Source organism: Pleurodeles waltl, chromosome 6, assembly GCF_031143425.1.
Source record: "Pleurodeles waltl isolate 20211129_DDA chromosome 6, aPleWal1.hap1.20221129, whole genome shotgun sequence".
NCBI classification, from domain to species: domain Eukaryota; kingdom Metazoa; phylum Chordata; class Amphibia; order Caudata; family Salamandridae; genus Pleurodeles; species Pleurodeles waltl.
Genome location: NC_090445.1, coordinates 1,708,517,000 through 1,708,589,088, shown reverse-complemented (window position 1 = coordinate 1,708,589,088; position 72,089 = coordinate 1,708,517,000). Strand labels below are relative to the sequence as shown.

Genomic DNA, 72,089 nt, shown 5'->3' with positions numbered 1-72,089 from the left:
TCAACTCTCAAATTCCTGCCTTCTTCAGTTGGAGACTAGATCCGTTAGCTTTAGCCACGGACGCTTTCCTACAAGTGTGGCCTCCCTCTATCCTGTACGCCTTTCCTCCTTTCCTGTTAATTGCTCGAGTGCTAGCGCAGGCCTGCAGACAACATTCTTGACTAGTTCTTATCACTCCATTCTGGCAATCCCAGCCTTGGTATCCGACCTTCTTGGAACTCTCCTCAGATCTTCCAGTATTGATGCCTCCATTTCCCGAACTTCTCTTGAACACTCGGGGTCAGCCCCACAATCTCATCTTAGAGGGATCTCTTCATCTCATAGCGTGGAGAATTTCGGGGAGAACCCCAGGAATTTCGGAGGAGGCTGTCCAGTTCATTCCACAACCCTGGGCTCCAGGTACATCAAGAGTCTATCGCTCCGCTTGATCAGTGTGGTGTAGCTGGTGTGTGGATAGAAATTACGATCCCGTTTCAGCAGATGTTACCTTAGTGGTAAATGTTTTGGCTTCCCTAGCTTCTCAAGGTTAAGTGTACCGTACAGTAGATACTTATCAATCTGCAAGCTCTTCCGAACATATCAGGGTGGATGGAAGACCGTTGGGGGAACACCCATTGATTTGCTGACTTTTAAAGGGATTACGTTTTGCTAAACCTTCTGCCCCAAAGTACAATGTCATGTGGGATGTTGATTCCGTTCTCCGTCTACTTCTCTCATGGCTGGATAATGCTGATTTATCCTTGAAACATGTGTCTGTTAAATTGACTATGCTCCTGTACTTAGTCTCTATCAAACGGGTTTCAGATGTTAAAGCTCTGGATGTTTCCTCCTTTCATTTTTCTTCTTTAGGTGTTTATTTTCAAGTGTTTAGACGTACCAAGACTAATTTGTCTTCTGTCCTTTATCCCTTTTTTCCTTCACAACCTAAATTGTGTGTAGGTAATTGTTTGAAAAACGTGCGTTTCCCGCACTGCAGATCTCAGGGTTCCCTCCTCGTCCCAATTGCTTATCTCCTTTCAAAAGCCACATAAACCTGTCTCAACTTCCACCTTGGCTCGTTGGGTGAGGTGGCTCATGTCCCTGGCTGGTGTTCCTACCCTCTCTTATGGTGCTCACTCAGTAAGAGGAGCTACGGCTTCTCAGGCCTTTTGGGCAGGGGCTAGTTTAGAGGATATCCTCAGATCTGCAGATTGGTCAATCGTTACTACTTTTAGAACCTTTTATTGTAAACCATCCATTTGACACTGTTATTTCATTGCTTTAAACAAGCATAATGAGCCTCAGGTCTTGCAATAAAATTGAGATTTTCCTAGCCTTGGTGTCAGAAAGGCTAGATTTTATGAAAGACACGGAGGCGAGTATTATCCCACCACATTCTTTAACTCTCCCTGTTCTTTTCCACAGTGGCCTCATCTTCAACCAATGCCACCACTTCCAGTTGATGGGTGTAGGAGGCTGGACTGGCTTGTAGTGAGTACCAAGGGGTACTTGCACCTTGCACCAGGCCCAGTTATCCCTTATTAGTGTAAAGGGTGTCTAGCAATTTAGGCTGATAGATAATGGTAGCTTAGCAGAGCAGCTTAGGCTGAACTAGGAGACGTGTGAAGCTACTACAGTACCACTTAGTGTCATATGCACAATATCATAAGAAAACACAATACACAGTTATACTGAAAATAAAGGTACTTTATTTTTATGACAATATGCCAAAGTATCTTAGAGTGTACCCTCAGTGAGAGGATAGGAAATATACACAAGATATATGTACACAATACCAAAAATATGCAGTATAGTCTTAGAAAACAGTGCAAACAATGTATAGTTACAATAGGATGCAATGGGGAAACATAGGGATAGGGGCAACACAAACCATATACTCCAAAAGTGGAATGCGAACCACGAATGGACCCCAAACCTATGTGACCTTGTAGAGGGTCGCTGGGACTATTAGAAAATAGTGAGAGTTAGAAAAATAACCCTCCCCAAGACCCTGAAAAGTGAGTGCAAAGTGCACTAAAGTTCCCCTAAGGACAAAGAAGTTGTGTTAGAGGAATAATGCAGGAAAGACACAAACCAACAATGCAACAACGATGGATTTCCAATCTTGGGTACCTGTGGAACAAGGGGACCAAGTCCAAAAGTCACAAGCAAGTCGGAGATGGGCAGATGCCCAGGAAATGCCAGCTGGGGGTGCAAAGAAGCTTCTACTGGACAGAAGAAGCTGAGGTTTCTGCAGGAACGAAAAGGGCTAGAGACTTCCCCTTTGGTGGACGGATCCCTCTCGCCGTGGAGAGTCATGCAGAAGTGTTTTCCCGCCGAAAGAACGCCAACAAGCCCTGCTAGCTGCAAATCGTGTGGTTAGCATTTTTGGATGCTGCTGCGGCCCAGGAGGGACCAGGAGGTCGCAAATTGGACCAGGAGGTAGAGGGGACATCGAGCAAGACCAAGAGTCCTCTTAGCAGCAGGTAGCACCCGGAGAAGTGCCAGAAACAGGCACTACGAGGATGTGTGAAACGGTGCTCACCCAAAGTCGCACAAAGGAGTCCCACGTCGCCGGAGACCAACTTAGAAAGTCGTGCAATGCAGGTTAGAGTGCCGTGGACCCAGGCTTGGCTGTGCACAAAGGATTTCCGCTGGAAGTGCACAGGGGCCGGAGTAGCTGCAAAAGTTGCGGTTCCCAGCAATGCAGTCTAGCGAGGTGAGGCAAGGACTTACCTCCACCAAACTTGGACTGAAGAGTCACTGGACTGTGGGAGTCACTTGGACAGAGTTGCTGGATTCGAGGGACCTCGCTCGTCGTGCTGAGAGGAGACCCAAGGGACCGGTAATGCAGCTTTTTGGTGCCTGCGGTTGCAGGGGGAAGATTCAGTTGACCCACAGGGGTTTTCTTCAGAGCTTCTAGTGCAGAGAGGAGGCAGACTACCCCCACAGCATGCACCACCAGGGAAACAGTCGAGAAGGCGGCAGGATCAGCGTTACAGAGTTGCAGTAGTCGTCTTTGCTACTATGTTGCAGGTTTGCAGGCTTTCAGCGCGGTCAGCAGTCGATTCCTTGGCAGAAGGTGAAGAGAGAGATGCAGAAGAACTCGGATGAGCTCTTGCATTCGTTATCTAAAGTTTCCCCAGAGACAGAGACCCTAAATAGCCAGAAAAGAGGGTTTGGCTACCTAGGAGAGAGGATAGGCTAGCAACACCTGAAGGAGCCTATCAGAAGGAGTCTCTGACGTCACCTGGTGGCACTGGCCACTCAGAGCAGTCCAGTGTGCCAGCAGCACCTCTGTTTCCAAGATGGCAGAGGTCTGGAGCACACTGGAGGAGCTCTGGACACCTCCCAGGGGAGGTGCAGGTCAGGGGAGTGGTCACTCCCCTTTCCTTTGTCCAGTTTCGCGCCAGAGCAGGGCTAAGGGGTCCCTGAACCGGTGTAGACTGGCTTATGGAGAAATGGGCACCAAATGTGCCCATGAAAGCATTTCCAGAGGCTGGGGGAGGCTACTCCTCCCCTGCCTTCACACCATTTTCCAAAGGGAGAGGGTGTAACACCCTCTCTCAGAGGAAGTCCTTTGTTCTGCTATCCTGGGACAAGCCTGGCTGGACCCCAGGGGGGCAGAAACCTGTCTGAGGGGTTGGCAGCAGCAGCAGCTGCAGTGAAACCCCAGGAAAGGCAGTTTGGCAGTACCAGGGTCTGTGCTACAGACCACTGGGATCATGGGATTGTGCCAACTATGCCAGGATGGCATAGAGGGGGCAATTCCATGATCATAGACATGTTACATGGCCATATTCGGAGTTACCATTGTGAAGCTACATATAGGTAGTGACCTATATGTAGTACACGCGTGTAATGGTGTCCCTGCACTCACACAGTCCGGGGAATTGGCCCTGAACAATGTGGGGGCACCTTGGCTAGTGCCAGGGTGCCCTCACACTAAGTAACTTTGCACCTAACCTTTACCAGGTAAAGGTTAGACATATAGGTGACTTATAAGTTACTTAAGTGCAGTGTAAAATGGCTGTGAAATAACGTGGACGTTATTTCACTCAGGCTGCAGTGGCAGGCCTGTGTAAGAATTGTCAGAGCTCCTATGGGTGGCAAAAGAAATGCTGCAGCCCATAGGGATCTCCTGGAACCCCAATACCCTGGGTACCTCAGTACCATATACTAGGGAATTATAAGGGTGTTCCAGTAAGCCAATGTAAATTGGTAAAATTGGTCACTAGCCTGTTAGTGACAATTTGAAAGAAATGAGAGAGCATAACCACTGAGGTTCTGGTTAGCAGAGCCTCAGTGAAACAGTTAGGCACCACACAGGGAACACATACATATAGGCCACAACCTTATGAGCACTGGGGACCTGACTAGCAGGGTCCCAGTGACACATAACAAAGATACTGAAAACATAGGGTTTTCACTATGAGCACTGGGCCCTGCCTAGCAGGATCCCAGTGAGACAGTGAAAACACCCTGACATACACTCACAAACAGGCCACAAGTGGGGGTAACAAGGCTAGAAAGAGGCTACTTTCTCACACAGGGCTTCCAGTTTCTCCTGACCTTGAAACTTTGTGTGGAAGTCTTTCCCCTTCAGTTGGTTACTCTCAGTTCTTCATGGATCTCTGCAAGGAGTTTTTTTCGGCTATCATGACTTTTTATGTTGTTCTGTGGTTCCTCTCTGATTCTACTCTGGACTGACTTTTACCAGAAAAGAGGACTTGGTGCTCTCAGTCAAGAGTGTAATGAGGGGGCTCGTCATCGGATTGGTCAGCCCCATTGTGTGGTCATTTTGTAGTTCTTTTCTCAGGGTTTCTGGGATTTGTAGTTCTTGACTGCTATTTAATAAAGTAAGAAAAGTTTTGGCATAATACTTGCTTCCGTGTCTTTGATCAAATCTAGCCTTTCTGACACCAAGGCCAGGAAAATCTCAATTAAAAGCAAAAATGGCATCTGCATCCTGAAACACCTTGAAATGAGGAGTCAGTGCCCCTCCTCCTTCGCCACTGATTACATCTCTCTAGCTGACCAACCATGTTCCTATCCCTCCTTTGCTTACATCTCTTTTTATATTTCTGCCTCCTTCTTCATACCCTGTCTGTACCAATATGGAAACAAATATGATCGAAACAAATCATTACCCGGGTTGATGGAATGTCCACAGCTTTTTTCTGTGCACTGTAGAGACTTGTAAGTAAAACTGTATGCCTGTGGAAATGTAATGGTCATTTCAATTGAAAATATTCATCTGTTTTGGCAGCATACTATCACACCATGCATACTTCACTCCTCTTCATCACTGCACTCTGCACCACTTCACACCATTGCACTCTACTCTGCACCACTACACTTTACACCACTACACACCACTACAGTCTGCACTACTTCACTGTCACTGTACTCTACTCTGCACCACCCCACACTACTGCACTCTGCACCACTCCACTCTATGCCACTACACTCTGTCACTGCACTCTACTCTGCACCACTACACTCTGTCACTGCACTCTACTCTGCACCACTACACTTTACACCACTCCATGCCACTGTACTCTACACCACTCCACTCTGTCACTGTACTCTACTCTGCACCACCCCATATTACACCACTCCATGCCAATGCACTGTGCACCACTCCATTCTATGCCACTTCACTCTGTCACCTCACTCTACTCTGCACCACTCCACTTTACACCACTCCATGCCACTGCACTCTACACCACACCACTCTACACCACTCCACCATGTCACTACACTCTACTCTGCACCACTCCACGTTACACCACTTCATGCCACTGCAATCTGCACTCCTCCAATCTATGCCACTGCACTCTGTCACTGCACTCTACTCTGCACCACCCCACATTACACCACTCCACACCACTGCAATCTGCACCACTCCACTCTGTCACTGCACTCTACTCTGCACCACTACACTTTACACCACTACACAACACTACAGTCTGCACTACTTCACTCTGTCACTGTACTCTACTCTGCACCACCCCACATTACACCACCCCACGCCATTGCATTCTACACCACTCCACTCTATGCCACTACACTCTGTCACTGCACTCTACCCTGCACCACCCCACATTAAACCACTCCACTCTGTTAATGCACTCTACTCTGCACCACTCCCTTCTACAACACTCCACTCTGCCACTATACTCTACTCTGCACCACTCCATTCTACACAACTAGAGTCTACACCACTCCACTCAGTCATTGCACTCTACTCTGCACCACTTCACTTTACACCACTCCTTTCTACAACACTCCACTCTGTTACTGCACTCCACATAACACCACTCCACGCCACCGCAATCTGCACTACTCCACTCTGGCACTGCACTCTACTCTGCACCACTAAACTTTACACCACTACACACCACTACAGTCTGCACTACTTCACTCTGTCACTGCACTCTATTCTGCACCACTTCACTTTACACCACTCCACTCCCCCCAAAACACTCCACTCTGTCACTGTACTCTACTCTACACCACTCAACTCTACATCACTCCACTCTGTCACTGCACTGTACTCTGCACCACTCCACTTTACACCACTCCATGCCACTACAGTCTGCACTACTCCACTCTATGCCACTCCACTCTGTTAATGTACTCTACTCCGCACCACTCCGCTTTACACAACACCACACCACTCTACACCACTCTACACCACTCCACACCACTCCACTCTACACCACTAGACTTTACACCAATCTACTCGATCACTGCACTCTACTCTGCGTCACTTCCCTCTACAGCACTCCACTCTGTCACTATACTCTACTCTGCACCACTCCACGCTACACGACTAGAATCTACACCACTCCACTCTGTCATTGCCCTCTACTCTGCACCACTTCTCTTTACACCACTCCACACCACTCCCTTCTACAACACTTCACTCTATTACTGCACTCCACTTTACACCACTCCACGCCACTGCACTCTGCACCACTCCACCCTGTCACTGCACTCTACTCTGCACCACATCACTTTACACCACTACACACCAATACAGTCTGCACTACTTCACTCTGTCACTGTACTCTACTCTGCACCACCCCACACTACAACCCTCCACGCCATTGCACTCTGCACCACTCCACTCTATGCCACTACACTCTGTCACTGCACTCTACTCTGCACCACTACACTTTACACCACTCCATGCCACTGTACTCTACACCACTCCACTCTGTCACTGTACTCTACTCTACACCACCCCACATTACACCACTCCATGCCATTGCACTCTGCAACACTCCACTCTATGCCACTTCAATCTGTCACCTCACTCTACTCTGCACCACTCCACTTTACACCACTCCATGCCACTGCACTCTACACCACACCACTCTACACCACTCCACCCTGTCACTGCACTCTACTCTGCACCACTCCACTTTACACCACTCCATGCCACTGCAATCTGCACTCCCCCAATCTGTGCCACTGCACTCTACTCTGCACCACCCCACATTACACCACTCCACGCCACTGCAATCTGCACCACTCCACTCTATGCCACTACACTCTTTCACTGCACTCTACTGTGCACCACTCCACTTTATACCACTCCATGCCACTGCAATCTGCACTACTCCACTCTATGCCACTACACTTTGTCGCTGCACTCTACTCTGCACCACCCCACATTACACCACTCCACACCACTGCAATCTGCACCACTCCACTCTGTCACTGCACTCTACTCTGCACCACTACACTTTACACCACTCCATGCCACTGCAATCTGCACTCCTCCAATCTATGCCACTGCACTCTGTCACTGCACTCTACTCTGCACCACCCCACATTACACCACTCCACACCACTGCAATCTGCACCACTCCACTGTCACTGCACTCTACTCTGCACCACTACACTTTACACCACCCCACGCCATTGCACTCTACACCACTCCACTCTATGCCACTACACTCTGTAACTGCACTCTACCCTGCACCACCCCACATTACACCACACCACGCCACTGCAATCTGCACCACTCCACTCTATGCCACTACACTCTGTCACTGCACTCTACTGTACACCACTACACTTTACACCACTACATACGACTACAGTCTGCATTACTTCACTCTGTCACTGTACTCTACTCTGCACCTTCCCACATTACACCTCCCCACGCCATTGCACTCTACACCACTCCACTCTATGCCACTACACTCTGTCACTGCACTCTACCCTGCACCACCCCACATTAAACCACTCCACTCTGTTAATGCACTCTACTCTGCACCACTCCCTTCTACAACACTCCACTCTGCCACTATACTCTACTCTGCACCACTCCATCTACACAACTAGACTCTACACCACTCCACTCAGTCATTGCACTCTACTCTGCACCACTTCACTTTACACCACTCCTTTCTACAACACTCCACTCTGTTACTGCACTCCACATAACACCACTCCACGCCACTGCAATCAGCACTACTCCACTCTGTCACTGCACTCTACTCTGCACCACTACACTTTACACCACTACACACCACTAGTCTGCACTACTTCACTCTGTCACTGCACTCTATTCTGCACCACATCACTTTACACCACTCCACTCCACTGCAGTCTGTACTACTCCACTCTGTCACTGTATACTACTTTACACCACTCCATGCCTCTGCACCCTACACCACTCCACTCTGTCGCTGCACTCTACTTTGCACCACACTGCACCACTCAGCTTTACACAACTCCAAACCACACCACTCTACACCACTCCACACTACTCACCTCTACACCACTCCACTCTGTCAATGCACTCTACTCTGCACCACTTCACATTACACCACTTCATACCATTGCACTCTACACCATTAGAATCTACACCATTACACTCGGTCACTGTACTCTACTCTGCACCACTTCACTTTACACCATTCTACTCCACTCCCTTCTACAACACTCCACTCTGTCACTGCACTCTACTCTACACCACTCCACATTACAGCACTGAACGCCACTGCACTCTACACCACACCACTCTACACCTTTCCACCTTGTCACTGCCCTCTACTCTGCACCACTTCACTTTACACCAACAATCTGCACTACTCCACTCTGTCACTGTATGCTGCTCTGCACCACTCCACTGTACATCACTCCATGCCACTGCAGTCTGCACCACTCCACTCTGTCACTGTACTCTACTCTTCACCGCTCCTCATTACCTGACTCCACGCCACTGCACTCCACACCACTCCACTCTACACCACTCCACCCTGTCACTGCACTCTACTCTGCACCACTCCACTTTACACCACTCCATGCCACTGCAGTCTGCACTACTCCACTGTGTCACTGTATGCTGCTCTGCACCACTCCACACCACTCCACTTTACACCACTCCACTCTGTCACTGTACTCTACTCTGCACCACTCCACTTTACACCACTCCATGCCACTGCACTCTACACCACTTCACTCTACTCTGTTAATGTGCTCTACTCTGCACCACTCCACTCCACACCATTCCACTCCACTCCCTTCTACAACACTCCACTCTGTCACTGCACTCTACTCTGCACCACTCCACATTACAGCACTGAACGCCACTGCACTCTACACCACACCACTCTACACCTCTCCACCTTGTCACTGCACTCTACTCTGCACCACTCCACTACACTTTACACCACTCCATGCCACTGCACTCTACACCACTCCACTCTACACCACTCCACCCTGTCACTGCACTCTACTCTGCACCACTCCATTTTACACCACTCCATGCCACTGCACTCTACACACTCCACTCTACACCACTCCACCCTCTCACTGTACTCTACTCTGCACCACTCCTCATTACACCACTCCACACCACTACACTCTACACCACTCCAACCTGTCACTGTACCCTACTCTGCACCACTCCACTCTATGCCACTCCACTCTGTCTCTGCCCTCTACTCTGCACCACTCCCCTTTACACCAACAATCTGCACTACTCCACTCTGTCACTGTATGCTGCTCTGCACCACTCCACTGTACATCACTCCATGCCACTGCAGTCTGCACCACTCCACTCTGTCACTGTACTCTACTCTTCACCACTCCTCATTACCTGACTCCACGCCACTGCACTCCACACCACTCCACTCTACACCACTCCACCCTGTCACTGCACTCTACTCTGCACCACTCCACTTTACACCACTCCGTGCCACTGCACTCTACATTACTTCACTCTACTCTGTTAATGTGCTCTACTCTGCACCACTCCACTCCACACCACACCACTAGATTCTACACCATTCCACTCTGTTGCTGCACTCTACTCTGCACCACTCCACACCACTCTAATCTGCATCACTCTACTCTGTCACTGCACACTCCACTTTACACCACTCCACACTACTCCACACCACTAGAATCTACACCATTCCACTATGTCGCTGCACTCTACTCTATTCACCCCACACCTCTCCACTCTGCATCACTCTACTCTGTCAATGCGCTCTACTCTGCACCACTCCAAGTTACACCACTCTACGCCACTGCAATCTGCACTACTCCACTATATGTCAATGTACTGTTCTCTGCACCATTCTACACCAGTCCCCTCTACACCACTTCACACTGTCACTGCACTGTATTCTGCACCACTCCACTTTACACTACTCCACTCTGTCACTGTATGCTGCTCTGCACCACTCCACTCTGCATCACTCTACTCTGTCACTGCACTCTACCCTGCACCACTCCACTTTACAGCACTCCACTTTGTCACTGTACTCTACTCTGCACCAGTCCTCATTACACCACTCCACTTTGTCACTGTACTCTACTCTGCACCAATTTCTCAATACACCACTCCACGCCATTGCACTCTGCACCACTCCACTCACTTTACACCACTCCACCATGTCACTGCAGTCTACTCTGCACCACTCCACTGTACATCACTCCATGCCACTGCAATCTGCACTACTCCACTCTGTCACTGTATGCTGCTCTGCACCACTCCACTTTACATCACTCCACTTTGTCACTGCAATCTACTCTGCACCACTCCACTTTACACCACTCCACGCCACTACATTCTGCACCACTCCACTCTATGCCACTCCGTCAGTGCTCTCTATTCTGCTCCCTTCCACACCACTCTATGCCACTCCACTCTGTCACTGCACTCTACTCTGCACCACTGCACTCTACTCTGCACCACTCCACTTCACACCACTCAATATTACTGCACTCTGCATCACACCACTCTACACCACTTCACTCTATGCCTCTCTACTCTATCCTGTATCATTGTACTCTATGTCAGTGCACTCTTCTCCACTGCACTCTACACCACTGCAATCTAGGCCACACCAATCTACTGCGCACAACTTCACTGTATGCAGCTGTACTCTACGACACTCCGCAACCCTGCACTCTATGCCACTTCACTCTATGCCAATACACTCTACACCAATTCACTTTACTCTGTAACACTTAACTCCATGCCCTTGCACTCGACGCCAAACCACTCTACGACACTGTAATCTACCCTGCACCACTGCACTCTATGCCACTGCACTCTACTCCACTTTATGCCATTACATTCTATGCCACTCTACCAACAGCACTCTACCCTGCACCACTCTACTCTATGCCACTTCACTCTACTCTGAAAGAATCTACTCTATGCCGCTGCAGTCTATGCCTCTCTACTCCACTCTGCACCACTCCATTCTCTGTCATTACACTCTACTATTAACCACTGCACTCTGCATCACTGCATTCTACACAACTGCACTCTATGTCACGGACTGCGCTGTACATCACTACACTCTACTCTGCATCAATGTACTCTATGGCACTGCACTCTATGCCACTCTACTCCACTCTGCACCACTCAACTCTCTACCATTGCACTCTACACCACTCTACTCTTACTCACTGCACTCTACTCTGAAACAATCTACTCTACACCATTGCACTCTACGCCTCTCTACTCCACTCTGTACCACTCCACTCTCTGTCATTACACTCTACTATTAACCACTGCACTCTGCATCACTGCATTCTACACAACTGCACTCTATGTCACGGACTGCGCTCTACATCACTACACTCTACTCTGCATCAATGTACTCTATGGCACTGCATTCTATGCTACTCTACTCCACTCTACACCACTGAACTCTCTACCACTGCACTCTACACCACTCTACTCTTACTTACTGCACTCTACTCTGAAAGACTCTACTCTACACCACTGCACTCTACACCTCTCTACTCACTCTGTACCACTCCACGCCATTACACTCTACTATTAACCACTGCACTCTGCATCACTGCATTCTACACAACTGCATTCTATGTCACGGCACTCTACGTCACTACACTCTTCTCTGCATCAATGTACTCTACGGCACTGCACTCTATGGCACTCTACTCCACTCTTCTGTACTGCACTCTAACACTATACTCTGCAACACTGCACTCTCCGCCACTGAATTGTACGCCACTCTACTGTGCATTACTCCACTCCACGCTACTCCACTCTACATCACTGCACTCTAAGCCACTGCATTGTACAGTACTATATCCTACTCTGCACCACTCTATTCTACTCTACTATACACCACTCTATGCCACAGCACTCTACACCACTTGACTCTACACCACTGCACTCTATGCTACTGTACTCTATTCTGCGCCAACTCTATGGCACACCACTCTGCACCACTCTACGCCACTCTACTCTAGGGAACTGCACTTTACGTTAGTCCACTCTAATCTGCGCCACTCTGCCACTCAACTCTGTGCCACTCTACTCTGCGCCACTCAACTTTGCACTACTATACACTGCACTACTGTACTCTGCCCCACTCCACTCTGCACCACTCTACTCTGCGCCACTACATTCCGTGCCACTTCACTCTACTTTCCACCACTCTAATCTACTCCACTGCATTCTACAATCCTACATTGTATGCTACTGAATTAACACCACTGCACTCAATGCCACTGCAATCTACACTACTAATCTCTGCAACACTGCGCCAATGCACTCTACACCAGTCCACTCTGCTCTGTCACTCCAGTGTTTGCCACTCTACTCCCCACTATGCCACTCCAATAAATGACACTCTCTGCTACTCCACTCTACAACACTCTACTCCACTCATCGTCATTCCACTCAACGAGACTCCATCCCACTCTTCTCTATGTGCCTAACTTTCAGCCATGCTGAACAGCAGCCACTCTGGTGTACAACATGGCTAAAACACATTGATAAAGCCAGTAGCTCTTGCATAGGAGAGACCTATTTGCTTTGCCAGTGCTTTTTTCTTTTTGTTTAAGAGCTCCAAAGAGTGAATGTGTTTTCCAGCTCTCTCCCCTGTCTTTCACTTGTGTTGCTTCTTCTCTGCCCATGTGTTTTCCCTATTTTCTTTCTGATGCATGTTGCTTTCTTGCCCTTGTGCTTCGCCTCCCAGCTCCACATCAAACATCTCGTATTAATAAACCTTCACTGATTCCACTGATGGATTTATTAATACATGCATCCAGAGGGCACCTTAGAGGTGCCCCCTGAAAAACATACCAACTGCTGATGAGCTCACTGACCAGTTCTAGCCAGCTTGCCACCAGGAGACAAGAATCTGACCTTCTAGGGGAAAGGTTTCTACTCTCGAGAGGTCAGGAGCAAAAGCTTGTCCTGGCTAGGGTGTTACCCACCCCTCCTCACAGGATGACCTGCATTCCAAGGCAGGAGTTTTAAAGAAGCCCACTGCCTTCAATATGCAGAATTGGCCTTCGTCAGAGGAAGATGCCCACCCCCCTGCCTCAGGGCCCATCTGGCACCTGGACAGGTGGGAAAATTAGCTATCCAGGAGGCATGTCACACTTCCAGAATGGGAACACCCCTAGGGTGGCCAGCCTGAAGTGGACACAACCTAGGAAATTCTGCCATCTTGTGTGTGGTGGAATTTTGGGAACTCTAGACAGGGCGATGCCCACTCCCCACAGAAAGTGTTCATTTAGGGGGTGTAGTGACCCCAAGGGTAAGTAGCCCATTGGCAACTACCCTTCACTTACCTTAACACCCCCTAAATTGAGTATTTAGGGGACCCCCTAATACCAGATACTCAGATCTTCACTGGACCCAAAAGAAGGAATAGATAAGAAGACTGCTGAACCAGAGAACCAAGGAACATGACTGACTTGGTGCCAATCCTGCCAGCCTGCCTGCTGCACCCAACCCTTGAGGAGCAACTGACCTGTCCTGCTGCTGCAGCCTCCAAGAAACGGGGAGAGCTGTCAATGCTTCGCCAATCGCCAGGAGGAACTCCCTTGGAGCAGAGGAGCTGCTCCCTTGCATCTGCAGGCAGCCAAGAAAGCCCTGAGAGGACCAGGACTGCTGAAACCCAACACCGGACATCACCCCTGCACTTGAGCCGCCCAGCCCATGTTGAAGTGGGCCAGTGGTGTCAGGGTGGTCCCCAGGACCTCCAGAAAATAAGCCAGCCCACCCTGTGCTTGTCCAATGTGGACTTCACAAGGGCATCTGCAGACTGTTTCTGCAGTCCCCCCAGGACACCTGTGCACCCGTCCACCCCGGACCAAGGAGAAGAGAACTAAGGGTGTCCCCACATCTCCCTACCTCATGAGGCCTTCCCGACTTGTTGGCTTGGTCGGACTGGACCCCAGTCCACACTTGCAGAGTGTTTCTGCGGGCCCCTCTGCAACTGCAAGGAACTCAATGTTGAACCTGATGCCAGAAGACACCCATGCAACTATGACCAACAGTCCAAATAGGAGAGAACTGAAGGTGTCCCCTCGTGCCTGAGCATCTCAAGGGTCAAGCCCCCTTGTGGGTTCCCTCTGGACTTTCTTTCCAGTCCATCCCTGCAGCGACTTTGTAACTGGACCGATCCCCATAGACTTGAATGGGACACCTGATTCCGTAACACACCTCTGTTCCCAAGTGCACCAGAGCAACCCGAGGTGACCTGTTGGTGTGCATTGGACTGTGCCCCAAAACGTCCTTGAGTCCATGAGATTGGTCCCATAAATCGTTGTACTCTACCTGGATTGCCATCTTTGTTTTCCTCCTGTAGGATTGCATTGCCGCTTCCTGGAAAATGCAGTGTCTACTTTAAAAAAATTTAACAATCCATAATTCGAAAAGTATTCACCTGATTCTGATGAAGTATGTGTTATTTTGTATAAATTGGTGTTGGGTTTCTTTATTGAGTGTGTGTCTCACTTACTGCGTGAGTGTGTGCCTTACATGCTTAGCACTACCATCTGATAAGCCTAACTGCTCGACCACACTTCCGAAAAAAAGAGCATTTGGGATGTCATTTGTGCCTCTGTGATACCTCCAGGGAGTGCTTGGACCTCATTTTGGTACACTATATTATGAGCCAGCTTCCTACGAAGACTAACAAAAATAGTGACAGATTAAAAATAGTTTGTCCTTTTTAGCCATGTCTGCGACCTCTGCCCCCTACTTGTCGCTGACTCATTGTACTCATGAGTCTGAGTGGTGTGCTGGACTCTCCTATGCTACCCAGAAGTGATTGCCAGGCTGAGCCAGCAGAGAATGTCTTCGGATCAGTGGTGCTGGGGGCCACCGGGCTGGCCACAGGGCTACAGGCTGTGCTGTGCTGATTACAGGCAGTACTGCCTCCAGGCAAGCCTGCTCCTGGCCTGTATGGTGATGGTCTTGCTGTCACTGACTACTCTGAGAGAGTGGGTACGCCATGTGAGTGTTGCAAAATCTCAGGCTCACGCCCCTCCCTCCCCAAATTTCCATGATCAAGCTTTGCCCGTGACCAGAGGACAGTTGAGGGATAAGATATCGATTTATAATTAGCAACAATGTCCATCCCAGGACAGAATATCCAGTAGGTAGGGGAGGGGCTGGAGAGGAGGGACCCACTCAAATGCCTGCTGCTTCCAGCAGCGAAAACATCCTGTACCAGCACTGTAAAGTTCATGTGGTGCCACCTTGTCTGAGCACAGCCCTGCCAAAGCATCATGGGTCGGTGTAACGCATTTAGTGCCGGTCCCCGCATTGCTGCACTAAAATATAAAATCATGCATTATGAAGCTCCTCTCTGAGCAAATTTCTTGAGGCGCTTTAGCTTTCACTATGTTGTACCTTCAGAGAGGCTTCTCTGCTGTGTGCCCCGGGCAGTGTGAGCCAGGCCCAGCGTCTTGGGGAGGTGACTGGTTGTTGCTGTGGATGTAAGTCATCTCAGCCTGAGCTGCTTGTTTACTTTCTATGTTTTTCCTCTTATTCGGCCCAGGCACTGCTCTGATTTGAGTGAAGGAAGCAGCAGTGGCTCCTCCATGAGGGCGGAGGAATGTTCCTCCCCCGCCAGCAGCAGTAGTTGCAAAACCTTTTCAAGAAAACGATAATAAACTGTTGAACTGTTGAAAAGGGGCAGCGCATTGGGGATGATGAACACTCCCCTCAGAGCGTATGTGTGTTTGGCCAGCCGTCTCCAGCCGGCCAAACACACATGCGGAGTAGGCTTTCTCCAGCTCGGCACTGTGTTGTCGGGCTGGAGAGAGCCTGCTCAAGCTTACAGTCTGCCTGAAAATCCGGGGGAGATGGCGTAAATCTCACGCCGGGCCGTACCCATATCGGCAGCAGGTCTCAAAGGTGAACAGCCTCTGGCATGTTGGAGGTAAGGGAAGTCAGCATGTCAGATCTGTAACTTTGGGATAAGGATTGTCTCTAAGGGCTGGGTCGGTCAGGCTGGGGTACGAGGCGGGGCTGGGCGCTTTGAGAAGTGTCAGGATTGGCCACAGGGCAGGTTGGGTGCCTCTGGCTGCAGCCTAGAGTGCCGATAGACAGAGGAGCAGCGAAGCAGCAACGGAGGAGGTATGTTTTTTAAAAATTATTATTAAATGATCCCCCCGTGCACCGCACCCACCCCGCTCCTTTAGAGGTCAGTGAGCTGCGACTGGAAGAAGGTGCTAATGTTCATGCCATCTTGAATGGTGGATCGAAACATGCAAGCCCAGGAAGAGGTCAGCTACAAAAAAGGCAAGCATTGGCAAAGCCAATAGGTCGAGCCCTTGCAAGAGCTATTGGTTTAAACTATTTTAGCTGTATTGTACAGCATTGTGTTTCTACAGTATGTTTAAAATGTTAGTGTATAGTGCATTATTTGTTAAGGTGAGAGAGATGGTGTACAATCGAAGCATTCTATAATCAGCAGCCGAAATAAGGAACAGATGACTGTAAGATTATAAAATAAGATTTAAGATTAAGGACTCAAACTTCCACTTAAAACCTAGTGGTGGCATCGAAGCTTCTCCTGTACCTAACCTGTAAGGAAAACATAAACTATGATGGATTGACACTTCAAGGAACCACAAATGTAATCAAATAATTACACAACGGCCACAGCAGCACACACCAAAGGTGTTGACCTTACACAAGCATAAACCACTTCCACTGGTTCTTCAGTGGGTCAGCCTGATTTGTCATTTTCCTTACAGTTACACGTGCAGAACATAGAATGATTTAACTGCGCAGTGTTACATTTCTTTTAGCTTTGGCGGAATAAACATTGTTAATAAAAATGTAGCCACCGAAATGGAAAAAAATAAATAAACATGACGTACATTCATCTTGTTTGCTTCTCTAAAATGTTCTCTGTGTTCCAGTGTGTAATCCAGATAGACATTCATGGCTGGACGCTTGGGGATGTGCGGGTTAGCTAGTGCCTAGTGTGCACTCTGAACATGCACCCTGACCCTCGAGGAGCCAGAACAAGTGCCGTGGCTTAGGGCCAGATGTAGGAAGCCGTTTGCATGATGCAAACTGCGAAAATCGCAGTTTGCGCCATGCAAACAGCCTAACGCGATGCTCATTCCCAAATTGCGAGTCGGTACCGACTCGCAATTTGTGAATGCGACTCGCAAATAGGAAGGGGTGTCCCCTTCCTATCTGCGACTCGCATCGCAATTCAGAATTGCTTTGTGACCGCAAATGCGGTAGCAAAGCAACTCGCAGTTACCACCAGTGTCACACTGGTGGTAACTCATTTGCAAAAGGGAAGGGGTCCCCATGGGACCCCTTCCCCTTTGTGAATGTCGACAAAAATATTTTTTCAGAGCAGGCAGTGGTCCTATGGACCACTGCCTAATCTGAAAAAACGAAACAAAATGGTTTCGGAAGTTTTTTCATTTTGCAACTCGTTTTCCTTTAAGGAAAACGGGCTGCAAAATGAAAGAAAAAAAAACTTTATTTAAAAAGCAGTCACAGACATGGAGGTCTGCAGACCTCAGCAGGCCACCATCCCTGTGAGTGCAGGGACTCGCTATGGGGGTCGCAAAAAGCGACCCACCTCATTAATATTGATGAGGTGGGTCTTTGCGACCCCGTAGCGAGTCGCAGACTCGCAATTTCCGAGTTGCAATATCGGACTTTGCTACATGTGGCCCTTAGTCTGTTACATCCTGCAGTGGGACTGGCACAGCCCCTGGTTCCAGCCACATGTCTGGTTCTGGCTTTCACTAGCAGGGCGCCCTATGCACGCCTGCCTTTAATGTGAGGCTTGAGAGTGAAGCGTTGTGCAGCCTCTGCCAGGGGCCTGGACACCACTGAAGTGCAGAGATGGCCACCTGCATGCTCATAGTCCTGGGGGGCGTGAGGCTCTGATTGGTTCCTGTGGCTGCTGCAGCATCTTACAATCCCAGAACTTTCTTGAACTTTGTTCTAGTTTCCATAAATATGAATAATAAAGAGGCAAATAGTGTGTGTGACTCCGGGAGACTGGAGGGACATTTGGAAAAAATCAGGAAAGAGAAAGTTTACCGGGTCACTCAATGCTCAAAAGCAAATAAATATGTATGATAATGCTTTCACTGCAGATGTGCCTTGGGAGGTCACTGCAAGCAAGCATTGGTAACCGTACATGCACTGAGGGATGGGGGCCGGGATACAGCCAGACGAGATGCTGAAGAGAGTCTGACAGTGCCTGGAAGTAAAACGAAAACCAGAATGGCCAGATTTAAGAGCCCCTAGTACCTCTTTGCGCCACATTAGCGTAATTTTTTTATGTTAATGAGGCCAAAATCGCTGCGCCAAATTTACCAAGTGGTGCAATGCATGCATTGCGCCACTTTTGAACCTTTTGCACTACTCTATGCCTGTGCCAGGTATAATGTATGCAAATGGGGTGTTCCCCCGTCAGGGGGGCCGAAAAAATGTCAGAAAGAAATCTAAGAGATTTCTTTGTGTCATTTTTTCCGGCACTTTTAATGCTTACTTAAAGCAGGTGTTAAAACGAGGCACACTGCTGTTTACAATAGGCCTCAATGGGCTTTGCAGGATTAGCGTCAACATTTTTTACGCTAATCCTGCAAAGCTCTGAACTAGCATGGAAAATTCTGATACTAGTTCCCTAACTACCGCCATGGTGCGCCGTATATTGAATACGGCGCACACATGGTAGCGTTAGGGAGGCCCTAAGGGGCGCAAGAAATCTGCCCCAATGTCCTAGCATGCATCCGTCAGGCAACCGCACATAAAAGACGACTGCAAAATTAGGAGGAAGGAGGTCCTGATCTAAAGAGGAGCATCTGGTACTGTCCTCGCGTTTCACTGTTTAGGAAAACACTGAAAGCAAACTATCTAATTAGACAAGAACTAATCTCAGTAGTGTTGTTATAACTAGCCATATTCTTTAATACTTTTCAATTTTTGGGAGAATATGTAATTAATATTAACATTAAAAAATCACAAAATATATGCAACTATGTAAATACTATTGACATAGATGTTATGAAAATGAAAAACATGTGATACTGTTTCTTGCTTTTCATGCAGGTCACATGAGCCATTTAAGGCAAATAAACCCGAGCTCTGTCAAAGGCACTCGGTGGGAGCGGGGAAGAATAAAAAATGGGTGGAAAAAAAAATGCAGAAGCATGAAAGAAAAAAAAATACAAGCATTGGTAACAAGGGCAGGGTGAGTGGGAAGAGGAAGAAGAAATAGTAACTCAATCACAGCGCGACTAGCAGACAAGCACTAATTAAGTAGAATCATTCTGTGCATGGCCTCTGCTCCACAGAAAGGATTGGAAGTGACCCTTCATCTCCGCTGGCCAATCAGGAGGCCGCAAAGAAGAGTGACAGTGAAGCCAAAAAATGGTGAGCAGTGGGCAGGCTCCAATCCCATTATTGACAATGAAAGTCTCACAAGCTTGTTAGGCTGAACCTAACAAGTATATGTGTGCATTGTTTTTAAACTATGTGTGTTGCTTTTGTGAAACACGCTGCGCCAGCAGTGAGCTGATAGCTTCCGTTCTTGTGTTTGACACCTAAATATCAAAGCACAGGTACCTGTTAATAACCAAGAAGTGAAATTTTCCAGGCCACTCATGCGATCTCTTCCAACTCAGGTGGGAGACTACCGATTTCAAGGCTAGGCTCCTGCAGATTCCTGGCAGAAATAAAATGCTGATGCCTGTCACGCACACTCGACTGTCCCCCTCCAAGAATAACCTCTGACATCATAACCCTTCCTCTTAATTCTTGAGAATGTGACAGGCCTCAACATTTTATTTTTGGCAGTTTGACATAGCATAAACCAGAACAGAGTTTATAACGCTGTTTTTGTTAGCGCTATGTTATTAAACTGCCACAAATGAAATGTGATGTCTGTCACGATACATACCAATAGACTTGACAACAGCAGATTGCCTCTGCTTCAATATGAGTCATGAGGAAATATATTATCCTGACTATTTTAAAAATCTTCCACTTACCTGCTGTAAAATGTTGGCATGTGTGCCAGGCTTTCAATCATTGAACATGCAGCAGCGTTGTCTGCTCCTGATTTTGTGTTCTTTTAATGGTACGTGTGTCAGCTGCCTTATAAAGTAATAATTGTGAGCAGTTTTTAAAAAAAGACCCCTGTTTCATGGCTGGTGTAAAACAGGGGGGAAGGAAGACATCTGTGTACGGTGGGGGCTGTGTAGCCATGTACATTACCAATCTGTGTCCCAGCCCTGTGATCAAGCTGTCTCTTGTAGCTGTCCTGTCCAACTGATCCAATCAGGAAAATGAACTGTTTTTATGTGTGCTGCAAATGACAAGGGCAGGTGTGGTCCTGTGTAGCGTGTATGGAATATGTGACAGAACAACTAGGCTCTAAACAACTATAGCCTAAACCACTACCGCTAAACAACTATAAAGTCTATACAACTAAGTACCGAACCACTACTGACTAAACAACAATTGTGCCTGAATAACAATTGCCAGAACAACTAATATATATATATATACACAACTGATAAACCATAAAAAGCACAAAGAAAACCTTACCTTAAAAAGAGTTGTTCAGGCAATTGATATTCAGGCACAATTGTTGTTTAGAGAGTAGTTGTTCAGTACTTAGTTGTAGAGACTGTTTTGTTGTTTAGCAGGAGTGGTTCAGGCAAGTAGTGGTTTAGACTTAGTTGTTCAGGATGTTTCCCGCGTGTATGTGTATATTATTATACTAATGTATTCATAGTATTTAGTAATAAGTATTTGTTGCTACTAAAAAGAACCCCCTTTTACAAACCTTAGCATAATTAAAGACTAAGAAAAACAGTAACATTCTATGATCATGCATTTCAGTTTGCATGTAGCTCCCTGATGCCAGTTCAGAACTCACTGAACTCTAGTACAATGATTATAACCTGTGACTTGCAGATAGCCCAGAAAATCTCTGTAGCAAAGCAGTAACCTACTGAGCTGCCTGGAAGTTGGCAGGTCTGAAAGCACTATGTGAATACCAACACCATTCCACGGGGCTTCCCACACAAAAATAATTCTACGTGAGGACCGGATGCTTAGGGTTATGTTTCTTCTTTGTTGTTAATTAACTAGAGATCAAAAGCAGCCAATCGAAACAGACTTTTTAACAAACTATCTTTCCCATAAAACAAAGCATGACATCATATCGCATGCACCAGTCTCCATGTCGTTTCTTATGAATTGCAGGGTCGCCATGTTGACCACCTCTTTCTTTGCTACTCCGCGCTAAGGTAACTACTTTGTTTCCTCCTTCATCAACATGATTTATGCCATTTCTAGTGCTTAATAGGAAGTTGTAAGCGTGCCGTTGGGCTCGCCGCCGCAATCGCAGCACCCGAAGTAGATGCTCAGGAGGTGGGAAGCGGATTGCTTGAACGCGTTAGGGCGACTGGTCCTCTTTCTAGCTCGCCGCCTGCGCGATGATCATGCTGAGGAAAAAACCCTGGTAGTATTGGGTTGGGCAAGCCACGCTGCCTCGAAAGAAGAGCGCCTGCACCCCTATCGTAATAACGACTATCGGAGTGCCTCGCTAAACGATTCCCCCACGCCCGTGTTGGACAAGAACAAAACCAATCTACAGGCTTCGCTTGAGGAGTCGATTACTGTCTCACGATACATTTGCCTCCTTGCGGTCTTGAAGAACATATATAGAATTGGGGTTCCCCCTCCCCCATATCAGCTACTTGTGCTAAGTGCTACAACAAAAGAACTTAGTCTGAATATTGATTGCATGAAATACAGATCGATAATAACACCATAGAAGAAAGGGATCCCTTCCTGATAGACATTTGTGTGGAGGTCGATGTCGCCTCAGTCACGCAGTCGGTCCAGAGAGCTCCCGTGTCTGCCTTTCAGCCAACTACACATCTTCAACAGGGGTATCAGTTCAATCCTTGTCCCCCTACCCTGACGGTAACAGCTCACCTCTGGGAGTCATATGCCATGACCAAACACATCGCACGGTCACTACGTCTACCATTTCTTTTGCCAGATCCCCATTACCATTACAGCCCATAGTTACACCCTACTTGCCCCTTCAGGACGCCATGGACCCCTTACGGATGATATTTAGACACGCATGACGGCTACTGCAACACAGGCCCTACTATCTACCCTTTCTTCTATTAACGGCCTGTCCATTCCGTCTCTTCATGCAACAACGATGACAGCCCAGACTTAGCTTCCTGTGCTTCAAGTGATGTTCCTGTCACAAGTCACACTCAGAGCCTCGCAGGGCCTCATAATCAGTCCTCTTCTGGCATCTGCTTCCCTCCCTCAGCTCCCAGAATGGCCTGGACTCTGACCCTGACATGACCATTCATTCCACCTCCGACCAGACGCACCTGTCTATTGCAGCAGACAAACTCCAGGCCCACCCTTCAGTATGTTTTGACAGGTAAGTTCATGTCAAACCCTGAGTATGCTCAACTGACTTCCACACTAAGGTAAAGTTGGACCCTAATTCACCCCTCCTTTCAAAGTGCCCCCTCTGGCAGATACTTGAGATGGCGGCCCTCACCACAAACTCAGCTAACCCAGGAGATTCTGATGCCCTTCCAAAATGGGAACAGAGTCTTGTGAGCGATCTGGGCAATGAACAGGCAACCCTATCCATAGTGCACCACCTTGCTGAATCGATCCGCAATGACCCCAAAGTAGCGAGATTTGATACCACAGATTTAGGCCCTATGGCTACCGACAATCTGCTTGATGACAAGTAATCTAATCACAGAACATCCCCTAAGCAAATATGAACAACGTATTGCAGGTCCAAAATGTCCCATTTTAGCATTTCGAAATCAAGGGCTAGTTCTACTATGCCTGGGACTTCACCAGAAACCCCACCGCAATGCATTGAGGCTGCCACAGCCTTAGGAGAGTCCCTACCAACCTCAAGTTACAGACAAATACCGGAATAAGTTACCAAGTTAAATTGTATCCCATATTTCCAGTTATTTTGGAGAATAAGACTCACAGTTTCTTACTTTCATATGGTTATTCCTTGTTTATCACTCAATGACTGCATTCCTAGTGCTGTTTTCAGTCAGAAGGGTTTTTCCCCAAGGAAATCTCCACCCCCCATTAAATGGAGGGAAGGGATACCTCAACTGATAAGAATACTTAATTAAAAAGCTACTATGGCCTTTGCTTTCATCACCAATAAATGTTAATATTCTGAATTAGAGGTAAATGTTGCTATTCATGAGACTACGAGTTTGATTCTGACTTTTTTTTTAATATTTTCCATTTCATGTATGGCGCTGATAGTGATGAAGCAGAAAAAGAAAAAAACTAACAAACATTCATATATCATGTAACAAAACCGTATAAGACAATGTGATTTTAGCAAAGAAAAATAATGTATGTAGAAAAATGTGCCCACGAAGTAGTTCGTCATTAGTATAAACAAGCTTAATTAATCATGAAAAACGAGAAATGTATTAGTGCGTCATAATTGCAGCTATATTCTATGATTTTCTCGTTAAACTATTATATGCTTAGCTTAAATTTAGCAGAGGCTTTGGCCTAGTCGCCTGGTCTCAATTTTAAGTGCGTAGTTTTCACTTGTATTAACAAAGACGTGTCTTTAACCTTTAAAGCTGTATTTTTCCAGTAGAATGACTAATACACTTATCTTAAAGTTGCGTGCTAGGCAACTTTCATCCCCTTTGAAGCAAGGTCAGCTTCTGCAGGTGCAGACAATGAGGACACTGATGCAGAATTAATTGGCAACTTTGTTGCTACTTGTGTTCCAAAACTCCAAGGACACCTTATGCGTAGATGAGCATTAAGAGAAAAGACACTGTTCATTGGTCAAAGAGAAATCACCCCATGGACCCTCCAATGGAAGAACCTGAAGAATTTTGGAACTTTTCTTACTTAATCCCATCGGGCGGACAGAAGCCAGCCATTTTCTTTGATGCCATTTTGAAGCCAGATTCGAGAAGCCATTTTGATGACACTTTGATGCTTTTTCTCTATCCCAGAGAGAGAGACTTTAAAGAATTCTCACCCTAGAGACTTTAACTTTACTTTGCCTTGCCCATAAAATAACTTTTGCCCCCCCCCCCACTTTCCTTGCTGCTGCAAGGAAAACTTGCCTTAAACTTTGCCCCTTTGAAGTCTGCCCCATGCTGATCGAACCGGTACCTAAAGGACGAAGACTTACCTTGAATGCTGATTGTATTTGGTAATTATGAAAGGATAAAAGTACTATTCATTGTGTTTTCCTTCTTAGGTACCAACTGCTTATTTTGACAGAGCCTAAGCTAGAAGTTTTCTAAATTTGTGTTGAGTAAATTCATTTTGCATGAAGCCCCACATGCCAATGCTAATCAGAGGTTAGTTGAGGTATTCATTTGATGCACCGTGCTGAATTGAAATCTTGTCATGCTGACCGATATATGCAATTAGTCAAATTCAGTTACTTTTATTAGTGATTTGCATTGCTATAGCTGAGTGCATTATAATCCAAGTTTTACGTAGATTGCGTTTCTTCCGTCGCTATGGACAGCCAGTAATGTTCGTATATGTGTTTCATTTGATTTTGAGACTTACTTACATTGTGTTAGCTTTTTTAATATAGGGAAATAAACTCATTAACTTTTAATAAACGGGTGTGGTTATTCATGACTGAAAGGTCATGGTGTGTTTAATTATTGATTTTCTGTTTAACTAATTTGTTGATTGATTACTAATTGAGTATTGGTTATTGATTATAAATGATTATTGATTATTGATTTGAGGGATCTGACAATTCTTTGGATGGGGAGAGCTCAACCCGGTCAAAAGGTTCACCGACCTCTGGCGTGTCCAAGTATAAGTAATTTATAAGGACTGGATGCTCTATCAATAGCTCATCATTAATAAGAGCGTTAATACTCTGAATTGGAGGTATGCATTCCCATGCATCAGACTACGGGTATGATTCTGTACTTTTATATATCTTCCATTTGATGTAAGTCACTATAGGATAAGTGTTTGACTTTTGGCCCCTCTTTTCCTTGTGTCCTCATGGTCGGCAATTGAGCAAAACAAGCCTATACCAAAAGATAACATATTCTTATGTTCTCTCAATGCATATGGTTTCTTGAATTTCAGTTGGACCGGTGTCAGCCCAGTTCTTCTTCTTCTTCCTACAGGAGCTACACATGGACCGGTTGATCTTTTAGCTCAAACCATCTTCCCAACTCTGTTTCTACTCTACAGGATGTTTCATCGACTACGGTTTCTTCCTTCAGAGGTGAGTAGCCTAGCCTGCATCGACCATTCAACCACCAGTCAGACCCCTTTTGGAATATTTCTTCCATCAATCAATTAATTTTCAGGGACTACAAAAGACACCTTTGTTGTATATTTACCCTGCAAGAATGTCAAGTATTAAAGTGACATTTTTCCGCTTTCCATCAGATACTTTCCACTGTGCGTAGGTGAGAGACCACATACATATCGAACTTCCTGTGAGGTCGGTGGGCCTCACAAGCTTTCACGCTGAATTACACAGTGATGTTAGTCTCAGGTATAATGACACTCTGGTCCCTCTATGCTACATTTTTAGCGGAGAGCAGCCATTACTTTGCCTGTACGTTTGTGGTCCAATTGGGAAATGAAAGTCCCTAACCTAATAGTTCTTGTAGAGTATTTTAGCTTAGGGTTGTTCAATTCTCGCTTAGAGGTTTATCCTAAAGGAGGCGCTCTTTTCATAGTTTACGAATAGTCTGAGGTAACTAGGTCAACGTATTCAAATATTCCAACACATACTTGTTTTCTCAGGTGAAGAGGCTTACTCTGAGGGATCGGACCCATAGGTCTTTGTCCTAAACGGTCTTCTTCAATTTCGGACCATCTTCTGGCATCCCATTCCTATTCCTTTCTAGTGTCCCTAAAGTTATGGCGCTATACTCTTTAATTGTGACACAATAATATCATTATTTTCTCCATTAAGTTATCATCATTCAGCCCCTGATGCTTCTGAGAGTCCCTACGATGGCCCGCTTTCCCTTCCCTGCTTGCCCTCTCTTTTCGAGGCCAGTGGGTCACCATCTCCTATCTTCACAAGTCTGTTTCACCATTTATCTCTTCAGATCATAATTAGACTCTGTTCTTCAGGGGATGCCTCTCCCTAAAAGTGGGGGCTAACTGGGAAAGCATAATAGTTTTAAGACATAATGAATTCTGTTTTTTTCCCCTTCTGTCGCCTGTTAGTAGGCATAATGACACTCCAGTGGTTTTCTTTACCTTTCCGAGATCTCTGTTCAAGTTATACTATCTGCATGTCCTTTCTTAAATTTGGAGCAGTCCAATGGACTCTTCTGCCTTCTGATCAATGAGCGGTATGGAGTATTCCCATAGTAGGCTCCTCTCTTCTGATAGAATGTGCATCTGAGAAAGAAGTTCTATCTGCAGGTCGCACACAGAGGCAGCACACTGTCGTACGTGAGTTGACGTACTAGACGTCGGGGACAGGGTTTGTCCTTCCTTAATGTTTATAGCCTCCTGACGTCACGGCCAATCCGCATCGAGGGTAGTCGTGACGTCAGGGGGCGGCGGCAGACACAGAAGGAAAGCGGAGCGCGAAGACGCGACTCGGCGGTGCTCTCGCCGGCTCCTCGTGGGCCTTGTTGTTAGTGGCAGGAAAAGAATAAAGAACGGTTTCAACACAATGCAGCTGCCTCGCATCCTTCATTCTTGCCACTACAAATGGCGACGAGGGTCACAGCTTCTAACATGGCCCACGAGTGAAGCCCTCCATGCCTGATGGTTCCTGATGTCAATGGGGCGCGCTGATGTCTCCCCGCCGACGACCACATGCACTGCTCTCGGTAAGCTGATGCTGGGGAGCCCCAAGCGACCGATATCTGACGATCCCTGCCACGTGAGGACCAGGAAATAGGCCTGCGCCCCGGGGTTCCTGCCCACTTGTGCACACCGTATAGGAGGTGGCCCGTATACTGGTGGTCCTCGGCTGTCCGACGTCTTGGGGTATCATCCCGCGCTGCCCAGGAGACTTCCATAGTCGCTGCTGCACCTATATCTAGTGGTCTCTCCGGGAGCGGAGCCCGCTTTTCTGTCATGTCGCAGACCGGTCATATCTGCGTGCCTCCTCTCTTCCTGGACTCTCCTGGTCAGCCGTGCATGAAATGGAAGGGATGGCTGCGCGCATTTGAGAACTATATCGTCTCCATTGATGGTAAGGGGTATAGCCCCGAGCGGAAAAAGTCGCTGTTATTCGGACTGTTGGGGAAGGCAGGCCAGGAGGTTTTTGATAGCTTGCCGGTTTATATGAATGCCCCTGGAGCTACTACTCCTCTAAATGAATACCAGGAGGCTGTTAAGCGACTTGAGCTGCAGTATGCTGAGGAGTGTAACATCATGGTGGGGCGCCACAAATTCGCAATGCGGAAACAGGAGGAAGGAGAGACTATCGAAGAGTACATTGCGTGCTTACGAGTTTTGGCCCAAGACTGTGAATTTGCAGAGATGACTGATACGTACATCAGAGACCAGGTGGTGTTCTACTGCTATTCGAAGAAAGTGCAGGAACGGTTGCTTGCATGCAGGAATCCTTCACTGAAAGAAGTGATGGCCATTGCAAAGGCAGTGGAACGCTCCATGATGTCTTCTAAGGAACTGGCGAGCACTAGTCAGGCTTCAAATGTGTTCTATGTGCAGGACAAGCATAAACATGCGCCCAAGACTCCAGACAGGGCGACGAGTGATAGAGGGGGAGGCAGGAGGTCGCTCGCTTGTTTTAGATGCAGGTCAAGGGACCACTTAGCGGACAGCAGGACTTGCCCTGCCTTGTCCAAAAGCTGTTCTAAATGCAGGAAGATGGGCCACTTTGCGGCCGTATGTAAAGCCAAGAAATACAATACGGGCATGAGAGTGAGCTCGGTGAGCGAGAGTGACATGGATGCGGATGCGGACATTGTGTTGTCCATTTATGATGAGGACGGAAGAGTGAAGGGGCCCATTGGCTCTGTCATGATTGGTGCGGTTGAATTGCCATTTACGGCTGATTCCAGTTCCCCACTTACCCTGATCTCTGATAGGACATTTGATTTGAAATGGCAGGATGTACGACTGCATGAGACGGATGCGAATCCAAAGGCCTTTGGGGAACATGACATAGTGATGAGGGGGTACTTCTGGGACTCCCTCACCTTTCGAGGGCGCACGGTGAGAACAAAGATATATGTAGCTGAAAAAGGGAGGAGCCTTGTGGGGTGGAAGGACCTGGCGAAGCTGGGTGTGGTGCTAGTCCCTGGGGCAGAAGATCCCATAGTTCTGAGAGATGATTGGGTCAATTATGTGCAGCCTGAGGATTTGCATGAAGGATTAGCTGAGGTCCTCGATGAATTTGATTCCGTGTTCGAAAACAAGGTAGGGTGTGTAAGGGGTTTTGTGCATGCCATACGGTTGAAAGAGGGTGCCATACCAATTAAGCACAAGGTCAGAACGATTCCTCTTTCTGTAAGGGGCGAGCTGAAAGCTGTTCTGGATAGGCTGAAAGTGGAAGGAGTAATAGAGGAAGCAGGTGCATCAGAGTGGGTGTCCGCAATCGTGGTGTCTAAGAAGAAGAGGACAGGGGACATTCGGTTATGTGTTGACCTGCGATCCTTGAACAGAAATATCCTGGTGAATTGCCATCCTCTGCCCAACATTCAGGAGATATTAGCTTCCACATCAGGATCGAGATTTTTCACCCTGATAGACCTGAAGTCCGCATACCACCAGGTATGTCTCACGGAGGATTCCAAGGAATTGACCACCTTTATTACCCCGTTTGGAGCATACCGATACGTCCGTCTTCCGTTCGGCCTTGCATCGGCCTCGGGCGTCTTCCAAAAGCTGATGGATCTTCTATTCCGCGATATGAAGGGAGTTGAAGCCTTCCAGGACGACATTTTGATACACACGGAAGATGTGGAGGGGCACCTGGAACTGCTAGGCAGGGTGCTGGAGGTGCTAAAAGAAAAGGGGATGACGGTCTCCAAGGACAAATGCAAGTTCATGGAAGGGAAGATAGAATACCTAGGGCATGTGCTTACTCCAAATGGCATTGCGCCTAAAGATGATTTAGTGAGGGCCATACGAGATGCCCCTTGCCCAGGAGACAAGGACGCCTTACGATCGTTCCTGGGACTCAGTGAATACTATTCCAAGTTCATGCAAGGATACGCGACCACCGTGGAACCTCTAAGGAAACTGCTACGGAAGAACGAAAAGTACACGTGGGCGCAGGAACAAAATGATGCCTTTGAATCCGTCAAACAGGCAATCGCCGCGGCTCCAATATTACAGCCTTACAACAAGGATCTCCGGAACGTAATCACGGTTGACGCTAGTGCCAAGGGCATCGGCGCAGTGTTTTGCCAATTTCAAGGGAAGAAGGAGAACACAGTGGCATTCATATCCCGATCATTGAACGAAGCAGAGAAGCACTACAGCACCATCGAGCGGGAGACGCTCGCATGCGTCTGGGCCGTGGAGAAACTGAGGAACTATCTGTGGGGCAGGGAGTTCGAACTGGTCACTGACCACAAACCCTTGATATACATGATGGACGGGAAAGGACGTGGCAATGGCAAAGCCAGCTCGAGGCTCCTACGTTTACTGTCCAAGTTGCAAGAATATCACTTCAACATCAGACACATCAAGGGTGGCCTCAACTGCAGGGCGGATTGCCTATCGCGCATACCAGTCACGGGTGACGAGGACGCTTCCCTGGATGACACGGAATGCGTGGTAGCAATGGTTGACGCTACAGCCATGTGCGAGGGATCTATATCGGAGGAAGAGTGGTTGACGGCTCAGGAGAAGGACACGACTATTCGAAGGGTGATGGACCACATGACGTCTCGATGGCCCCCGGTCCGGAACTTGCACGGAGCACTCAGGAGTTTTCAACAGGTCAGCCCAGAACTCACCATTGAGGGCGGCTTTGTGAAGAGGCACGAGCTGTTTGTACCTCCGGAAAGTTTGAGAGACAAGTTAATCAGGATTGCCCATAAGGGTCACCCGGGCAGTACCGCTACAAAAAATCTCCTCAAACAGTACTACTGGTGGCCAGGGATATGCAGCGACGTCTGCAGCTTCATTGATCGGTGCGGACCGTGCTTAAGGGCCGACAAGCATTGGAAGACGGCAAAAGGGGAGCTGCAACTGGTGGACATTCCTGCCAGCCCATGGAACAAGATTGCCATTGATTTCGCGGGCCCATTCACACTGCTACCAGACGAGTGTAGACATCTCATCGTCCTCACGGATTTCTTCTCCAAATGGATTCACTACAAGTTCGTCAGGGAAGTTACCACTGAACGAGTGATCAAGACATTGACGAAAATTTTCGCGATTGAGGGGCAGCCAAAGATCATGGTTTCCGACAATGGCACCCAGCTAGTGTCCAGGCAGATGAAGGATTTTCTGTCCAGGTTAGGGATTAAGCAGGAGAAGACCCCGCTGTACAGCCCAAAGAGCAATGGGCAGGTCGAGCGGATGAATAGGTTCCTCAAAGAGGGCGTGCAACAGGCAGTCGCCTCCCATATGGATGTGAAAGCGTTTCTAGCAGACAAAGTACACACTTTTCACAACACGCCCAGTGAAGTTACGGGACACACTCCATTCTACTTGATGAGAGGGAGAAGATGCATGAGTGAGCTTACCCCCAAATTCAATAAGTGGTATGACATGAGGGAGGAAAATGAGGGGGTATCTGACGAGAGATTGAGAGTCAAAGAAAGAATAATGGCTAAACAGGAAAGCAACAAGCGGTATGCTGACAATGCGAATAGAGCCAAAACTAAAAATATAGTGAAGGGGGATTGGGTATTGGTGAAGAAACCTAACAGGGTAATGAAAGGAGAGTCTGTGTTTCAAACCCCTGTACGGGTGCAAGGAGTGACAAGAGGGGCAGTCTGTTTGGAAGGAAGGGGATGGCGAAGCAAGGACGACATCATCAGGCTCAAGGCTGGTCAGGAGGAAATCATCATGAGAGGTAGTCGTGCGTGTGGGACCGAAAGCACGGACGATGAGGATGAGTGGCAAGGTCGTGGAGCCAGGGATGTAGTCAGTAGTGATGAGGAGTATGTGAGTACGTCTCCTGTGAGAGAGCGAATTGGGCATGGAAGTGCAGAGCGATGTGAGAAAGCATGGCGCGGCTTGACGAATGTCGAAGGACAGAATGGTAGCAGGACCGAACCTGCGAAGAGTGACAATCACAACGTGATGAGTTCTGATCAAGAGGATGCATGCGCCGTCGGGGTGGGTTCACCCCAGTATAATACTTCTAGTAGGCCAATGAGGCATATCCGAGCTCCCAAGAGGTTCGAAGATTTTGTTATGAGATGAATCTCCATAAGTTCTTGTTCTGTTAAAAGGGGAGATGTCGTACGTGAGTTGACGTACTAGACGTCGGGGACAGGGTTTGTCCTTCCTTAATGTTTATAGCCTCCTGACGTCACGGCCAATCCGCATCGAGGGTAGTCGTGACGTCAGGGGGCGGCGGCAGACACAGAAGGAAAGCGGAGCGCGAAGACGCGACTCGGCGGTGCTCTCGCCGGCTCCTCGTGGGCCTTGTTGTTAGTGGCAGGAAAAGAATAAAGAACGGTTTGAACACAATGCAGCTGCCTCGCATCCTTCATTCTTGCCACTACACACACCAACTTAATTTTGTTCTAAGAACAGGTTTCTTGATGTGTTAACTTTTTGTTATAATTTTGTTCCCTACAATCCAAGGTCGATGACCAAGCCTTAGTCACCTCAAGTACAGCTTTTTTCCCAGATTTCTTATCTGTCGTCATTGTTGGGCAGTTGGAGGCGTTTTCACTACATAGACTAATTTTATTTGTTCACTGAGCTATACCAGTTTTGCGCTTATTGCTAAGTGAAGAGAGAGGCGTTCTCTCTTTTAGGAATTCTCATAAATTCATTAAGAGATTTACTCTTTGGATCATATTTATACATTCTTCTTCAGTCCAATGGTTTCCTTAGCAAACTGAAGGAGACTGTTGCTCTGTAGCAAGTGTAGGTACTGCATGAATGAGAGCTTATTCAATCCAAGTAGTCGGGGGCTTGACACTGCAATATATATGTTCTTATAGCCACAATATTCGTAGAGGGTCTCGGACATCACAAACAAAAGGGTCTACTGAGTCAGTTTTCTTTCTTTTTTCTTCAAGTGAGGTTGGTTGAGGCCTTAATGGGGTTAGATCAGCTTTGAACAGGAATAATCCAAAGCCTCTGGTCCTGAAATAGAATGAAACAATTTCTAATGCGTCAATAATTTTAGATTCTGTTAAGGACTCAGAGGTGAGGATTATCCCACCCGCACTTAAATAATGTTAGATTATTTCACTACAACGTAATCTGATTAAGTTACCCATCCGCATGTAATAAAGTATTCTGCTGTTGTGTACTTTAATTTTACATGATTTCAGTGCTATGTAATATGACATTCCTATGTAATATATTTTGTTCTGCAAAGTATTGGATATTATGATAGTATTTTTCCTCTTTTTTCTTCAGATTCTGATCAAACGCCTAAATAATTGTAAGGAGTGGTACTGCAGTTGTCCTATTCTTCAAGATCCTGTTGGTCTCTTGGATGTCCTAACTTCCGACTTTATACTCGACATTCGTTTGTGGTAGGAGCGCTCCATTCGTACCCCCTTTGGAAGAAGATGTTCTGAAGTTCATTCAGCTGTTGAGGCAAAGAAAGAGGGGGTCAACATGGTGACAGTGCAATGTATAAAAAGCATTTTCAATGCAACGGGTCTCGCATTTGTTCGAGTTAGAGCTATTAGCGTTGTAAAGCAAAAAAAACGCAGCGTGATCGCGCTATGTAAAATGCAGTGCAATCGCGCTGCGTGGAAAATAAACAGATAAAGTAGTCCGGACTCGAGGCTGAAAACATTGAGCCTCAGATGTTTTTGGTACTTTTCCGGTGCTGTGTAGTTGGGCTAAACACCGGAAAAGGCATGACGTATGCATGCCTTTCACAAATGAAAGCAAGCAGATTTTAAAAGGCAAGTCTACCAACCAATGTAAGTGACTGACGTGGCATGGGCGTGGCTTGAGGCCCAAAGAGAGATTACAGAATGGACGGAACGCTTTGCGCTCGCCCATAAAAACAGAGACATGGAGATTGGTGCATGTGCATGTCATGCTATCTTTTATGGGCAAGATAGTTTGTTAAAAAAAAAGTCTATTTTGATCGGCTGCTGTCGATTTCTGGTTAATAAACAGCAAAGCAGGAGAAGCATAACGCTCATCTCCGTTAATAGCATCTAAAAATGTTGATACGTTAGCTAGAATTTGTTTAATGTTGGCAGGCCTGACGTGTGCCTAGCATGGCGCCCGGCGCTGCCACAGTCACATTGGTAAGTCAGCGCTCTAGATCTTTACACGAGGCCTCTGGAACCTCCGCCTCATAGTGGCTGGACCTACTACTTCCGGTATGAAAATGTACGGTAACTCCGCAGGATGTTCGAGCGTTTACTTCCGGTATGTGGTTTTTCACCATCTAGCCAGTTAGTTGCTGGTTTCCCTGGGATGGTAGAGGGAGTACAACCCCTTCTAGTCCCGCCTCTAGCCTGTCAATCAGTGTATTCGCGCTCTCCCATTGGCTGTGGCTGAGACGTTGGCTGCGGAGAGGAGGCCGGTGTCACGCCGGGGACGGGAGGTGAGTCCCGGTGTCCGTCGCGGGGCTCGGGGGCGGGACCTGGGGGGACTGCACTGGCCGGTCGGGGCCTCCTCACAGGCCTGGTTGGGTCGGAGTAACGCCTCGAAGCTGCGCTCCGGCCTCTCCCCTCGCTCACGGGCGTCTTAACTCACAGACGGGTGAGTGAGACGGGGCGGCCCGCCCTGGGCTCCCGGGGGTGGCTCTTCCTCCGCTGGGCCCTGTCCCTGCTTCCGGGGCGTGTGTCACGTCCATAATGTCAGTGTGGGTATGAGTGACGTTTAACGGCTGAGGCGTGACTCTCACGCCAGTGGAATCAGGCCGCGAGGACGAGCGTGGCCGCCGCTTCCAGGCGCCTCCTGTGGTTTCAGTGGACTTACGACATCCAACTGCGGAACGCCTGGCACCTGGAGGGCCAGGAATCACCCCCTGCGGAGAAATGAGAAGCTCGACAAATATGCAGAAACGTCTGCAGATCATCTAAAAATAGATGGTTAACGCTTGGTTCCTGCGCCAAATCTGTGCAGGCTTTGCTGCAGCCTATCTTATACCGGGTGTACCACATACAAAAAATGTGCATATCCATAGCGCTTTCAGTCGCAGGGTGCGACCTCGTAGCACTATATTACAGAAGCCACTTCACCAACCGGGACTCCGTTCTCTTTCAGTCTCGTCACACTGCAAACCTTTGCAGTGATTGCATTAACCAAGTAACATTTCATACCATTAACGTTAATTTAGGTGTGTCATTATTTTTTTATGGAGTTACATAAAGATGAAATAGTAACAAAACACCTTAATCCTCTGCAGCAAACAAGAAACCTCAGGCATTTTTTTGCATCTCCTTTCGAAAATATAAAGTAAGAAAAACATGTCTGACGCCGACTCACCTTATAGTGCACAGACTGTAAGAAGGAAAAATAGATTGGATAACTAATGTAAACACTAACCTGCATTTAATTTGATTAATTTTTAAGTGGAGGAAAAGGGTACTCTAGATTCATTTTAACCTGATTTAAAAACAGGAACTTCACATCTAAATCAAAAGTGTTCGATTCACACCTGGTTATGTTCTTGCAGAAGCCACAATGAGGCATGGTATACGTACAAACCCACACATATCTTGTATTCTCAGCAGTTTCACTTACCTGACGCCCGCGTGACTTTGACCCTTGCTTTGACTGTCGGCATATTATGCACTTGTTCTGTTCACAGAAGGTTAGCTGGGCTTTCTTCCACAAAACTATACATTTAAGCAGTCACTTGTGATTAACAAAATGTACACAACATTCTCAGACTGCTGCTAAAATCGAAAACATCCTCCCTGCAGTCAGGCAGTGACCCCTGACCCGCCAGATCTGATGGGTGTAGTCCCCTCCTATGCAGTGACGATTCCATGTCTGGACCAAAGGCTTCGGATTATGCTTCCCCTCTTTTGCTGTTTATACTTAAAAAATACATAGCAGCCAATCAAAATAAACTTTCAATAAAACTACATTTTCCAGTATCTTAAAGTCCTCTGTGCCAGTGATGGTCCTCGCTGTAGGAAAGTACCCTTTTTATTTGCATGGTTACCCCTACTTTTTGCCTGCTGTCCGCGCGTTTTGACTGTGTTCACTGGGGTCCTGCTAACCAGGACCACAGTGACAGGACTCTCTCCCTCTAAATTTGGTTGCTTAGGATTTAGCACACCCCACAATTGGCATACTGGTGCCCCCATATAAGTCCCTAGTATATCGTACCCTAGGTATCCAGAGCATTGGGGCACCAGGGGTTCCCCATGGGCTGTAGCATGTATTGTGCCACCCATGCAAAATGTGTCTGCAGGCCTGCCTTTGCAGCCTGCGTGAAAAGTTGCATGCACCCTTTCACTCAGGTCACTGTAAGTCAACTCTGTGGTAGGCCTTCCTAGCTCCGAGGGCAGAGTGCAGGTACCTTTGTGTGAGGGCACTCCTGTATAAGCAGAGGTGCCCTTCGAACTCCAGTTCTATTTCCCTGGGCTTCGTAAGTGCAGGGAAGCCATTTTACCTGTGTACTGGACAACTGTGTCCAGCTATGTTATGGTAACTCCGAACCTGGGCATGTTTGCTATCAAACATGTCGAAATCCTACCCCAATACTGTTGCCAGTATTGGTTGCATGATTTCATGCACTCTGGGGGCTCCTTTTGCGGACCCCCAGCATTGCTTCTACCAGTCTTCTGGGGATTTCAGGGCAGCCTGCGCTGCTGCCTCCCCTCAAGACAGGTATCTATCCTCCTGCTGCTTGACCAGCTCAAGCAGAGGAAGGCAGAACTAAGGATCTCCTTTGGGAGAGGGAGGTAACACCCTCTCCCTTTGGCGATAGGTATTACATGGTTTGGTAGGGATACCCTCCCCAAGCTACCGATATGCTTTGAAGGGCACATTTGGTGCCCTCCTGCATTAATCTGTTTGCAGCAGCCCACGGACCCTGGTCCCTGCTCTGGTTCGAAACTGGTCAATGGATAGGGGAGTGGCCACTCCCCTATCAATCACTACCCCAGGGGTGGTGCCCAGAGGTCCTCCAGGCAGCCACTTGATTCTGCCATCTTGAATCCAAGGTGGGCAGAGGCCCCTGGGAGCATCTGAGTGGCCATATCGGGCAGGAGACATCACATCCCCCTCCTGATAGGTGGCAACCCTGCTAGGTGACCAGTCCCCCTTCCTGGGCTATTTAGGGTCTCCCTCCTGGGTGGGTCTTCAGATTCGATGTGCAAGATTCCAGCAGGACTCCTCTGCATCGTTTACTTCATCTTCTGGCCACCGGGACTGCAACTGGACCCTCCAGGAACTGACAATCTGAAACTTCTACAACGACTCCGCTCTGCAAAATTGTTTCTCCGGCTCCTTCCAGCAACTATAAAATTTCCCTGGCTGTGCATCCTCTGAGGGCGACTAGTCTTTAGCCTGCACAAGAAACAAGAAGCAAGAAGGAATCTCCCTTGGAATGAAGGAGTCACTCCCCTGCCTCCGCATGCACCAACTGCAACGACGACTGGCTGCGTGGATCCTCTCTCCTCAGGAGCTGCGTGGATCCTGCATCACAGGTGGTGGTCTGGAGTATGCCCCTTGGTCCTTTCTACCAGCTGTCCAACTTGGGAGACAGTAAGCCCTTGCCTCGTCTCGAAGGACAGTATCCCTGTGTTCTGCGACTCTTGCAGCTACCAAGACTTGTTTGTTTCTTCTCCAAGAGATCTCTAGTCTTGGTGTAGCCCTGGCCTCCAGCACTCTTCCCTGCATAGCACAGTCTCCTGCCAGCTGCTGCAGCAACGTGGGACCCCTCTCCAAGTGTGCTGAGTGGGCCCCACTGCGACTCCTGTGCCTGCTGCTTGAGGGTCGCCTGTTGGGGCTGCCTCCTCTTCTTGTGACTCCCAGCTGCTGAGGGTCACCTTGGACTCCCCTCCTTCGGCCAAGTCCCCTGGGCCTTGCTTGTCCTTTTCAGCCTTGCAAAACCTTCTTCACCGTCTCTCGCAATTGCCAAGGCTTGTTGGTGGTTTTCCAGCACCGCTGAATGACTGCATCACGACCGCTGACATGGGAAATTACTTGCATCACTTCTGGAACTCATCTTCTGCTCCCGTGCTGCACTGCTGACTTTCTTCATCCACCGTCGACCTGGTCTTTCATCCACAGAAGGGTGGGTAGTGGCTCTTGTCACAGCTGGACACTCCTACTCAAACGGGGCTTGGTCCCCTTCTTTTGCAGGTCCTCTTTTGCCAGGATCTACCTTTTGGCTTCTTCCAGTTTTGTCTGGGTCTTGCACGTTCCTTTTCCAAAGTTCTCCTGTGGGTTTGCAGCACTTCCACTTTCTTGGTTGGGGGGGGACTGTCTTTCACATTCCACTTACTTAGTATATGGTTTGTTCTCCCCCTAGGGCCTTCACGTTTTTCTGTTTTACTATTAACTGTTGCTTTCTGTGCTAATCACTGACTTCTAATTTGTATGTAATATGGTGTACTCGCCCCCTAGTGAACTATTGCCAATACTGTATGTTAGTATTTGTGTTACAGTGAAAAAGTATCTTTATTTTTGTAACACTGTGTAGTTCTTTCTTGTGTGTAAGTGCTGTGTGACTAGTGGTTTTGCATGTCTCCTTGCTAAGTCTTGGCTGCTCATCCAGGGTCAAGGGCAACAAGTTTTCATGTTAATTTTGTCCTTGGGACATGAAGCCCAGCCATCTGCAGCACAAACCCTTTGGCTGCCACTTAACAGAGCAGGGAACTGTTTGCAGTTGAGCTAATATGTGTCCATATACTAATGCTGTTTGAACTTGTATTTATGGTTCATTAATGAAAAACCTTCATTATTAGGGTGAGCGCAGTAAATAAACTTTTTACGGTCACACTGCACTACTGACAGTGGTTACAGTTAAAAAATAAAAAATGTACACACGTTTGAAAAGTTTAGCAATATGAGGCTTAGTATAATACTCCCAGAATGCTCTCTTATTAGATGCAATTGTTTGCAGAAGCTTGTAAGCGAGCATGATGATCTGCTTTCAAAATAAAATGTTTAGAAAAAAAATTGCAAGGAGGAAAAAAACATTTCACTACTTTGAAATTTTAGGTGCTATTTCTGTGAAGCATCATTTAGTAAACTTTGTTGATACAAGTCTTATATTTCCCCAAAATATTCCTAATGGAAAATCAGTGTAACCATTTTCAACAAGATTATGGGAAGCATGAAAATAAACAAACACTTGCATAGCCAACCTATCCAATATTTTTTGTGAGTCTTTTGGTTTAGTCAATCCGTGTCTTGTTTTGACGTGGCTTTTGTAACTCTTTATTGTTGTGGGTGCGGCAAAGCCCTCATCCTTGTAACAAACACTGGCAAAAAGAAAAAAAGTTTTTGGTCTCAAAAAGCACACATTGCCACCAGGGACACAGCACCTGCCCTGAATGATTCTGGAGGGGGCCCTCCTTGTTCTTTGCAGAGAGGCCACATCCAATTTTGTTACACCACTGATTGCCATAGTAGTCCCTGGCACTGAACAAAACCACTTTGTGTGCCAATATGCTCCTTGTGGAAGAGCAGAATGCGATCACTCACAGTAAAGCCAGCAGAAAGAGCGATAAATAGAAGTTTAATAAAAAGAAAATGTCTTTGTCAGCGCCAGACCTAATTAGGGACCCAGTTCTTAAAGTCACAAAAGTGCTCCCATGAAATGTCTTTTAATTAGTGGCTTTAATGAACTTTCAAGAACTTGCAGAATTAGACCAGGAAATCCTACTCCTAGAAAATATTTGTGAACTGTATTTTAGCACAAGCAAAATGCATGTGTAGATTTGCTCACATGAGAATCTGTTGAGCATTTACAAGTTCACTTTCCCTCCAACCACTTTTCCCAACCCTGGAAGAACTTCTACTTATGCCATTGTCAGGACTAAATTTCCATCCTTTCTCATTATGGGAAAAGATTAGAGAAGAGCTGGTGAAAATCCTTAAAACATGCAAGTTAGCAGAATCAAAGGCATTCCAACCCTGGAACTATTACTTACTGCTTCCTCCAGCCCAAGTATGTGGATCTGCAGAAAGATGGCAAAATAAAGAAATTGCTGTAGTAGGGATTGACATTACAAGTATTCAAGCCCTACTGTAGTAGTAGCCCTGACATAGTCAGAGAGACTATTATCATAGCTTTTCCATAATGAGATTGCTGCCATAATTTGTCGCAGCACTACATGGCACCAAAGGGCCAAGTATTTTTTTTTTTTTTTTTGTATAGGACAATTAGCTTTAAGAAGCAACCTGTCCTATGGACAAGTAGATATTTTAATAAATTCCACACCCCTGATACCTGGACCTGGTATAAGGTGATAACGCCATGGGTACTCACCACACACCAGGCCAGCTTCCTTCACTCGCCATATATATACTTGTTCCGGTGCCATTTTGTTCCTCTTTCTTTACTGCTACCGTAAAAAGATAATTGTCTTACTTTTGATATTTTCTATTGTGTGTGTTGCTTTCAGTGCTGTGGGCGATAGTCTCGTAAAGTCGCTGCCGGCATCCGATGGGGGTGCCTGTAGCGGGAGACGACGCACACTACTGTGAGGACTGTTCAGTCCTATTTTTAGCTCACCCTGCACGCATCCCTTATGCAGCAGACGTGTTCCCAGCTTAAATCGGGACGCGGGCTCCACGCTTCGGCTCAGCAAGACAGAGCCTGCTGCACTCTCCTAAAGCTTCCTGCTTGATGTTCAACGTGTGCGTCTTTTGAAACGTCTCCCATATGGCCTAAGCCAGGGCAAGTTCAGGAAATTACAGGTTTAACCTGAGGGGCCCATATCCTTGTTACCCTGCAATACCTTGCAGCTAGGATCAATATAAGCTCACATACTTATTCCTCATTATAGCCTCCAAAAAGCGACCTATTATAAATGGGCCACCCCCTTTAACCGTTTTTCTTGACATTTTAATTTACTGTCAATGGCCCAAAAGGACTTACCCGAAATTCTTCAAGATGAACTGCCTCTAGCTGGCGACATTGTCCACGCTTTGGACGCATCTGTTACACACTCAGTAAATAGAGCATTGGCAGTCGCACTACAAACTATCGTGCAGCAATTAAAAAGATACGTGCTATCTGTACCCCTCTTTTACTCTGGCCCCAATATTCTCCCCCTCCCCTGCGATACTTCAACAACAAGGAGACCAAGTCGCTCAATCCGCAATCCCACACAGCGACCATGGCATGTATATCCCAGGCCTTCGCCTCAGATCACTCTTACTCCTCGCCCAAAACGTCCACCAGCACTGCTTCCCTTGACTATCCCCAGCAAGACAGTGACATGGGGGCTTCAGGCTCCAGCAATTCAGATTCTGACAACGTTGACTCATACTGAGCTTCCAAACATCATAGTCAGTTCTCACAGCCAAACCTCATCCCCCTTCAAACACCTCACATCCTCGAATCCTCTCTTGACTTAGATCCAAAGTGCATTGTCCATCCCCGTTCCTTGGACTGGTCACCACTTCCACTGCATCAGACTATGCCCACGATAGATTGCGCAAGGCTTTCAACAGAGTTCAGAAATAGGCTTAGATCTGAATGTCCACGCCAAGACATCCCACACAGAGCGGCTGAAACCCCAGAGCTGGATGCGAATCATGTTACTTTCCTCAAACGCTCTTCCAAAGATCCCAAGAAAGGGATTGACAGATCCTGGAAGGCCTGCCAGGATAAACTTCTAGGTATTTCAGGGCCCTTATGTAAAATTTTTGACACAGCTGTGACCGTGAAACAATCCAACACTCCTGTTGACCCTGACATGTTAGTAGGCTGGGCCCAACGTGATTTGTCTTTTAGGCAATGCAAACTGCGTGTTATCTGTGGAGCGCAGAAGATCTATGCTCATGCGCATAGATCCCAAATTGACCGAATTTGTCAACTCAGAACCTGGACCTTTGCGTAATGGCATGCTTTTCGGTGACAAGTGTGTGAAAGATCTCAGAAAGTTCATCCACTCGTTTACAACTTTGGATAAAGCTCACAGCTCCATACAAAAAGTACTGAACCAATGCCTTTTTGCCTATACTGTCGTTTGAGATGGTGAATGCCTGGCGTCTTTGTCTCCCGCGGACCCCTGCCCTCCACCTCAACCGGAGGTCGTGGTTATTCTACCCAGGGCAGAAACACCTTTTATACGGCCAAAATATCGAGGAGGATGACCTCGTTACAACAGAGGCTCCTTCCGAGCACACGCTGGCTATAGCTCCGGAGCGAACGCCCAAGGTAAGTTTAATTTCACCAACATCTGTGATCTTGGCGGACAGGACACCGTTTTTTCTGGCCAATTTGTCTGTCCTGACCTCAGACCTGTGGGTCTTAGAGGCAGTAGTGCGTTTCAAACTAGACTTCTTCAGAGTTCCCCGACAAACTGTCTTCCCTCCCCATCTTCATTTTTCCCAAACAGATCAAGCCTTTATCCACCAAGAGATAAAACAGCTTCTTATGAAATATGTGATATGACCCTGCCTCCCGGAACCCTTGAGTGTTCTGTAGCAATATTTTCATAGTAATGAAAAATGAAGGAAGCTCTTGCCTTGTCATAAATCTGAAGGATTTCAACAGTTGGATTCTTGCCCCCTATTTCAAAATGGAGAGAATACATCTTTCTAGCGATATGCTTAGGGAAGGCGATTGGATGGTCTGTCTGGACCTGAAAGATGCGTACCTCTCGATTCCAATTTGGCAACCTCATTGTAAATTTCTCCAATTCCAATGGAAGGACCAGTAGTTTTATTTCCAAGTACTCTCCTTCAGCCTATCTTCCACCCCATGGTTTTTATACCAAAAATCATGTGCCCACTAGAAGAGACCCTCCGCCCCAAAGATATCCATCTCATAATTTACTTAGACAACACTCTCATAATGGCACAATAATTTTATACTGTCATGACTCATCTATATTGGACAATACAACTGTTACAAGATCTAGGCTTCATTATCAACAAATAGAAATGGGTACTTTCTCCCTTCCGTTGCCTAGAGTTTCTAGGTTTCCAGATCAACTCTCTGTCCTCCCTTTTATCCCTTCCGCCACAAAAACTGAAAACAGTCCAAAAATAAATTCTGTCCTACACAAGGACCAGTTTTGCCTCAGGACTTCAGCCAGGATTATAGGCCTCCTGGCATCCTCGATGCAAGTGATCTTACCAGCCCCTCTACACTGCAGGGCACTTCAACGCTTAGAAATACATCTACAGAATGGTATAGGGTACTGCAAACTCATTTCTCTCAATCCTGAGACAAAATCTGAGCTTCAGTGGTGGCTAGAGCACGTGTCTGCAGGGAACGGAAGAGGTATCTTCGGTTCCCAACCGGATGTCGTTCTGGAATCAGACACCAGTCGTTAGGACTGGGATGCCAGATGCGGCGACATCTCCATCGGGGCTCGATCATCCTAAGAGGAATCCCTATTGCACATCAACTGCCTAGAGCTCTTGGCCAGTTCTGTTACAATTCAGACATTAGCACCCCTCTCCAAGTTCTGCGTTCTGCTGAGGATGGACAACTTCTCAGCAGTCTGCTATATCAACAAGCTGGGGGGAATACATTCCCGAATCCTGACAGATTGCAAAGAACTTTTTTGCCAATACTGCATCCAACATCATATTTCAGTGACTGCGGAATATCTCCCAGGCCAATGCATTGTGGTGGTGGATTGGAACTCGAGATATCTCAGAGATTCCAGCGAATAGAAGAGACTCCACTGAGTGTTTCAAGCTCTTCAGGATGGATGGGGACCGTGCCACACAGATCTGTTTGTATCCCACTTCTCACATCAACTGCCCCGGTTCTTCTCATCGAGATCAGACTCACTAGCCAGAGCCACGGATGCTTTCGTTCAGCAATGGAACGGTGATCTGCACTACGCCTTTTCCTCCTGATTTAGAGGGTGGCAGCTCAAGCCCTCAGTCAACAAGCAGCACTGATATTGATCACACCGCTTTTGGAGAGCACAGTCTTGGTTCTCTGTTCTGTTAGAAATGTGTCAAGATTGTCCGGTGTTGATACCCTCTGTGCTGGACCTATTGACGGATCTGATGGGTCGCAGGCATCCTCTTCTTCAGCAGGCCAACCTTCAACTCGTAGCCTGGTGCATTTCCGGATGAGATGGTTTGTGCCGAACCTTTCAGAACAAGCTTTCAATTCCATCTCCGCATCTTGGTCTGAATCCATTCACAAGAGATATGCCTCAGCTGGTGAAAGTGGTTGGGTTGGTGCGACTCACAGGGTGTGGATCCCCTGGGGGCACCTGTTTCCGTTGTCATCACTTTCTTAGCAGAAATGGATTCCAGTGGACTTGGTTATTAATCAGCCAACAATTATCGCTATGTCATTTTAGCAGGTCATGTTTTTATAGAAGGCAAACCTATTGGGGAACACCCTCTGGTAAGTTGTCATGAGAGACATCCGCCTATCTAATCCTCCCCTTCCAAGAAATTCGACTTTGTGGGACATCAGCATCATTCTAAAATTCTTGCAGCATTGGCCATGTAACGCTGATGTGTCTAGAAAACAGATTTCAGCCAAATTAACTCTCCTATTATGTTTTTGGTATCCTGTAGGGGAGTTTCAGATGTCAAGGCTTTTGACCTTTCAGGTTGAGTCTTTTCCCCTGATGGGGTCACGTTTTCCATCTTGAGGCACACACCGACATATTTTCTAAACAAGTCACCTATCCTAGTTTCCCAGAAAATCAGAAACTTTTTGTGTTGATCATTGCCTAAAGGAATATGAAGACTACACAAGAGAATTTCAACAGTCTGATGGCGGCAAATTCCAGATTGCCCTTCAGGAACCCTTTCATCCAGTGTCTTCCACCACATTAGCTCGCTGGATGAAATGGATTCTTGCAGAAGCGGGCATAGACACACCCATATTTGGTGCACATTCAGTAACAGGAGCCATGGCTTCTAAGTCATTCAACTTAGGTTCACAGTTACAGGACATTATGAAAGCAGCAGACCGGTCTACTGATACTATATTTAAACATTTTATTATAAACCAATTCTAGAAGTTGCTTCATTAGTTATACAACAGCTTTAAACAACCATAATCCGAAGCCTCCGGTCCTGACATAGAATAAAAAAAATTCTAGCTAATGGGTCAAGAATTTTAAATTGAATTAAGGGCACGGAGGTGAGGATTATCCCACTCAGTCATCCATCATTGTCATTATATAGTCATATTTACATAAAAACAACAATGTTAAGTGTTTTTGATATTTTCCCTCCCAAATTGTGCAAGTGAATTATGATGAATTATGTGTCAGAGTCTTAGATATTACTAGGTCCTCTTCTATTTTATTCTAGATTCTGAACAAAAGAATGGTTGGAGAGATGCAGTTTTCTCTCCCTATTTGGCATTTCCAGACCCTGTTGGTCATCCTTTGAAGTTGTGGTTGCTCACGTTCCGTTGATATGAGCAATGGGTCTAGTTTTAAGGCCTGTGAACGTTGTCTGAAAACTCAAGTTCAAGAAAATGGAGCTGGAGCAAATATATATATATAGCGAGCACCGTCATTGGCGAAGAGTACATGTCTATATGATATTGGGAAATGTAGTTTTACTAAAAGTTTGTTTTGATTTCCTGCTATATATTATTTTTTTTATTTTATTTTTACAGTTAACAGCAAAGAAGAAGCATAATCCTCACCTCCGTGTCCTTAATAGAATTAAAAATTCTTGAGACGTTAGCTAGAAAAGATTTTATTGCCTGCCAATGCTGGGACCTGCTCAGTGGGCCGGGCTGCAGGACGGCTGATGAAAGCATCCTGCCTGCAGACACTGTGCCACACTTGGGCATGATTCATGATATCAGTGCTGGAGGTTACACAACCAGACTTTGCCTGCCCATGGACTTAATGTGCGTCTCTGGCAGTGGTGGGCACAGCAACGAAAAGCAAGCTGCTGTCTGTCAGTCTCTGACTCTGGACAGTCATATCAGACCCTTCGTGGTCACAGTGGCGGTGGCACCTTGCATGAAAACAACATGCAAGTCTCCACCCTTGATCGTGCCGCACACACTGCTGGTCGGAATTGCTAATGCAGGGTTGACTCGATTAATTGATTCACCCGCGGGCAAGAGTTCCTTTACCATGTACCGCAGTGTGTTAAGAGTTAGTGTTATAGTACTATGTAAACGTTAAAGCACATGGAGACAGGTCAAAACAATGCCATGAAGAGGTAAACATGTAACAAGAAAAAAAAAAAGTTACAATAAATGCATTGTTCCCAGGATGCGTTTCAGCCAGCACACATGCACATAATCTAGTGCTTAATTTGAGCCGGTGGTTTCTGGTGCTTGGCACCAGCACTTATGATAGTCTCCCACATGGTGGAGCCGTTACTCTGATTTAGAGATGAGCACAACAACAGTGTGTTAATTAAATCAGTATGCATTAAAATGGCTAATACTTGCCACCCAAGCCATTCTTATAGCTTTTGGGGGCTGAAATCTCAGAATTGTCACACTCCTAGGAGTGTGATGGTTAGTAGTTGTGTTGTTACTGTAATTGGGCAGTGCAAGCGGAACTGGCCTCTCGATGAGGGGAAAACACACACACACACTCTCTCCCCGCCCCCTAAAATTAGACACTAATAGAACACAAGCTAGAAGTGTTGTATAATCGGGCTTTTCCAGAGTCTTTCACCAAGGATATCTTACTGGCTCCTTATGAAAACTAGAGCATATTTCAGCAAATCAATTTATAATAATTTTATATGCCACTACAGATGGCGATCTATTAAATTCTGAGCCCAACTACTGCTGAAATCATTTTGAATGCAGAAGAAGTAAGTGACAGCCCTCGGCTGTCTGGCTCGTTTAAGATTTGCTCCATTGAAAGCCTTTCATTTGAGACCTCTGAGCTCATTGTTTTGCCAGTGTGTCTTATACCCTTTATTGATCAGTTGAGTTTTTCCTGAAATAGCTCTGTTAGTATGATAACTTATAGATATCAGTGGGACACATGTCCTCTGCATCGCTTTGCGCCATCCTGCCTTTCTCTAGTGTGCTCTCTTTTTTGTCTCCTGTAGCTGCAACAGTCAGCAAGCCCATTGGGGGTGCTTCACCATTCACTCCCCCCCCCCCAATAGAGTGAGCCTTCACTGCTTGGTTTCCTTTCGCTAGAGAGCATGGACCAATAGGGAATCAGTTAGTTATTCAGTTAGCGGGCACCAGTCGAGTGGTCCTTGGGCACCAGCAGTAGCCGACAGTATGACAGGGATGCTGCCCTGTGACCTCTGACCGCCGCATACCGCCTAACAGTTGGCTGTATGATGATAACATAAATAGTGTTCTCTGGTTCTTATGCTGTTTCTGACAGTGAATGACACATGCATTTGTATTCATGTGCACTGTAACGAGCTCTACAGGTGGAGATTGCACAGGTGTTGTCAGACCCCTCTCCATTGGCTTGTGGTTTCAGCAAACGGTACACATTAACTCTCTCCTTCCCCACTGCACCCCTGACTATTTACTGCTCACATGCTGATGCCAGAAGTGTCTTAGACCAAATCATTATGGGTCATAACTCTCCCACATTGGATCGCTGCAGGGCCTGCTTCAGAGTGTTGGAGGTTTTATGACATTTGGCCATTTAACTCTTGTAACAGTGGAGACCAAGAAGCTGCCAGGCCTTCGTATCATGAGTACCTGGTGGTATCCAGGAGGCCCTTCACATTTTCTGGGATATGACGGGTCCACAGGGCAGATCCAGTGAAGTCAAACATGGCAGGAGCAAGTTACTCCTCCAAGAGCTGAGAGCATTATTCTGCATTTCTCTTTAGTCCTGCTTCTTTGTAATCATTAAATAAAATGTTAAAAGCTCAAGATCAACATCACTGGTGCAGATCCGGTGGGATGACAAAAACCTGCCCAGAATTATGTGCCATTATTTTGATCCCAAATGGATTGGACTGATCCGAGACAATAGGATTGCTCTTGGGATAGCTAGGTATATCATTTTTATGAGCGAGCACAAAGTGCTCCGTCCATTCTGTAATCTCTCTTTGGGCTTGAAACCACGTCCATGCCACGTCAGTCACTTACATTGGTTTGTGGGCTTGCCTTTTAAAACCAGCTTGCTTTCATTTCTGAAAGGCATGCATACGTCATGCCTTTGCTGGTGTTTAGCCTCCCTACACAGCACCGGTAAAGTACCAAAAACATACGAGGCTCGATGTTTTCAGCCTGGAGTCCGGACTACTTTATCTGTTTATTTTCCACGCAGCTTTACAACGCTAATAGCTCTAACTTGAACAAATGCGAGACCCGTTGCATTGAAAATGCTTGTTTAAGGTTCTGAGTAGGCTTTGACCAACCTTAAATTGGGGGCGGGGCGTTTATTTGAGTTATCTTCATCTTCTGCTACCGAATCCAGCTGATACGATCCTGCACCAATTAGGAAAGCGTGGGATGAGTCTTTTTTGAAGGTCGTAGGAAAGTCCTGGGTTACTGGACTGCATCCTGTGTGATGCCATTGTCCTGTGGCCTCCCAGGAGCACCAGTACTGGTGCATTCTAATTGAATACCCCACTTACTTTCTGTGGGCTCTTGTCTCGCACTAGCACTACTTTACTTTATAACATGGCGAGGCTTAGAAGCTCGTCAAAAGTTTGGTACAGGGAGTAACACATAATGATATGAGTACCAATTCAGTTTTATAACTTGAAAGGAGAATCAGATTTTAATGTAGACAGGAAAAAGGCCCTGGAGGTCCACAGCTCAGCGACTCAATCCGAAGCCTCAACTGCTGAGTTTCTAGCCCCCCTCATGGTCAAAGGTCTCTGAACCTAAACCACAGTGAGCTTACTGTGTGAAGCCATTGTGATCACTGCACTTTCCATCCGAGACCCAGTGTTCGTCAGTGGTGGGAGTGCGGTCCTTTCAGGACCAAATCAGTGATGGCTTCATCTTGTTGCTTTGTGTTTCTGAGATTTTAAATATCAGCTAAAGTGATATAATTGCACCATTATGACGTCTCTTTGGGATACCTGCCTTTAGAGAATCCCTTGAAGTTAGAGAGCTGGCCCAAACTCTTGTGGAAGTCGGCTTGTTCAGCCAACAAAAGTAGACTATACTAGATGCAAAGACAAGCCAACCCCCTGTCCTTCTGGGACTGGGTGAGGAACAAGGTGGGTGCCCAAAGGGTCCATAACTGGTCTGCTACATTCCAGTTTCAGTGAAGACAGGTGATGCTGCTGCCTCACATTGCAGAGGATGTTGATCTTTGGTCTGTTGTTTCTTCTCGTGGGCTGTGAGGATCTCGCAGCTTTTGGGTGGTTTACTTTTGTTGAGGCATCTTTCTGGTGCAGAAAGCTTGCTTCTAGGACCAGGGTGCCTTATCTTGGATGACTCTGCCCTGCTCTGTGCAGGCAAGTAAGATTTTTCTTTCCACTAGCCACATCCGTGCTTATGTAGGAATCTGAGTTGAGCTAATTTTGCATGGAGACCAGCAACAAGCAGAAGTTCAGCTCTGGACTGTAGGGAAATGAGCCGAATATGTCACAGTTGTAGCTCAGGGCTTTCATTGTTTCCCATCACCGCATTGAGACAAGAGTAGCCACCCTCGCTTTGGAGTGGGTACACTTTGGGTGCCTCGTTCATAAGATACTAGACTTGTGACTAGCATGGCGGTTAAAGATTATCATCTCGAGTAATTATTTGAGCCCCTGGAGGAAAAAATCTTGGCTCATCACAAATAACCGGGTTGGTGGTGCAGCTTTTCATGGCCTCAAAACAACACTTCAGCTCATTCAACAGAAAGCATGCGTAAGCCACTTCTAGATCGTACAGGAGCTGCACGATTCAACATGCAGGCACAATTGCAAACAAACCGGGAAGCAATGTTTCTTTTCAAAAGCAAACTTTAATCATTAAACAAAAGTTTTTAAAAAAAACAAAACAAAAAAAACGAGAATGGTGGAGCAGAAATGTAGAAATCCTACATTTAAGGAGCTGACCATCGCCAGTAGGGTCAAAAGTGTCAAAGTTCAAAACAAGCATTGGCAAAGCCAATAGATGTTGGCAACGTTAATGCACTTGTGTATATCAGTAAAAACAGCCACAGAGCCGTACACAAATACATTTACATTGCCAGCGCCTATAGCTCTTGGATTGCCAAGACCTATTGGCTTTGCCGATGCTTGGCTCCTCTCCCCTTTTCATTTCTTCTTTTTATATTCAGCAGATTAGACAGGCGGGTTGCTGTTTCCATGATGCAGAGGTTTGCAGCACACCTGCACCACATACAAGAAGCCTTGTCAAAACCCAACACAGACTCTTGGAGGCAAACTCTGCTGTGGGGAAAAAATGTGAACGCGAAACAGGGAACAAGGCAGATTAAGTGCTGGACTATGGAAGTAGAAATACTACGAGTTTATTTTTTTTTTGATGTAACAACGACGTGCATACTAGAAACCAGGATATGCAACTATGTGCCCTGCATAGACAGTCACCCATCATAAACCATTGGATATGGAAAGCACCTATATACAGCTATCTGGTACACAGACCTGGTGTCTTTTTTTTCAACATATCGCATATAGAAGAAAATAAATACAGTGTGAATGGAAAGACACGTCAGCGGCATTTCGACACATCATTGCTGTAAACTTTGTCTCTAGCAGTCTCGAAGCAGGAAATGTTGATGTTTCTGTGCATACGATCTCCTGCAATAGAGTGCAAATTGGTGTGAGAATGACATTATACGCCTTCTCTTTGTCAGAGAGAGGGAGAGTAAAAAAAAAGTCTGACATAGGTGGTCTTAGAGGCAAGCACGCTGATCTGGAATCCCTTAACCAGGCTCAGTCTGCTTCACACAGCACCTCAGACCTTACTCCACTCAAGCGCCTTCAGATATTCCTTTTCTTGTTTAACCTCTTCAGATGACTTGCTGTTGTGGCCTATGCTCATTGCAGGCAAACGGGTAAATTGCGGACGTGTTCTTACTGTTTCGAAACAGTACACAACCGTATGCTTGTTTTTAAGGGTGGATGTTTTGCTCTCCTGGTTAAAGGGACTAATTACAGTGCTGCTTCTGGTCTCTCCTGAGCTGGGCTGGGGACGACCGGGTAAAATTTTATCTTAGTCTGCTGAGACGCCAAAAAACCTGCGTGTAAATCTGTGGATAAAAGGGGCAGCGAGACGTAACCAGAGCTCCTAACGTGAGGCCGGGCAGTCACCCATATGAAAACAAAAAAGTGGTCCCAGAACAATGCAAGAAAATGCCCACTGTGAATGTTTAGTAGTAGCTGGGAGGTGTGCTCAAGGGGGGGGAGGTGTCGGCTGTGGCTAAACCCCTGAAGGGGCATCATGTATGCATGCCCTTGCCAAATGGGGGAAACGGAAAATGTAACCATGATGATGCCAGCACATGGCAAGCCCATGGGCAGGCTGAAGCCCTCGATGTAGATACAGCATGTCTTGGTTCAAAACTGCGCATGTGTGCCGTCTAGAGCCGAGACCTAATGACAGGCTAACCAAGTGGGATACTTGTATTCGGGCCACACTTAAAAAAAAATTAAGCTGTGCCAAGGACAAAGACAAAGTATTACTGTGACCTCACCCAAACATTGAAGGGTTTACCTTCTGGGCTGCCATAGAATCATTTCTCTCCTTGATGTTCTTGTGCTGAGCCTGCTATGTCTGCTAGAAAGAGGCATAAATGTGTGTAGTAATTAGGTGTGTCACACACCTCGGGCAGAAATTGAAAAGTAGAAGTGTAAGGGAGCCTTACAAACTAGAGACTTTTTTTCTTTTCTTTTCACCATCTTCTCGCTTGGTTCCATTAAGGCCCAGAGTTGGAACTCCTTCCAACAAATGGGGACATCAGTTGCTTAGGCACCCCCTCAAAGGAACCAGAAGCTTCAGAAGTTTCATTACCTTAGAGTGGTCCAATGCTGTCTTTTTAAGCTCAAGCACCTGATCTATAAAGATCAAAACAGCAGTCTTCACCTTGTAGGCAATTTACAGAGCACCCAGAAGGAGCTCAAGGTCATCCCAAGTGACTCATTTGGGTGTCAGGGGAGTTACCCATACCTCCACAAGTACTTAACCAATTTTGATAACCTTGGTCACAAAATGTATATAAAAATCTGAAGTATTTTTATAAATTGGTGTTGAGTTATTCCTTCAAATGTGTGAGTTGCATGATTGATAATGTGAGTACAACAAATGCTTTGCACTTTTCCAAGATTGGCCTAACTGCTCGACCAACCTACCATATAATTTAGAGCATTAAGTGATATCGTTTTTACCTCTGTAAACCAATGTGTGGTTGCCTGGACCCCCTGCACTGTGTGCCAAGCTTTGTTCACTACATAGTGGGCCAGCCTCCTACACTTACACCAATGGATCATAGGGAAGATAGATGTCTGTAAACCCAGGCAAAATCTGTTTGAATTTTCTCCAGAAATGATCTAGATGAGGTGAACAGTAGGTTGCAGAAAGTATTCTTAAAATTGTGGTACTCCTTCTGGATTGCAGGAGTACTAAGGGCCTGATTCAGAGTTTTGCGGATGGTTTACTCCTTCGCAAACGTGATAGGTATCCCATTAGTCTTACTACAAGTGGCATAGGATGTAATGAATGTGTAGTAATGTAGGCAGGATATCAGTCATGTTTCTGACAGAGTAACCTGTCATTCAGACTCCAAATCAGGCTGTAAGAGTCCACATCTCTGCCTTAAATAGGGCATACGGTTAAGAAGAGTGAGGCATCATCATTGTGACATGGAGCACATTCCACTATTGGGGAGCCACTAGGAGTTCCCTCTGGAGTCAGCTGAGTGCAGCATTTTAGACCAAGAGCCCTTCCCTCACCTTGACTAGAGATAATCTTTTGTTTCCCCCACTGCCTTGCCATTCTAGTTACTGGATAGCTACCAAGTATCCAGACTCCGGATGGAAGTGGGCCTTTTCTTCAACTACAGGGATGTGGAATTTAATAAAATATCTAATTGTTGATGAGACAAGTTTCTTTATAAATCTACCTGTCCTGTAAAAAAGAAATCTACTTGTCCTTTTGGTGCCCTGTAGTGTGGTGACAAATTATGGCACCAGTCTCATTATATAAGAGCTTCTCTGATTATGCCAGGGCTAATACTGTAGTAGGGCTTGAATACTAGCAGTTTCCTTATTTTCCCTCCTTTCTGCAGGTCTACATACATGGGCTGGGGCTAGTGGTAATCAATAGGTCCAGGGTTAGTATGCCTTTGTGAGTCTGTGCAAAACTACTGACTTGTATGTTTTAAGGGTTTTCACCAGATCTTCTCTAATCTTTTCCTATACTGAGAAAGGTTGGAAATGTACGCATTACAAGGGTCAGAAGTAAAACATCTTCCATGGTTGAGGAAAAAAGTGGTTGGAGGTGAATCAAACTATAAACGCTCAACAGATTTTTGCATGAGCAAAACTACACATGCATATTTGCTTGTGCTAAAATGCAGTTCAGAAATAATTTCAAGGATTATGGTTTTCTGGTCTATTTCAGTAAATTATTGTGAATTCATGAAATATGTAAATCTGCACTAATGCAAAGACAAATTCCATGGTTGCACTTTTTGTGAATTATTTTAAGAACTGAGTAGTGTTGTTCAGTGCCCGCAGCTAGTATGGCAGTGTGTGCGTTTTGAGACCAATAGATATTTTTGCTTTCTGCCAATGCTTGGCAGAGTAGCGAGGGCCCTGCAGCTCCCACAGCAATAAGGTTTTACAAAAGTAATGTCAAAACAAGACACACATTGACAAAACCAAGACTGACCACCAATGTCAGACCTATCCGCTTTGTTGTATATTTTCACTTTTCCCATAATGTTGAAACTGTTTACACCGACTTATCGTTATGAATATGTCTTTCAAGTAGTAGCATGCATCAGCACATTCTACTGCATATAGAAATGGTTCCTAAAATTTCACAGTAGTTTATTAAAACTTTCCTAGTTGCAGTTTTGTTGTGAACATTTTATTTTGAAAGCAGAGAATCATCAATGTTGCTTGAAAGCTCCTGAAAATGTTTGTATTTATTCATTCATTGTAATTTTTTTTTTTGTTGTTATATATATATATTTTTTTTTACTGGAACCACTGTAATGTAGTTCAAGCTTACAACATTTATTTAGAATGCTCACCCTAATAATAAAAGTTTTGCATTAATGACACATAAATACAAATTCAAATGGCATTAACATATGGAGACACATTTCCACAACCACAGACCATTTCCTTCTCTACTTCATAATGTGGTACTGTAAATTGGCAGACAAAGGGATTGTGCTGCAAGGGGTTGGGCCTACTTGCCCAAGGATAAAATAAACCTGAAAACCTGTTGTCCTTGACCCCAAACAATGTCATGGGGCTATAGGAATACCACACTTCTGAACTAAGCCCAATCCTGAGTTAAATCTGCTGATTACTTTAAACACATGGACCTAGCGGTACAGGTTTTATGTGTGAATCTAATTGAGCTTCAAAGGACACTAAAGGACAATTGGCACTTGTTGGTTAATGAGGGGGGTCTGTCCATTTAGTGTAAAATCGGAGATTGTGACTTCACTCTGTGGCTTCCCGTATGTGATCAGGTCTGCCCTTTACACTTAAAGTATTCAAGGTGGAGGTGTGCAGATCGTTGCCCACTTTAAAATGGAAACAATATTTAGAAAATCCAGTAGGCCTGAGTAACTAAACATTAAGGAAAAACCTGTAGACCATTGTTTTCTGTATAAAATGCATCCAGGAGATAAATTATTTAAGGTTTGTGCTACATAGTACTTTTTATATATAAAATAATCCCTGCTGTATTGCAATACTAGCACTCTGTAGGAGGTGGAATGATGCACTAAACAGCCAGTAGTATGAGGTGAGAGAGAGCCATCTCAAGATTTAAAGTTCCACTCTGTACATTGTAAAGAATTGATTACAATAGGTTTTACAGACTGCTAGGTTGTCAACCTAGACATATAACCAACCCTTGAACTGTCATCTCCTAGTAGTGTAATGAAACTTGAGCACTCTTCCCGCCCCCACTCCCCCTGCAAAGTACATTGGGGAGGGAGGGGGGGGGGGGTGTGGAGTGTCAGGGTTGCGACCCAGTCAGGAGCTCTCAGCGCAAGGGCTGCCTGTGCAGAGGGGACCCTGGAGCTTGGGGGCTAATGTTACGCCAGTGTCCACTCCATCTTGCTTTTAAAATTCTAGCAATAGGTTGCCATATAAGTTCTCCAGGGAATAGCATGCAGGTCTCTCTTGAGGTCGAGCAGTCGTTAGCATCCTGGTAGGTGTTTCCAGGGTTTAGGCTGTATATTCTCCTAGGATTCTCAGCAGTGTCACTCGAGAGATTAGCACACAGGTGTCTTTTGAAGTCGAGCGGTCAGGGATCCAGGAGTTAGGCTGTACGTGCCAGAGATTTGCATGTTGGTGTCTCAAGGGATGAAACGTGCATGTGTCATGTTGGTATTCTCGGAGGCCATACTGTACGTGCCCCAGAGAGTGCCATGTTGGTGTTCCCACAGGCTATGCTGTATGTGCCCCAAGGATTAGCATGCTGGTGTTCCCAGGAGCTAAACTGTACATGCACCAAAGATTAGTGTGGTGGTGTATCCTGGGATAGAGCTGTCATTGCTCAGCGATTAGCATGGTGTTCCAAAGGGGCGACAGTACACGTGCTCCAAGGATTAGCATGGTGTTCCTATGGACCATGCTATGTGCTCCAAGTATTAGCATGCTAGTGTTCCCAGGGGTCATGCTATATGTGTTCCAGGGATTAGTGTGCCAGGGTTCCCAGTGGCCAGGCTGTACATGCTCTAAGGTTTAGCAGGCTGATGTTCCCAGAGGCTAGGCTGTATGTGCTCCAAGGATTAGCATGCTGGTGTTCCCAGGGGCCACGCTATATGTGCTCCAGAGATTATCATGCTGGTGTATCCTGAGATGGAGCAGTCGTTGCTCCTGGGATTAGTGTGATGTACCCAGGGTCTTTTCTGTACATTCTGCAAGGATTAGCATGCAGGTGTTCCTAGGGAGCTAAGACGTATGTGCTCTATGGATTAGCATGCTGGTGTTCCCAGGGGCTGGGGTGCACGTGCTTCAAGGTTTAGCATGCTGGTGTTCCCAAGGGCTAGGGTACACATACATGCTCCATGGGTTATCATGCTGATGTTCCCAAGGCTAGACTCTGTACTGCTTGGATTAGCGTGCAGATGTTCACAGGGGTCAGGCAGTAGTACTCCTGGCGTTAACACTAAGGGCTGTTGTGCTAGTTCTCCAGGATTTCACTTGAGTTCTGTCTTTAACCTGTTCTGTTTATCTTTTCAGATCATTAGAAGTCGCCATGGCAGAACAACTGCAGAAGAAGCTACAAGCTGAGGTGGAAAAGTATCAGCAGTTACAGAAAGGTAAAGCCACATGCTCGGTCACCTCTCAAGTCTGTCTGTCAGATGCCTCTTTGAACTGTTCTACCACCAGTGTTTTGTGTTTCCCCTTCCAGCAGTTTCTTTTTCTACCATTTTCTGTCTTTTTTTCGTCTTTAGTCCTCCTACCTCTTCCATCAACTTCTCTTTCCACTGTTGGTCCTGCTTCCAACGGGCTTTCTTTTAACAGCTACAGTGAAATACAGTACAAATTAAGTAATAAAGTGCGCAGCTGCTTCCAAAGAAGCGTTGTGGTGCTGGCAGCAAGTGACTGGAAAATATGAGAAATTAGAGTACAAAGTTAAAAAGAAAAGTCTTCCAAGTTTTCTTGAAATGGATTCTGAAGAAGCTAACCTAAGACCTAACTGGAGGGAATTCCAGAGCCCAGCTGTAAGGTACACAAAATAATCTAACAGTTGTGCTTTAAACATTCATTAGTGGGCCTCTTTCCTTCCATAATTCTGTAGCTCTCTTGCTTTCCCTCCTTCCATGAGTGCCTCTAATTCCTACTCTCTGCTTTCATTCTCAAGTTGATTTCACCCAGGTGTGCAAGATATGGAGACCCCGAGCTTCCGATCATCTCTATCTTTATGCAGATAAAATGTTTCAACTTCCATATTGTAGGCTTTTAGATTTCCTCAGGTTATTCTTTCTTTCTGCTTCTCCTTCCAAGTCCTCCACTTTTAGTCGATTTCAACTTTGCCTATCTGTGGCTGCTTAACCTCCCCAGGACTCATCAGGGTCTCATCCAAAAGCAAGCTCCACAGATACCCTTGATCGAAGAAACCGTAGATATGTTTATAAATTTAAAAGATGGAGGGCCCCATTACAAGTGTGACAATGGGACTGCCGCACACCTGGTGGTCCCACCACCACATTACAACTTTGGCGGGCGGGACCACCTAAAGAGCGTCAACACAGCCAGGACGTGGTTCCCGATGATTAGACGGCAGTCTGTGTGCTCAGCCACGGTGATGCTAAGCTCAGCGCCACTGTGCTGATTACGTCTCAGCTGTCCGCCAGCCTTTCCATGGCAGTCACCCCCGCCATGGAAAGGCTGGAGGAAAGCGTGTGTCCGGGGGCCCCCCATCCAGCAGACAGTGCACATTCTGAGGGTGCTGTATCGTGGCACTGATCCAGCAGGTCAGCCTGGTGGGTACGTCATGTTACAGTGTTCCTGCCAGTCAGCCCAGTGGGAACTTTGTAATACGAAAGAGGGGGCGCCACCGACATGCTGGTGGCGTCCTCCCCACAGCATTGGCAGTCTCTTGATCTGACTGCCAATGTCTTAATGAGCCCCTAACTTTGTACCCTCGAACAGGGAGCACTTAATATCTCTGAAATCTTATTTTTATTATCAGAATTGCCCAGACAGATGTGAAGGTCAGATTATATAAAACATGATTTTAAAAGATCACTTTGTTTTACTTAATGTCAGTTTGTGTGGAAATTATTCTTTTTTTAATCGGGTCCTACAGATATAATTTTGCTTACTTTGTAATTGAAATACTTCCAACCATTACCCCCTGATATACCATCACTGCAAAATTATGTATAGCTGAAGAGCGTGTCTGTCCTGGAAAGATTGAAGAGGGGCACAACCATAGAGCGAACAGCTATAAATGTCATACTTTAGTACTCAGTTACACAACCAAGCAGTTAATTATCCAACGATATATACACCAGGCCTACTGCTCTCAATATCTTGAAGGTTGGTTTGCGTAAGCCTTAGCTTTAAAATTATTTTTATTTTTATCCAAGATAAAAATAAATGTTAAGGCCATTAATATTTTAAGTTTCCTGATCCAGATAAGAATAGTTTTCAGGTTTCTTTTTTTTTGCTGAAAAGAAGTGAAGGGGTTTGTTTATGTAGTGTTAATTCCAAATCCTTTACTTTTCAGCATTGCTCCTCTAAAATAACAAATCCTGTATATGCAGAAAAAAGCATTGTATGTAACACAGTAAAATTAGCATTCTTTATAATTTTCAACAAATTAGGTGGCGTGCTTAAATCCCCTGCTGGCGGTGTCCCCTACTAGCTGTATGTATGGTGTTAAGGCATCTCATTTAATAAAGCATAACTTGGCTCTGAAAGTTCTTTATCTGACAGAACGAGGCAATGCTTTGGAGATGATTACATTTCTATTAAACTCTGAGCCCTGTGCGTTGTGGTCCTTGCAGGCTATGGCAATATTGCACTGTGAATAGCAGAAAGTGCAGCTTGTATAAGTCAGCACTTCAGCCTCTGGGCCACATTCTCATAGTGAAGAATGCTGACCCTTAATCTGAGACAGGTATGTGGTTTTGCTGGGTGTGCAATGTGTTTACTGGCATCGTCATGAAAATGCACCCAGGAAGACTTCCTAGCAGGTGCCCCCCCCCCCTAAAAAAAACAAAATATATATATGTATAGATCTTCTCCTTCAAAGGGCCAACAGTTACTCCGTATAAGTGCTATTCATCAATTTGTTTAAAGTTGAAAATTACAGGAACTCGTTTCGATGTTGCTGCCTTCATCTAGTGTGGGGACCCAGCGATGATAAAAAATGTTTTGTAAAAGGAATGCCCTGCAAAGCATTATGGGGCGGGTTTTCGAGTGCCTCGAATATTGTAGTATGTTGACTGTAAATCTAAGGACAGCCACTAGACGACACCACAATAAAAATAGAATTTCTAAGAAATATGGTTATGTGACTATATAGCTAGCCCCTAGAGAGCATATCCACATGAAAACAAAATGGCAAAAAGTAATGCAGAACAACCACATATTTAGCCCCTGGGGGGATAGTATATTAAATAATTCCATGTCTAGCAGGGCTGCTGCAATATTATTACAAACAAGACTTTTAAAACACAAACTACTCTCAGCTGCAAAAAAAAAAAGGTTCCGGCCATGAGAGAGCTTAAAAAGGCACTAAGTGGTGGGAGGGGTTGTTTTTTGGGTCCCCACTAACCTAGTTTGTGGACCCAGAGTTGACCTAGACAGAAAGTGTGCCATGGTGAACTTTTTGGTGGTGTTCCCATTGTCCTAGGACCTCCACAGGCTGAGTTAGGGGCAAAAATGTTTTGAGAAAAGAATGCCCTGCAAAGCATCATGGGGCAAGTTTCCAAGGGCTGCAGATATTATAGTATGTTGACTGTAATGCTGATAACACCACAGTAAAAATAGCACTTTAAGAAACATGGTCATGTAATCGTATAGCTAGCCCCTAGAAGTCATAACCAGATGAAAACAGAATGGCAGAAAATAATGCAGTGCAACCACATATTTAACCCTTAGAGGGAGGTGGTGCATTACATATTTTCAAGGCTAGTGGGCCTACTACAATATTACAAGCAAGGCCCTTAAACATAAGCTGCAGATCAAAAGTTCCAACAATGAGAGAGCTTAAACAGACATTGACTGGTGGGAGGGGTTATTATTTTGGGGACCCAGAAATGTTGATGGTGGAGCACGTTGTTGTGAATGTTTTGGTGGTGGTCCCTTTGTCCCAGGACCACCACAGATTGAGTTATGAGCCAAAATGTTTTCTAAAAGTAATGGTCTGCAAAGCATTATGGGCCTAGTTTTCTGAGTGCAGTAAATATTGTTGTATTGGCTTTCCCGCTGTGTTGGGGGAGCCGCTTTGGGGATTTCTGTGGTATAAAAAAATGTTTTTTTAATGTAAAACATTTATCAATAATGAGTGTTTTTGTGAAAGCTATAGGGCGTGAAGGGGAGAGCCAAAAGAAATGACTCTGATTAGGTAACAGTGTGACCAGCGCTTCATAACCGCTGATGGAGTTTGCACTGCTCTGCACTGTGAGCAACATGGCTGCCATTGAGCATGAAGGGGAGAGACTAAAAAATATATAGTTCCTGCACGCTGAAGTATATCTGCAATCGTCCAATAATACATTTAACAGGGTCAGTCTGCAAAGCGGTATCAAAACTGCCCCATAGCAGGACAAACGTAAAGCACTTACCTATGACATCAAGGGATTTTTGAAAGGCAAGCCCACAAACCAGTGAAAGTGATGGGTGTGAGATGGGCATGGTCAAAAGCCCACAGAATACATAAAACAGGTCGAAAAGCGCTTGCACGCTCAACCGAAAAACGTAATGAAGTGACGCTGATGGTGTGGACGTTCTTGACAAGATGTTGCCCAGCCCAGGTGTAATGTGTGCATTGGCATAAGATTGGTAATTCTTGGTATTGCTATAATATATTAACAATGCTGTCTGAAATCAAAGCCTGTACGTTTACTGTTGGAGGAATGTCTACAGGCTCAGCAGTAGGCCAGTGGAAAGATGTGGGATCTACTTGCAGATGGCTTGTGCTCTGATCACGACAGTTGGCGTCTATTCCATTGATGTAACGTTAGTGTCTTGCCTTTACTAATCGTTTTCTTGCCTTCTAGGAGGCTTGAACGCTGAGGAGTATTTCAGTGTATCTGATCAAAAACTTTTGAGGGTATCTGCACCAGTTACCAGCCCCTGCCTCCCCAGTCTTCTGCGTAAGGTCCATCATTGATGAACTGTTGTTGACTTGATGATGAGGAACAGGCTTTGGGGGATCCCCTTTGTGAATGGTGCACAGGTGGAGGGATGTTCTTGGTCTCTTACATTATTGCAGCGCCTGCTGGATTGCAGTTTATCTTGTGTTTGGTAGCAGGAGGGTCTGTTCAGCAGTCTGGATACCTTTCCAATCCAGAAGTATTGTGCTTCAGCACCGGTGGCCCGGCAGCACCCCTGCACCTAACCAGTAGCGAGGCTTCTGAATCTTAAAATGTGTGCCAGATAGTAATCGAATGGATTTGACAGACCTCGCAATGTTTACAAGAAAGCTAAATTTGAGAGGCGTCCCCTTTTTCTGTTCCTTGGGAGACCATAGAACTTACTTGCACAGCTGCCTTTCAGAACTGCCTCTGCCCTCTTAAATCTGGGTTACTTTGATCTTTGATCTATAATACATAAGGTATACATCCATAGATGGGCTTTGGGTCAGCCCTCTGTATCCTCAAGCCTGTTCAGCTGTAACTCAGCTTTTGCTTCATCCCACCACAATATATCTCAATGGACCTGCCCACTTCAGCCGCTCACTCTTGTCCTGTGAGTAACACTAAAAGGGGTTTCTCTGCCGACCCTCTCCCCATCTCTTGCCTCAGGCTCCAGCTTATCAGTTCGTGGTGATTACACTTGTCTTGATGAAAGCCACTAGAAAACTCTGCTTCTCCTTGTCCATTCGTCCCAACTAAAATCATTCCTGTATTCCTGCCTGGGGGTCGTTCCCTGTCCCTCAGCGGGCTTCCTCCATTGTAGCCACTTGTTGGGCCACCGTGGTGGCTCTTGCCTCTGTTGTTTTAACTTGCTGCTGTCTCACCTGTCGAAGCCACCACTGGTTCTACAATACTTCTTATGGATGTTCCCGGAAGGCGTAGGTCAATAATGATTTGGCACCATGTTCGCCTGAAGTGATAGGCCAGCTTTTTATGATGGAGTTAACGCCTGTATCCTTGGGGTTTTCACAACTTTAAGGGACTTTCTCCATGCACTTGACAATCTTGTGCTTTTGATGCTTGGAGTTTGTGAACCATCATTGGGGACTTCGAGGTGTTCCTTGATGGGACACTCAGCCCCTGAGGAGCTGCCCTAAGGGGTAGGTCGCTTGCATACCAGTGGATCCCCCACAGGATGCTTTCGTTCTGTGTCTCTTGCAGCAACTGAAGCCTTAAACCAGTGTGCTGGCAAGTTTTAGTCTTTGCACCATGTGTGACGTTTCATATACCAAAAAGTGATCAGATTTTGTTTTTAGTGTATTTTTCTACAAGTAATCCTCCCTCCCTAACCGCCTTTCACATCGATTAGATCTCTGATTTGACATCATTGGGACAGTCCAGGTGCCTCGGACATGTGTATGCCTGTTGCTGACCTGAATCCTAAACGTCTAACCCACACATACTTGGTCATCAGCCCTTAACCCTTTGCTGTGTACAGTCTGTGCTGCTATGTGGCCCCAGGATGGTGTTTTATCATAAGGACCGAATGAGATGGATGAAAGCCCTGCCCCTCTTTGTGGGGGTCATCCTTGGACTTTTGTGGTGGTTGACCTTGGACTGCTGTTCCATCTTTGGGAAGCACCTCTTAGAAACGGTTCATATTGGACCCGCCACACTGTGCTGGAAGTGGTCATAATATGTTCTCTTATAGTGTTTAACACTGGTACTCCCTTGGCACTGTTTCCTTCTCTCTGTTCCTTATTCTTTCATTTGCCCTCTTCTCACCCGTCTCCTTGTGTGTCTCTCACAGATGCTTTCTTGACCATCAATCCTGAAATAATTCTTCCTTTGTGTCGTCTTCCTTTTCACCAGGCCGGCACCTCTCTGCCTCCTTGTGTGCCTGTCTCACTAGTGCCTTCCTAACTCTCATTCCTGAGATCCGTCTCCTTTTGTCTTCCTTCCTTACCTACAGTCCACCTGTCTGTCTGTCTGTCTGTCATACTGCTACATCCCTAACCCTCCTATCTGAGACATGTCTTCCTTGTGTGTCTTTCTTCTTCACCTGCCTTCAGCATCTCTGCCCTCACACGAGAGCTATCTCCTTTTGCTTCTCCCCACTATCTTCATCTGCACCCCCCACTGATCTGTGAACCCTTCTGTGTCTGTTTCATCTTGATCTCCTTGCCTGCTCTAATCCCATCTGTCTTTTTATGCATGTCTGTTCATAATATTTTTCTCCTCTGCTCTCTGTAGATCTTAATAAGTGTATGTCAGCCAGGCAGAAACTTGAAGCTCAAGTGACGGAGAACAACATTGTGAAGGAGGTGAGAGGAGACATATTCTGATTTTCTTTTTTAGAGCTTGAAGAAACAAAGGGCCAGATGTAGCAAAGGTTTTTACCCATTCTGTGTCTATGGGAAAAAGTGTTCGTACATATGGCCCAAAGCCTTTACTCTGGCCCTGGCGAACTGCTTTCGTGCTGCTTCCTGCTTTCCCTGGTGTAAACTTTGAGGTGCACTTCCAGAGTTAGGAAATAGTCCTGTATTGTGGGGAGTGGAAGTACCCCTTTTGTGAAATATCTTGGTGTGATTGTGAGATTCCAGAGAAGTAGTGGAGTATCCCTCTCGGGTGGGCGGAGTAATGAGAATGAATTATGGAACCTTTCTTTCTGGTTAGTGGTGTTTTGTAGTATGACTCCTAGTTATTGGGGTGGAGCGTTTCCTGGGTAACGGGGGTTGTGACTCCTCTCTCTTTCACACAGGAGCTGGACTTGCTTGATGTGTCCAACACGGTGTTCAAACTAATCGGACCGGTGCTGGTGAAGCAGGACCTAGAAGAAGCCAAGGCCACTGTCGCTAAGCGCCTGGACTACATAAATGGAGAGATGTGAGTGTTTGTCTGCTCGTCCGAACCAGCATGTGCGCTGGTTGTCTTGTGCTGAGCTGTAAGAACAACAACATGCAGTCCTAGAGTGCCATGACAAACTAGTAATGCTGCAGCCTGCTCATTCACTCATATTGTGTCGTGGACCGTATTCATGCCTACAGCAAGTAGAAGCATGTAATGCCGTCTACCTGATTAGTCTTATCCTGCTTTGTATGTATACTCGTTGCATATCCTTCATATACATTGTTTTGTGCCTTGCTGTTCCTATGCTTCATTCTCATGCCCAGCCTATGTACAGCCTTTGTGCTCATGTTTATAAATTTAGAGCTACTTTTTGAAATGTTGGACTGTTAAGTTTGCTAAGTTCCCATCTAGCTCTACATCAGTCGTGTGGCCTCAGCATCTCAGAGGATTGGTCCTACCACTAAATAAGAGAGCCACAGCCAGTTTTGCACTCGTTGTGTTATTTGATATGCATCGGTACAGCACACAAGTCACCCGCAAGGGTATTCTGGCTCCGAGACGCATTGTGATGTAGTGTTATTTACAGCGGTGGGTCTTCTACTCTTTCCTAAACTGGAGCAGCATTTGAGGTGGTCCTGATGTTGTTCCAGATCCTGGATTCATAGATGGAAAAGACCTTCTCTTTTGTTTTTAATTCTTTAACTTCTTAGTCTGATGTCCTGGCTGTGGATGAGCTGAGATCCACCAGAGATGGTGAGCTTGTCTGCAAGATCTGTGGGGATACTGGTCGTGATGGCTTTGAAAGTGATGCAGCTGATGTTGAAGATGGTGAGGGCTACAAGAGACACCAATGGAATTCCATCAGGATGGGGATGGTATTTCTTCAGGCCCTGTGCTGTGATGTGTAGGGAGCTCTAAAGGGGTGTCAATGTGTAGTCTGAGATCTACGGAGCAGGGCATTACCACCATCCAGATGCAGGAGTGTGAGAACTTGAGCTGCAGTTCTGAAGTTCCTTTCTGGCAGGAATGATTTGACTATCTTTAAAAGAAGGAACTGAAACCAGGCTGTCTTTTTTTTTTTTTTTTTTTTTTTTTCTTTTTCCTTTCGAGTGTTAGGTTGGTGTCAAGGGAAAATCCAAGTGATTTGGCATTCAATGAAATTTGGGGCTCGAAGTTGGCAAGTTTCAGGTCATTGAACCTGTTTTGGATAGAAACTTGTTTATTAGCAATTAGCAGGAATTCTCTTTTGGTTTGTTTGAGCTCAGGGAGGCTCTGGACATCCAGATCTGGATAATGTGCCAGCAACGTTTGAGGCATTGGATGTCTAAAGCAGAGGAGACGTTTTTCGACGAGATGATTGTAAGGAAGGAGAGCCAGCGAAAAGCATTGCCCGTAAATCCCGTTTGAGACTCCAGGGTTTGTAAGAGTGAGGGCAGCTGCGAGTTCCATTAGTATCCGGAGGCAGCGCTCTTCTTCTGTGATCCAGCAGCCATTGTCTGTGATGTGTGAGATTGCAGTCTCCAAGTTACAACATGATCTAAAGCCCAACTGGGAGTCATGCAGGAGATGGTTAGCATTGATATGATTTTGCAGTTGAACGTAGACTTTTTTTTTTTTTTCCCTCCAATGATCTTGCTAGGCAAGGTAGCTGACAAGGACAAGGTCCTCAGACTCTAGTGTAAATTCGCAGAGGAGAGGGGAGGATATGGCCTGGTTTGAAAGCTTCTGGACAGATGCCTTGCATGATCTAGGTATTGACAATGGGTGGGTATGGTTAAGCAAGCATCCCAAGAGAGACATCTGAAGGACAAAGGTAAAACATCATCAACCTAAGAAGTGGCTTAGAGGAAGTTGAGTATGCCACTGAGATCTGGGAGAGATAGGGCTTTGAATGCTGACAGCTGCAGGATTGTTTAAGAAGGGATGGGTGGATAAACCCCACTGAAGGAGAACTTGATCGAGCAGAGGCATGTGTAAGTGCCACCCTCGCATCCCAGCGTCTCATTGTTTCCACTCCTTTGAACATGGATCCAGAGCTCTGGTCACTTTTTTTTTTTTTTTGGGGTCGATTTGACAAGTTTTTCAAATTGAATATCAGTGTGCAAGGTAACAATGTCCCCTCCTTACTCCTTAAAAAAAACAGGATTCAAAGCATGCTAGAGCTGTCAAACAGATGTCGGTGACAGACCCGCACAAGGTGTGTCTTTGAAGTTTGGGCTTGCGGCATGAGGCCAAGAGGCTCCAAGCAAAGAAATGTGCTGTCTTGCATCCCACGGCAACCTGGGTGGTGAAGTGAAGCTGCTTGTTGCTGAACATAGAAAGAAGTTCAAGACCTCTTGTAAGTCCTGTTCAGGTCGAGGGCATAAACCTGTTCCTGTTCTTTAGGCCGATCCCGTGATAGGTTGTCTTTGTAACTAAAGTAATCTGGTAAGTTGGAGTCCAAATAGTAAATGCGCAAAGGGAAAGTGGAACTGTACCCCCATCTCGTTTCTCTTTCAAGAGAAGTTGCAAGGATGTCAAGTTGCCACTCGATCTCGCTCCCAAGCTCCAAATGAAAAGCTGATCCCACAGTTGATCTTGTGTGCCGAGTCCCCTCTGCCACTTGTGATGCTGAAGCATGTCGAGGCCTTTAAGGTGGGCATGCTGTGCATTTTTGGCAATCTTGTGGCTTTCTCTAATATTAAGGACCTGGACCTACCAACTGCCTTTTGTTTGGGTTAAAACAAAAGTTCTTACTAAAGTTCTGCAACCTGAGCCTGCTTCCTCCGAGCCCTGACTTCTATTCATCAGATCCCTAACTGGCACTCTTATGGGCACTTGGTCTAAGCCGATTCTTGCCCACCGATGCACAGACAGGTGCCCAGATGCCACAGAATGATGTCCGTCGACCCTGGTTTTTCTTAAGCAGCATCCCACGCCCAAGAGTTTGGTTGTCTAAACTTTCCACCAGCAAGGTGAATCATAATTTGTTTCCCATGGTCTCCCTGGAGAGGTGAAAAGGATTGAGGCATTTGGGAAATTAATGTTCTCTTCAGCTAGCTTATCCCTGAGGTAGGTCAGTGTAGTTAGCCATGTAGGCAGTTACACACACGTCCTCTGGGACAAGGCCAGTGAGATCTTGCTGGTAGCACCGGAAGGGTTTAGGGTTTCCTTGGCTCAAATCATTCAGGATGCAGACAAATATGTGATCTTGGCTGGTCTAAACTTTTGAGAGCAGATTATTTAGTAAGCTATTTGCAATAGTGTGGTGCTCTGTCTTCACGTGTGGATGTGATGAACTGCACATTTTTCTGTAGATGTACAAGCATCCCCAGTGCCTTTTGATGGACCCTGCCTATTTGACAAAAAAGCGGTCTCTGCTCTGGAATGCTTCATGGAAAGCCAGGCTAAGGTGTGTTCTGTGTTACCTTTGACTCCTGGCAGACCGTTTTCCATCCCATCGAACGCTTCTCCAGAGGTTTGGATTATAGGCACTGGCTGCCCTTCCCACTCCAGCCCTCCCTCTTCAAAGTTCAACAACTGGATTCACTGCAGTGTCCTTCCTTTCCTGGGTACTGATTTCAGGCAGGCAGTGCACAGGTTACCAGGCGCAGCGATCTTCTTAGTCTGTCTCCCCCTGCGGCCACTTTAGTTTGCCCGCAGTGGTGCATAACCATCCTGTGAGAGGCATGATCAGCCATTGTTTTCCACACCATGCAGCTATGTCCCTTGATTCCTTTCCTTCTTCACATATCATGGCAGCTCTCAGAGGAATGTCTGTCCATCTTTACTGCAAGAGGTGCGAGCTCTACCGTCCAAAGAAGCTATCTGGAGGGCGCTGGACTCGGAAAGAGGGACAAGTTGTTACTCCTGCTGTTTCCTCAAGCCGAACAAGGATGGAGGTCTTCATCCAGTTTTAGATCTTCATCCTCTGAAAGCATGCCTGTTGAGGAATAAAGTGAAAATTACCTTTGGCCCAGGTTCTGTCTGCCTTGAATCTGGGAGGCTGAATGGTGGGTAGCCTTGGACCTGCAGGATGCTTACTTTAATGTGCCTGCCCTGCAATCCCACCAGTGTTACTTGCGGTTCATGGTTGCTCCCCTTTGTCCTTACCAGTTCCTCTTGGGTGTTCACAAAACCTATGGTGGGGCCGTCAGCCCAGCTTCAGAGGTTGGAAATATCTGTTTTTCTCTGTCTCAGTTTGTGGCTGCTGAAGGCAGGCTTGCTACAGTCAGTCATAGTCTACCTTCAAATGATAAAGGACTTCGTGACATCATTAGGGTTTTCAAACATCAAGCCAAAGTCACACCTGACTTCTTTGCAGAGGCTTCCTTTTATAGGAACTGCCTTGGATATGGTGCAGTTCATAGCCTTTCTTCACAGAGATTACACGATATTCTAGCTATGATCCCGATGTTTCAGCCTTGGCCCTCTATCTTGGTGCAGGCAGCTCTGAGGCTTTTTGCCCATTGGCCTCATGCATCCTTCTTGTCCTTCACGGGAAGGCATATGCAGGTTCCGCAGTAGGATCTGAGGTTTCAGTGGGCAAAGCACCAAGGAAGCCTTTCAGGTGTCAACCAAGATTAGGAGGAGACTTCACATCTCCAGTGGTGGCTGTCTCCACTCAAAGCTACGGTGGTGATGACACATCACTGTTGGGTTGGGGAGGTCATCTAGGAGGGCTGGAGGTCAGAGGACTCTAGTCTCTGAAAGAAAAACAATTCCATATAATCTGTTGAAATTGCAGGACATTCGCCTGGCATTGAAGGCCTTCCTACTGTCAGTGAAATCCATCAAAGAAACGCTGCTACAGGTTCTCACGGGCAAGACCACCACCATGCGGTACTGCTATAAGCAAGGATCTGTACTTGTTTAGTTGATCGAATCATCCAGACATGTCCCTGATTATGTACCCCTTAGCTGTATCATTGAGCGCCACAGTTGATAGGTTTAGCCGACGGTTTTTGATGGATCACAAATGGTGGCTACAGCCTAATGTGGCATCTTCTGACTGTGTAGAACACTGGCAAGATATTTTCACCATTGCAAAGAACACAGCCCATATCTTTGGACATTTAAGTTTCTGCAAAGGTCATTCCTAAGAAAGGGATTTTAATAGGGGTGGGACACAGGACTCCTGTATGCCTTACTGCCTCAGCTTTTCCTGGCCAGAGGTCTGAAGAAGATAAGGAACAATTGCACCAAAGTGCATCATGACCACAGATTGAGCCAGGAGAGTGTGGTGTCTGGACACTTAAGAGGAAAGCTTTCTGTTGCTGCAGAGGGGCAGGGTTCTACACCTGACTATGCACTGCCCATGCCTCCATGAGCGGAGATTAAATGGCACAAATTGAAGGCATCTGACTAGCCAACCGAAGACAATTTACACCGGGCACTGAGAATACATAATGGCCTAGTATGGAGCCCACAGAACAGACCTACTGCAAGCCAAGCTGTCTGATATTTGTTTTGTCTTTGGCTCATCAAGGCCCTGCAGTGGACATTGTTAAGGTTATTTCCCCCTTTCGGCTTTTCTGCGTTTACCGGACCAACCATCCTTCTTTAGATTACTATTGTGATGCTGTTTATTAAAGGTTAAACTCGCATGTTCCCTGCCAAAGAGGTTGTGCCTTCCCAGGCTCTTTTGGTCCAGCGACCTACACCCTCCCCCCCCCCCCCAACATCAAACATTCTTTGCCCCACCGCCCCCTCTGAAGAAGAGGAGATACTCCATTGGCTGGACCCCTAAAAAAGCCTTAAGCTTTTACATCAACCTATAAACAAACTAGGCAGCTGAGGACCAGTGTTCCGCACAACCAGTAAATTCTCCTGTGTACGTGAACTTATTGCCCACCTCTATATGTTGGCTGCCAAACAACCTAGCATCAGAAATATTATATTGCGTCAGAGGCAACAAAATATTCCATCCACTTCCAACGTATTTTCAAAACATTTAGTCCAACAAACATAATTTAAGAGATTGCTCCAATCATGTCCATTTGAATAAATTCCTGATTCGTCACTTCTTCATATTCGAGCAGCCCTCTGAGCTCTTACTGCAAACTGCCAAAAAGAAAGAGAGCAAGAGACATAAACATGAGTTGTCCTACATGACCCTGATGAAGCTCGAGTGTGAGCGAAACACGTTGGGTGCTCCTATGTGGGATTTGAGTCGGGAAGTGCACAACGCCTTCGCATAGATTGCCGTCCCCCCTGTCCGGAGACCACATTTATAACTGGGTTCTTTTGGGATACCTCATGCAAGGGCAGCTTTTAGTTCTGGGCGCTGGCAGTGCCATGTTTGATTGTGATCTTCAGGATAGTTTAACGTACAGTTCAAGTGAGTGGGTGAAAGAGGCTGGAGAGCTTGGAATGCTCTACGTGGCTTGCTCAGAATGCTGACTGATATCATTGATCCCTCTCTTTTATGATTTTTTTTTAGATCCTCAGTCATTTGCTTTTCCATCTAATCTGTACATTTACCAAATATAAAACCTATGCTGACCCAAAACTCAAATGGCTCTCTCAAGCAGTTAACCCAAAAAAGATTGGGCTCGTAGAATTGGCTGACAGGTTGGTGTTTTTTCTGCTACAGTTTCTATCCGCACTTTCTTTGTTGGTTGCCTGCGCAGAAGCGGAGTGGCAGAAAATGACATGGTGTATTTAAAATGAAGTGTTGGCTTTCTGAGTAACTGCCATTACTTTTCTGCCTTCATGCGGACTGTTGCATTGTTCAGCAGAGTGCTTGAGGTGGAACATACTTAATATAACTTTTCTTGTGCACTGACCGAATCCTGCTCTCAGGAAAACCTGTGTCCTCCTTACTGAATTCCCATTAGAAGAGCCTAGTGAAGGCACTCTGGTCCCTGAACCCAGTCTCTTTTCGTCTGGAGTAGATTCGGCCCTTATGGCTCTCTGCATCATTTTAAGTGGTTCACTTAGAATACTTGAACTGCGTGTCGCGGAGCACCTTGCCTTCTCTTGTGGGTGATGGCTGGTATGATTGAACTCTTTCTCAGTAGTTTCGTTCCCCACAACTGCACTCATGAAAATTAATGTGTAGAAGCGGTAGCTGGACCTTGGTGCTCTTTAGAAAACATGTTAGTATAATTAAATGACTTAATCTTCAGCTTACCTGCCCACAGTTCTGTAGGGTGGAAGTGTACCCCGTGATCCGTAGTTTTAGAGACTCACTTTGGGCCTGCCTGCTGAGCCACAACAGCTCCCTGCAAATGGCGCATTCTTCCAGTATGTGTGATGTTTCTCTCTCTGGTGTTCGGTGCATCCTGACCTGTGTACTCTCCCTGTCCCTTACAGAAAGCGCTACGAGTCCCAGATGAAAGACATGGAGAAGAAATCCGATCAGCAGCGCGAGGTGCTCTCTAAGCTCCAGCAGGACTTCCAGAAGGCTCAGGCCAAGGTGTCCGTGAAGACATGAGCGTCGCGGTTCAAACAGCCTGCCTCGTCACACCATTAAATCCTCATTCGCAACATCGACTCTTACTTATCCCAGCCCTGTCATCCTCTTGACTCTACATCAGAGGCTGCTGTGTCCTGTCATCGATTCTTAAGGCGTTTTGTGCCCAAGTTTAGAAATATTGAAATATCTCCTCAGTGTCAATGAATATGAACCAGTCAAATCAGAGACCATTAAGGGCCAGCTATGTGTCTGATGATCAACTGGCCTTTGGCACCATGGATTCCCTTTCTTCTGACATCACTGGGATTCTTAACACCGGAATTTGAGACTATCTACTGGCTCTTCAGTCAACTTGGGCCAAGACTGGTATCCATTCTCTGATGCTCAGATCTCTGTAGAGCGGACTCTGCTCTACCCACTAAGATGTGGACCAAGGATCTGAAATTCCCAAGACCCTGCAATATGCTGTCTGCTTGGCCGTGTTTAGGGGGATGGACATGACTTTGCTCAGTGGTATGAAAGCTTGGATTAAGTTATGGAGTTGGGGTGAAGAAGGGAGTTTCTGTACTGATCAATCAGGGTATCAGAGAGGTTCCAGTCCTGTAACATCTTGATTTGTCACTTTTCAACAATAAAACTGAGCGGTCAGAATGTGATTTACTGTGCAGGGTTTGTGTGGTGTCAGACTTTTATGTGCTTTAAGTAGTGATTGGCGATTCCTTTGATTTGTAGCACCTGTACAAGTCAACTGAGACTTCTAAACAGCGATGAGTTCCTTCTGTTGACCCTGCCATGGAAGTGCGCTTGGCCGCTTGGAAGGCCTCTTGGATGGAGAGGCAGCCTCCTTCCCTGGAGGGAGTCACTGAAGTCTCTTGGCAGTACAGCTGGCGCTCAGCAGCTTTGGTGTTTGCAAAGACTGACGTCCTCTTTCAGTAGGATG

The 72,089-nt window shown here is 46.3% G+C and overlaps 1 protein-coding gene across 2 annotated transcripts; it reads left to right on the top strand.

Annotated features, from left to right (window-relative positions):
• The first annotated feature begins 22,234 nt into the window (after nt 1-22,234).
• PFDN6 (prefoldin subunit 6) lies at nt 22,235-71,805 on the top strand. 2 transcript variants are annotated; one of them, XM_069241879.1, is made up of 7 exons: nt 22,235-23,204; nt 25,951-26,051; nt 33,335-33,453; nt 56,327-56,406; nt 63,154-63,224; nt 63,662-63,786; nt 71,047-71,805. In XM_069241879.1, exons 4-7 carry the CDS (start codon nt 56,343-56,345, stop codon nt 71,165-71,167), a joined length of 381 nt encoding a protein of 126 aa, XP_069097980.1. In that variant the 5' UTR covers nt 22,235-23,204; nt 25,951-26,051; nt 33,335-33,453; nt 56,327-56,342; the 3' UTR covers nt 71,168-71,805. The 2 variants fall into 2 exon arrangements, with proteins under 2 accessions (XP_069097980.1, XP_069097979.1); XM_069241878.1 differs by lacking the exons at nt 22,235-23,204; nt 25,951-26,051; nt 33,335-33,453 and adding an exon at nt 34,336-34,490.
• The last annotated feature ends 284 nt before the right edge of the window (nt 71,806-72,089 follow it).

Bases quoted from the DNA above. Each gene is read 5' to 3' on its own strand.
- PFDN6 (XM_069241879.1), top strand. From the start codon at position 56,343: ATGGCAGAACAACTGCAGAAGAAGCTACAAGCTGAGGTGGAAAAGTAT. The intron at 63,225-63,661 runs GTGAGAGGAGAC...TCTTTCACACAG, and splicing joins AGAACAACATTGTGAAGGAG to GAGCTGGACTTGCTTGATGT. The intron at 63,787-71,046 runs GTGAGTGTTTGT...TGTCCCTTACAG, and splicing joins GACTACATAAATGGAGAGAT to AAAGCGCTACGAGTCCCAGA.